The sequence below is a fragment of the Elephas maximus genome, chromosome 1, assembly GCF_024166365.1.
Source record: "Elephas maximus indicus isolate mEleMax1 chromosome 1, mEleMax1 primary haplotype, whole genome shotgun sequence".
In the NCBI taxonomy this organism is placed as follows: domain Eukaryota; kingdom Metazoa; phylum Chordata; class Mammalia; order Proboscidea; family Elephantidae; genus Elephas; species Elephas maximus.
This window is the reverse complement of record NC_064819.1, coordinates 84,795,903-84,867,991: the sequence shown is the minus strand read 5'-3', so window position 1 is coordinate 84,867,991 and position 72,089 is coordinate 84,795,903. Positions and strand designations below refer to the sequence as shown.

Here is a 72,089-nt window from a genome sequence, read left to right as displayed (position 1 = left end):
GCCCTTTATCACCACTCTTATTCGACATTGTGTTGGAGGTCCTAGCAAGAGCAATTCAGCTAGATAAAGATATAAAGGGCATCCAGATTAGCAAGGAAGAAGTAAAAGTATCTCTATTGCAGATGACATGATCTTATACACAGAAAACCCTAATGAATCCTCAAGAAAACTACTGAAACTAATAGTTCAGCAAAGTATTGATTGGGATACAAGATAAACATACAAAAATCAGTTGGATTCCTCTACCACAACAAAAAGAACATCGAAGAGGAAATCACCAAATCAATGCCATTTACAATAGCCCCCAAGAAGATAAAATATTTAGGAATAAATCTTACCAGAGATGTAAAAGACTTATACAAAGAAAACTGCAGTACACTTCTGCAAGAAACCAAAAGAGACTTACATAAGTGGAAGAACATACCTTGCTCATGGATAGGAAGACTTAACATTATAAAAATGTCTATTCTACCAAAAGTGGTCTATACATTTAATGCAATTCCGATCCAAATTCCACGGACATTCTTTAATGAATGGAGAAACAAATCTCCATCTTCATATGGAAGGGAAAGAGGCCCCGCATAAATAAGGCATTACTGAAAAAGAAGAACAAAGTGGGAGGCCTTACTTTACCTGATTATAGAACCTATTATACCGCCGCAGTAGTCAAAACAGACTGGTACTTGTGCAACAAGAGATACATAGACCAGTGGAACAGAATTGAGAATCCAGACATAAATCCATTGACATATGAGCAGTTCATATTTGACAAAGGCCCCAAAACAGTTAAATGGGGGAAAAGACAGTCTTTTCAACAAATGGTGTTAGCATAACTGGATATCCATCTGCAAAAAAATGCAAGAAGACCCATACCTCATTCCATGCACAAAAACTAACTCAAAATGGATCAAAGACCAAAAAATAAAATCTAAAATGCTAAAGATCACAGAAGAAAAAATAGGGACAAGGATAGGAGCCCTAATACATGGCGCAAACAGTACACAAAACGTTATTAAGAATGCGGAAGAAACAGTAGATAACTGGGAGCTCCTAAAAATCAAACACCTATGCTCATCCAAAGACTTCGCCAAAAGAGTAAAAAGATTGCCTACAGACTGGGAAAAAGTTTTTAGCTATGACATTTCTGATCAGCACCTGATCTCTCAAATCTACATGATACTGCAAAAACTCGATAAATAACCCAATTAAAAAATGGGCAAAAGATATGAAGAGACACTTCACTAAAGAAAACATTCAGGGAGCTAACAGATACATAACAAAATGTTCGCGATCACTAGCCATTAGAAAAATGCAGATCAAAACTATACTGAGATTTCATCTCACTCCAACAAGGCTGGCATTAATCCAAAAACCAGAAAATAATAAATACTGGAGAGGCTGTGGAGAGATTGGAACACTTATAAACTGCTGGTGGGAGTGTAAAATGGTACAACCACTTCAGAAATCAATTTGGCTCTTCCTTAAAAAGCTAGAAATAGAACTACCATAGGATCCAGCAATCCCACTCCTCAGAATATATCCTAGAGAAATAAGAGCCTTTACATGAACAGATATATGCACAGCCATTTTTATTGCAGCACTGTTTATAATAGCAAAAAGATGGAAGCAACCAAGGTGCCCATCAACACATGAATGGATAAATAAATTATGGTATATTCACACAATGGAATACTATGCATCAATGAAGAATAGTGAGGAATCTGTGAGACATTTCATAACATGGAAGAACCTGGAAGGCATTATGCTGAGTGAAATTAGTCAGTTGCAAAAGGACAAATATTGTATAAGACCACAATCATAAGAACTTGAGAAATAGTTTAAACAGAAGAAAACACTCTTTTGTGGTTATGAGAGGGGGAGGAGGGGAGGGTGGGAGAGGGGCATTCACTAATTAGATAGTAGATAAGAAGTACTTTAGGTGAAGGGAAAGACAACACACAATGCAGGAGAGGTCAGCGCAACTGGACTGAACCAAAAGCAAAGAAGTTTCCTGAATAAACCGAATGCTTCAAAGGCCAGCTTAGCAGGGGCGGGGGTTTGTGGACTGTGGCTTCAGTGGACATCTAAGTCAATTGGCATAACAAAATCTATTAACATTCTGCATCCCACTTTGGAGAGTGGCGTCTGGGGTCTTAAACACTAGCAAGCAGCCATCTAAGATGCATCAACTGGTCTCAACCCACCTGGATCAAAGGAGAATGAAGAACACCAAGACACAAGACACAAGGTAATTATGAGTCCAAGAGACAGAAAGGGCCATGTGAACCACATACTACATCATCCTGAGATGAGAAGAACTAGATGGCACCCAGCTATAACCGGTGACTGCCCTGACAGGGAACACATCAAAGAACCCCTGAGGGAGCAGGAGAGCAATGGGATGCAGACCCCAAATTCTCATAAAAAGACCAGAATTAATGGTCTGACTGAGACTAGAAGGACCCCGGTGGTCATGGCCCCCAGAAGTTCTATGGGCCCAGGACAGGAAGCATTCCTGAAGCCACCTCTTCAGATAGGGATTAGGCTGGACAATGGATTGGAGAGGGATGCTGGCAAGGAGTGAGTTTCTTGGATCAGGTGGACACCTGAGACTATGTTGGTATCCCCTGTCTGGAGGGGAGATGATAGACTAGAGGCAGTTAGGAGCTAATGAAATGGACACGAAAAGACAGAGCAGAGGGAGACAGTGGGCTGACTCATTAGGGGGAGAGTAATTGGGAGTATATACCAAGCTGTATATGTGTTTTTGTGTGAGAGACTGACTTGATTTGTAAACTTTCACTTAAAGCACAATAAAAATTATAAAAAAAAAGATTTAAAATACTGAAATATAAATTAAATAATTCCCCAAAGCCTGGACTGTGCTCCAAGACTTCTGGACATTTATATTGTCCTTAAATATCCCCATGTAAATAAACCTCATTCATCCCTCCAGAATGCTCCTTCTTGTTTTCCCAAGGACCTTGCCCACTTTGAAGTAAAAAATGGTAGATATCTAGCCTAAAAGTTTCTTTTTCACAAGACCTGTATCTCTAGGATTTTGTGTATTCCCTGTGACTTGGTCTTCTGAACTACTGTACCAAATGTACATTCTCTTTTATCACAAAATTGTAAACAGTCTATAAGCCAAAAAAAAAAAGAGGCTTTGCGGTAATTGCAGCAGTTTCTCTAGAACTGACAGTGGTTTGCAAACATCTCTCAATAAATAGTTGAGCTCTTTAGTCTTATTGTTTGTAACACTGGGGAAGGCAAAGAAGGTTGGAGGCACACAGTTCCAACTCTCCTAGTCTTAAACCTTTAGAAAATTTACTTGAGAAAGTGAGTATTGGAGGGTATTTGTTGTCGGGTGACTTGGTGCAGGAAGGAGACATCATTTTGACATAAATTGAGGACCTTTCCAACCCTGGGAAAGGATCTGGTACTTTTAATGCTTTAGTCTAGCATTCTCCCAATTCATCCCTGTCTTTCACACCTTTACTTTCATGGACGCTAATGATTTTCTCAACTTTCTATTTGGAAAGGATTCCTTGAGAGATGCCCTTCCCTATTTCCTGGGTCAGAGGATTTTGGCCAAGATGTGCCTTGACGTATAGTGATTGATCCTAAATATTACTGCCAGCTGAGGCTGATGTGGGGAGTCAGACCGGGAATGGGTAGAAGGAATAAGTGGGTAGGTCCTCAGCCTTCTGTCTTTTAATTGACAGAGTCCCAACTGAGAACACAAAAGGGTCTGTTAATGAAGATGGTTAATAGATTGTCCAAGGACGTCTTTAATTTCTCTCAATTCTTCTATTTTTTTTTTTCCTCAGTAACCACAAAATAGAGCACAAGTGAGCCTGTTCCTTCTGGTCTTGCTTGTTCTGATGCAACCAGATTGGGAGGTCCAGTGGGATTTGAAACAGTGGAGCATTTCTCTGGCCAAGATCGAGATCTGCAAAGACTTCTTAGAAATGCGGGGTAATATTTCAAGGTGGATCTTCATGACCTTCCAGTAGTGAGAGAGGTGTAGCTCAATGGGAGTGTGTCCTTTCCTTGAGGAGGTTGGAAACCATACAACTCATCTGCTGTTTATAGTTCCCAACATTTCTGTTCTTTTCTCCCTTTGAAAACACTTTTTGTGGATTTATATGGCAATACACAAATTACTCAGTGCATTGCCTTTAAATGTTTCCCCATTTCTACTCGGAAGCAAGAAGGCCACCACCACATTAACGTGCTCAATTATCCTCTGTACTTCTTTCCAGTGTCACTGAAGAGCAAGACAAAAAAGGAAGGACTGAAGGAGGAGAAAAAGAACAGACTCTTACATTTCCTTTGGAATTCCATTTGTTTTCTGAGCAGCATTTGGAGCATGGAACAGCCAGAGGTTACCAGGTACAGAAGCTTGTTCCCGTTTTAACTATTTCTCTCCTTCCTCACCCTCCTCCTCCTCTACAAACCCATCAAAGGTGCCCAATAATTGGATCGCATTTTTCAGATATGGGTGGCAACAGAGCCCATATAATTTTGGGAGAGTGAGTAGATAATATTGAATGAGATTCAGTATTTAAAAACACATGAGCTTTGTAAGTAAAAAGGTAAAACAGAACTTTGAAAGGATTACTAAAAATCCTCTCCTCAAATAGCTGAAATAGCTTGGCTGGGAGAGTGTCAGCCTGAGGACTCTACAGTCCCTTGTTCAATCCTGAGTTTTGGCAGTTTTGTTGACCTTTGCATAATTATTACCATCCCTTTTCTTATATAACAATTGCATCCCAGCTTGGAGATTGTAATAGAAGTAAGAGTGGTAAATCCATGCAGCCGAGAATTTTTTTTAATGTACATACATGTATATATTCCTATATATGTCAGTATATACATGTATATATTCCTATATATGTCACTATACTAGTTACTGATTTTAGCAAATTCAACCAGGTTGTATACGTATATATTTTTGTCATCCTCTCCTTTATTTCCGTATTGATATGGTCTCCCATGAAGTGTTGAATATATTATTTAAAATTAAAAGGAAAAACACCAGGAGCCCTGGTGGCACAACGGTTACCAGCTAGGCTGCTAACCTAAAGGTCTCTGGTTCAATCTATCTAGCTGCTCTGCAGGAGGAGGACCTGGAGAACTGCTCCTGTAAATATTGCAGCCTAGAAAACCCTATGGGATGGTTCTACTATGGAAATTGTGGGGTAAGAAATTCTAATATACTACATGATGGTGCACTTATAAAGTGCTTGGCTACTAACAGAAAGATCAGTAGTTTGAACCCACCAGCTGCTCACAGGGACAGAGACATGGCAGTCAGGTTCCATAATGATTACAGCTGCGGAGACTCTATAGGGGCAAGTGTATCCTGTATTATAGGGGAAACCCTAGGACGCAGTTCTACCCTGTCCTACAGAGTCCCTATGATTCGGGATCGACTTAGAAGAAATGCATTTTGGTTATACTTATGATTCTTTTCTGCTTTCATGTTATGTACGGGGAGGTGGGGGAGAAGGGATGGTTTTAATTGCAAGAAATGTTTAAAGTCCTGTAGAAAAAGAATCACTATAATGTATGGGTGTACAAATGTTGGTGTGGTGTATGCAAGAAAAATTATGTGATTAAAAAACTTGGGTTTGAATCTTGAGTCCACTCCATTATTAAATTGCTGGAATAAGGAAATTTGTTGAAAATCTTTGAATTTTTAAACAATTTTAAGAACATCTTGAATTTTCTTGCTGCTAACAGCCCTACAGCCTTACACCCCTGTTTCAAATTTCCAAATTATTTTTGTTTGAGGAAAGAACAAAAATAAACATTTCTATATGAAAAATTCTGCTGAACATTTAAGAAGGAAACTAGAATTCTGAACAATGAAAGCAAATGGCAGTGAAGTCATCAAGACTCATGTACAAATATTCCATATTTCCCACTCTAATTAACATCAACCCCTTCTTGACATTCTTTATCAGGGTAACAGGTAATGTGCTTTTTTTTTTTCTTCTTCGTCTACTTCTGAGTGTTTTGCTTACACAGTCGGTATCTGTTTTCCACTGGAAACTACTGGGACACTGTCAGGAGAAAATAACCTACAGTGTTTCAACCTCAGAAACTACATCAAGCTGCAAAAGGAAAATTGGTACAAAGTGAGAAGCAACATGAGGATAGGGACGTTGACTGTACAGAGATTGGGGAGCAGATACTTTATCCATTAGGTCATACAGCCCATCTCAGCTCAGACGACTGCATTTTATTTAAGAAATGCTTAATTGGACAGAGTATCATAGAGTGTTTTATTGCCTAAATAAGCAAGGATTCTTTTACATTGTATTGAGGTGGGAAACGCAGGGTAATTTCCGAAACGTAGTTAGCCTTCATTCATTATCTTAAAAATGAGTCCAATGACTGCTATGTAAAAATGGATGCTCTAAAGATTGAAGGAGATCATGCATGTGACCACATTTCCATGTCCATGTGAGATATGAAACATAAATGTGGGTAGGTCCTACTCTGTCCTCTCTGCCTAGTGGTTCTCCCAGGACAACACCTACTCAGGTACCATCTTCTCTAGCCAGTGCTGTCTAACAGAAATATAATGCAAGCCATAAATGAGGGACACTTATGCCATTTCCAATTTTCCAGGAGCCACATTAAACGACTAAAAATAAGCATATGAATTTAAACAATATACTTTATTGAACTGATGTATCCAAAACATTATCAAGCAATCGATTAAAAATTAATGACTTCTGGTTTCCAGTCTGGCATGTAAAGAACTCGGAAATCATCTCTCCCACCCTCAAGACAAGAAAAAAGTGGCAAAATTCACAGCTCTTTATAGATACATCAGAGAATTGAGATCAAACCAACAACTTGAAAATGAGAAACGAACAGGCTGATACAGAGAATCGCTGCTTACTAGGTGTCGAAATGGTCACTGCAGCTGGTACCAGAGTGAGAATTGTTTATTGCTGGAGACTGAGAGCAGACTCGCTTAAGAGAGAAAAACTCCTGGAGGCCCAGCTTTAGGGGGCGCCTCAGACTTCTGTGAGTTTTACCTTGAGTTGCATCACCACATTCTCACTGACCTTCAGAGAAAAATCTCCTGGTCTTCCTGCAAAGGGAGCGGGAAAAGTTAGCACTTTAAAATAGTGCTCTGTTCTTCACAATGGCCTGTCCTCAAGGGAAAATACTTTATCAGAGACTTAGCGATATAAAGCCAAGTGGCTCGTTGGTCTAAGGGTATGATTCTCGCTTAGGGTGCGAGAGGTCCCGGGTTCAAATCCCGGACGAGCCCCTTTTGGAACGCTGGTGGCGTAGTGATGAAGTGTTACAACTGCTAACCAAGAAGTCGGCAGTTGGAATCCTCCAGGCGCTCCTTGGAAACCATCGGGCGGTTCTACTCTGTCCAGTAGGGTCGCTATGAGTCGGAATCGACTGGACGGCAATGGGTTTGGTTTGGTTTTTGGGTTTATAGCGCCACTATGAGTCGGAATTCACTCGACCGCAACTTTTTTTTTCTTTTGAAGGCATACAGATTTCGTTGCAGTATTTTCCATACCACTCGGGCACACATAGAAAGTAAAAACATAACTCGTCCATTCACAGTGTGTGTGAGACTGTACATCCCCTAAGGAGACTGTCATAACGGAAGGAAGATTTTCGGAAAGGGGAGAAATGAAGAACCGGATCCCAACGGAATCACTTGAAACACCCGAAATAAAAGCATGTGCATTAACAGGTGGTTCACCGCGGCTCCCAGTTGTACTATTATTAAAGAGACCGAAAGGCAGAAAAGGGGATGGGGGAAGGGTCCCGCGGGCAGTTTCCTCTCCTGCATTGTGTTTTCTGGGCCAAAGGACGGAGCAAAAGCAGAGAAGCCCATCGCATGCCCACCGATTTCTCTACTGGTGCTCGGTCTAAAAATTAGAGATGGACGGCTGTAGATCCCGAGTCGTTTTAGGCGAGCGAGTGGCTTGGACGCTGGGTAAGGTAATGAAGACTGTCAAGGAGTTAGAAGCTTTCCTAAAACGAAAGTAGAGGAAATAACTAGAATCAACACATCCCCAACTGATATTTCATTTATCAATTTTCTTGTATTTCTCACGCACTCCATTTTCCTCCTTATTTTTAATCTTTCAGTAAAACATCACTGGAAACCTCAGTTAACATCAAAAGGAGGCAGGCCCATGTGAAGAAGCAGCGAAAGTCTTCTTCTGTCAAAAAGGAAAATGGATCCAGGTAGTTCAGGACTTAAGCTGTATTTGAGCTGAAAGGAATCGCACTTACCACCGCCTTTTTTTTTTTTTTTTACACCTTGTCGTTAGTAATATGTCCTACGTACAATGTTGCTTATGTTATATTCTCATGCAAACCTCGAAAAGAAAGAACAAATTTATAAAAATTTTGAAAATAAAAGGCAAAAATAACGAAAACAAACAAAAAAAAAGATACTCGACTTACATAAGAATTGACTTGGGACACCGTCCTTACTTACTGGGGGACTACTACAAACAAAAGCTGAGTGGATGACAAGTATGCTGAATGCTTTCTTTGTAAAGAACAGCCACTGCGTCTGTTCCTTCAGGGTCAATCTTATCACATCTGCTTTGTGTGACCAGCAAACCTCTATGAATTTCCAGTCCACTGCTAGTAACTTTCTAATGTTTTATGTTTTCAAATCTGTCTCTACGTCTGTATGTATTCCTGTTGAATGAAAGCGTCTTTAGGAAGACACAGAATTTGATGGTTGCTCACAGCACTCCCATCTTTGATATCCTTCTCAATTTTCCTTTCTAAGAAAATATCCATAGGAGGTACTCAGGAGAGAGACAGCCTGGCTTCCAAGTCTGACTGGCCTCTGGTTGGTTGTGTTCCTGGGGTCAATTATTGGTTTTAGGGTGAATTTTATCAACAGAGGTAATGTAGTCATTTCATGTGTTAGCTCTTTTCTTTCTCTTATCCACTTGCTCTCTACAGGCACTTTAAGAAAACAGTAGGAAAAAGTGAGAGCTGCATGTGGGGAGAGTAATACTGGCTTCATAAAATGAATTAGAAGTATTCCCTCCTTTTCTATTTTCTGGAAATGATTGTGCATAGTTTGTGTTAACTCTTTAAATATTTGTTGGAATATTCTAATTAATTTTTCTGGTCCTGGTGACATTTTTTTGGGTGGAGGAGTTTTAAAATTACTAAATAAAATATCCTTAATACAATACTATTGAAAATATGTATTCACACTGGGTGAGTAGTGGGAGTTTGAGTTTTTTGAGGAATTGGTCCATTTCCATTAAGTTGTGAAATTTATGTGTGTAGCATTGTTTATAGTATTGCCTTATCATTCTTTTGTGTGTACAGCCTATAATGATATCCCTGTTTGATTTCTGATTCTGATACTTTGTGTTTTCCTCCTTTTTTTTTTTTGGTTAGTTTGTTTTTGTCAGTCTTGCTAGAGGTTTCTTAATTACATTCATCTTTTCAAAGGACCAACTTATTCTTTCATTGATTTTCTCCATTTTATTTATTTTCAATTTAATTTATTTCTGTTCTTATTTTTACTGTTTCCTTCCTTCTGCTTGACTTCTTTCTTTTGCTCTTATCTCTCTGTCTCTGTAAAGATTACAGTGGTGGAGACTCTAAAGGGGCATTGTACCCTATCTTATAGGGAAAACCCTATGAGACAGTTCTGTCCTCAAGGGAAACTATTTTATCACAGCCTAACCAACAAGGATTTTAACCAACAAGGATTTTATCAGATCCTAACCCACGTAGAAGACGGAATCTATCCAACCACAGCCCACTCCAGCCTGTCACATGCAGCATGCAGCAAGGGCAATATCCAATTAAGTCCCCTCTAGCCTTGGAGGGTGGGGGAGAGTTCTGTAAATGAAAAGGCTAAGCAATACTTTGAAGGTATATCTAAAAATCATGCTCAAAGCAGCAGAAATAGGTCAGTTGAGAGAACCTTAGCCTGAAGATCTAAAGGTCCCTTGCAATCCCGGGTTTCAGCAGATTTGTTTTCGTGTACATAATTATCCTTTCTTTTCTTTTTTTTTTTTAATGTAAGAATTTTATTCCAAGTCTTTGGGATTGTACTAGAACTGAAGTGTAGAAAACCTTTAACAAAAGCCTCCCCAGCTGGTGGATGTAGCTCAGTGGTAGAGCACATGCTTTGCATACAGGAGGTGCACGGTTCGATCCCTGGCATCTCCAGAATTTTTCTCTGTCCCAACACTATTTAAACCCACTGTTTAAGGTATGGAGCCCTGGGGTAGTACAGTAGTTAAGAAGTTGGCTGCTAAGCAGAATGCCACTGTCAGCCTCTCGGAAACACTATGACGGCAATTCTGTCGTTATCCTACGGTGTCACTATGAGTCGGAATCCACTCGACCGCAACCTCTTTTTTTTTAAGGCATACAGATTTAGTTCTCCTGGTATTTTCCATGCCATTCCTGAACACATAGAAAGCAAAAACAACCCTGTGGCTTGCCTTGAATACTCCTCCATTCACAAGCTGTGAGCTTCTACATCCCTAAGGTGACTGTGACAAAGGAAGGAAGACTTTCAGAAAGGCGAGAAACGAAGAACCGGATTCCAACAGAATCACTCGAATCAAAAAGGTGCACATTAAGAGGTGGTTCTTGTCTCCCATTTGTACTGTTTTTAAAGAGACAGAAAGACAGAAAAAGGGGTGGTGGAAGGTCCCCGCGAACAGTTTTCTTTAGTGTCTTGTGTTTTCTTGGCCAATGGACCGAGTGGAAGCAGTAAAGCCCATCATATGCCCACCAATTTCTCTACTGGTGCTCAGGCAAAACAGAGAATGGACAGCTGCCTATTCAGAGTCTTTTTAGAGAAGTGACTGACTTGGATATTGGACAAGGGAAGGAAGCTTGTAAGGAACTTAGGAGACTTCCTAAAACGGAAGTAGAAGAAATAGGTAGAATCAACACATTCCCAATTGATATTCCATAGTATCAATTTTCCTATATTTCCTCACTCCATTTTCCTCCTTATTTAAGTCTTTAATTAAAAACATTTACTGGAAACCTCGGTTAACATCAAAAGGAGGTAGGCATGTGTGAAGAAGCAGGGAAACGTTTTTCTGTTGTTGTAGGGGGCAAAACATCACAAAGTTTAGTAAAGCAAAAAGAAAGCAGTATTCAGCATGTATTCAAAAAGACAAAAGTTGAGAAGCAGAACAACATGCTGCCAGAGCTAATGTCTGCCTAAGTCCAAGGAAATATTACAGAGTAAGCAAGAATGGGAAGACGGACAAGCACGATTCCCAGCCGTGTCTGCCCTAGTCCAGAGAATATTACAGAATAAACAAGAATGGGAAAATGGACAAGCATGCTGACACAGCCCTGTCTGTCCAAAGTCTAAGGAGGGTTACACAGTCATCAGTATATATTAACATTACAAATGGCTGAAACCATTGAAAGTTTCACCTTTTCACAGTAGAAACTGTCATCCTACATTTTGAATTATATTTCTTGATGATGGCTGGTACAGGTTTCAGTAACGGCAGTCAGGAGGGTCTTCATTGATGCAACACATTTCTATTCACTATATGTTAACAGAAAAAGATAAGAGTGGAAAGTGCTCTGTGTTCCGGCTTACGTGAAAGTTTCCCTAAAAGATATTTTCCAAGATTATTCTATATATTGTCTTTATCTCAGGGTCCAATTGATGTGTCCTTGTGAGCTCCTGTGAGCCCAACTCCAGCTGGGTCACATTCTCTATGTTCAAGGACAGGGAATAATGATTCCAATATTATTTCCTAAATCATTCCCTCCTTTTGATGGGAGATTGGAGATAACACATCAATGATCAATACCTGGATTTAGTCGAGCTCCTAGATGGAGCCCTTGGCAGTTTCTTTAAACTCATAGTGCTGGTTTTCCACCAGATACCATCTGGTTCTTCACCAGGATCCTAAAAGCGATGTTCTCATCAATCTATCTTCTCATCAACTGCATTGCCAAAGTGAGCAAACTCAATGTACCTTGACATTTTAGCCTGAGGCCTTCTTTTGCCTTTTAGGTGTGTAAGGCAACAGAAGATAAGCGTTATTATGCCTAATACTTTTAGGATGTAGACTAAGAATATTACTTGTAGTAGTGCAAATAAAACTGGTGTTTGTAAGGGTGTTACAGTATGTAACCAAGTAGCTTGCTTTCCAATTCTATTTGTATATCCTGTTCTTCTCCTGTGTTATTTATCTAAATGCAACAAGAGGTATTTGCTACAGCACATATTACACTTTCTTGGACCAATAAAAAAAATCTAAGTCTATTTTGTTATCTCATGCCACCTTGGCTTAATGAGGCCAGAGATCACTGTTTTGCTTCCATCCCACTAACAATTTTGTCTGTTATTTGCCCCATAGTGATTGATAAATTTCTTAAAGATTTCTCCAGTTCAAATACACCATAAATAGGAATTAAATTTACCAACCATACCCTGAGTGTTGGACCAATGGGCTTTCTTCTGACTCTCATTTTACAAAGGATAACAAATTAACATTAACTTTCTAGTATTTACTTTGAATATCTAAAGATAATCCTAAAGTTCCCAAAGTGCACTGCCCACACATTCACCAGGAATCTAAATAAGAGATTGCCCATGTAAATTCACTATTAGCTAGAAAGGAATCATCTAAATTAGTATAGCTGGATCCTCCACACAAAAATATATATCTATAAAGGGCACTCAAAATTTGTCTAGAGAAAACAGAAGGTATAGAAAAATTTACATGTGACAAACAGGTTTCTATTAAAGAATATATGGTTAGCAAGATAATAGAGGGTGGAGTTCTCCTTTGGAGGTCTCCAGTTAATCTGTCCAAAATATACTCAGTGTTTTCCCTGAGGGCCAGCTGCCTCTCCTTGGTTTACCTATTAACAGTCATGGGTCGCTTACTCAGAAGCAGAAATGGAGTCTAAGACAAAATGGAGTCTGAGCCATGAGGTCGACCTCCTCTGAGAATCTGATTTCTTTAAGTTACACAATTTTCTGTATAGCAAGAGGGTAAGAGTTTGATTACAAGCATTAGACAGGTATTTCATACGACATTGTCTTGAAGACTGATTAAACTGATTACTGATCTACCCTAAGCATAACTCTATTTACTGATCTTTGGAGTCAGCTTCTCAAAACAAACTGAATTCTTCAAAAAGAAAGCACAACGCCCAGAGCAAAATGGTCTTGCTAGTTTATCTGGACAATTGTTTGACTCCATGTGGTTTCAGGAATCAGTTTCTTTTTTTTCTCAAGGCTCGAGGTTTAAGAAGGACACCCAAAGGCGATGGCCTATATAGGTTGCCCCAACCTCTGTGAACACAAGAAATCTGGATTCCAGGAGAATTATATACAGTCTTTCATGGTTCCCTCCTTTGGATCATGATGTTGTTATAGAATCTTTGATCAAAAATATTCAATAAATGGTAGTTGGGTGCTATCTGGTTTTTAAGATCCCAGGTACTATACAGCAAATCAGGAGGTAGAACAGAAACACTAACACTAGGCCAATTGTCTGAAATAATCAGTGAAGGAAACCATGACCCTAAGATCTTTGATCCACAGAAACAAATCTCATGAGGTGTTCATTTATGCACAAGCAGCATCAGTAACTAGTTTTCTTGTGCCTCTGTAGCAACCACATTCTGCAAAACCTATGATTGTGTTGTAATATACATACAGCAACATTTATCTGTTAAGGCACAAACTTCCTTGAGAGAGCTAATAGAAAATCTAATGCTATTCTAATTTGTAAAATCATAGCTCAAATTTCAGACACTTTTCTGGTTATGATATTTACAACTTTGCTAAGTTTACCAACAAGAACTTCTAATTCAAGAGTTAAAATAACTAAACGCATTAGGTAGAAAATTTAGGAGAAAAGAGGAAAATGGTTTCTTAGATGTAGAAAGTAGGACTGTAAAGTATTATTTCCAGAAAGAAAGGCCTTAAAACATCAGAAATATTCTCACATAAAACCCATAGTATCGTTTCGTTTACTCAGTCTTATGTTGTTAATTTCCTTTGCAAGTGATTCTAGGTAGACCACAGTCTGTGAAATCATCAGCTTCTTAGAGTTCTGGAAATCTTGACTGAGTCTAGTTATAGTCTTTTTTACAAGTTCAATATAATCCATCTTTTTTGTTGAGATATTCTGGTCAAATATTTTCAGAAAATCAGCAAAGTAAAAACTTATCTGCAGATGAGAAAACTTAATATGACCATGATTAATTTATAAACATAACTCTTGATAGTGAAAGACCTGATAGAAATTAATTACAAGCATAGTGTAAAGGCCAAAGCAGTTAAAAAAAACTTCAGATAAAAAATTTTTCTAAATGTAGCCATTAACTGTATTTTTAAAGAACTTCAGGTGTAACACATAATAATCTTGAGACATAAAACCATATAGTCAGGGTATAGTAAGAATATACCAAGATTACCAAGTCTGTAAATACCTGAATAGTAATATTCAGGAATAAATAGTTATAAAAAATAACTTCAAAGGTAAATGATTTGAATTCTCCAGTGAAACTGTTGACTTTGATGATGTTAGATTTAAAAAACAAAGTTTGAAATTAAGAAATAATAAAATTATGACATAATATTATTCATTTGTTGTCTAAGATTAGACAAAAACACAAGAGAAAATACTAAGATATAAATTTTAACCCAAAGAGAAAGAATCGGCACGTATCTTGATTTTAACAACACGTTCTATGCAATTTATAACATCTTAAATAAACCTTTTTAGCACTTTTCCCTTATAAAAATTTTGTGGCTTTCCATGAAGTTTCAAACTTGTCAGGAGTTTATCATAAGTTACTATGAAATAATACTTTAGTTATTTAAACAAAGATCTCAAAAGAAAAACCTTAGGTTTTTTTTTTCCCCCCTAAAGCCACATAGCTTGTTTTCTGACTCAGGAATCTTATTCTAGTTAGAGACAGAACCTGTTTTAGAGCCAGATTACACTAATAAGTTAACTCTTTAACTCAGAAATCAAGGAAAATTTTATTTTAACAGCAAGAAAACTAATTCTTTGTTTTATATGCTATAAAAGCTCCTAATACCTCATACATTAAACCATTAAACTTTAGACAGACAGATGAAACTTTTGACCCAATGAAACAAATTTCTTTTTAATAAACTTCTTCAAGGTTGTCTTTGTTGTATATCTCTTACAGTACATCCCTTTAAATGGCAAAAATGAACTCACTCATTAGCTCACCCAAATATACGCACACACACAAATATATATACATCATTTTTCTTGTGGTATAAAAAGCAAAAGTATATAAGCTTAAATCATGACAGTATCTATTAACTCAATTCAACATCACTAAGTTACCTAAAAGGTCTTAGAAATTATTTTAAGCCTGTACATCATAAAACATAACTAATCGAAATAAAGTTTCTTTAAATATTCCAAGTTTTCATTTGACTTTTACAATTTTTCATATTTTCCCAATGTAATTTAATCAACTGGCTTTGTTCCCAGGCCATTTAAGGTGTGTTTCATTGTGATTTGTATTTGACCTTGGTGGCTGAGGGCTAGGGGCAGAGGAGGGAATCATCTCGATTCATTTACCTATGTTTAAGTTCACCTACACATTTTGAAAGGCAAAAGTAAATAATTTCTTTCTCTTTTGCTGTTCTGGAACTGTTACTTTTACTTTAAGACAAAACTATCCTTCTTCTTTAACTAAAACACATTTCATATAACATCTAGCTTAAATTACTTAGAAAGATTTTGCTCCTAAGACTGACATACAGAACAGAAAGGTCTTGGTGTACTTTTCAAACAGACCAGTTTATATCAAAGTTTCTCTAAGTAACTACTAAAAGCCTCAATCATAAGATGGACACATGATGCAGGTTTTCTGAACAAGGAAGGAATTGAGGTTCGAAGACAGCCTTAAAAAAACCCAATAATTCTTAGCTATAACCTCTAATCTGATACAAGACAGAAACTTAGACACAACACTCTAGACCAGAAGCAAACTCTTAGAACAAAAGGAGACAGAAAAATCACATGAACTCACTGAACAATACCACTCAAAACAAGGATATGGGGATCCTAGTTTCTAAAAGTATATGCAGTAATTTTTGGTAAGATCGACTCAATTCAACCAAGAAAACAGGTTCTAGATAAAACCTATTGATTTGCCAGAGCTTCAGATGGAGGAATATTAGAACTTTTGACAAAAGCTGAGCATCAAGTATAAGTTCTCTAAAGAGGAAAGAAAAGACAACACAAACGAAAGGTCATTTTCCCAAAATGATCACTGAAATTCCAAATTATTTCTGGTATACTCACTTTATAGCATTTTTCAGTACGAACCCCAAACCAGTGTCTCAGTAGCTGAGGGGAAAATCCAAGCTCATTTATCCAAGATATTAAGCTCTAGGGTCCAAGCTTTTGGTTTCCTTTTTTGGATTTTAGTTCATTCTGCTGGCTAGAGACCTATTCTCTAATTTTAAACCTTGAATACACTAGTTCTTCCAATTGGAAAGTACTTTGAAGCTACTGATGATTTTAATTTTAACATTGTGATTTTTTAATTGAGAAACGATCTCATAAAAAAGGTACAGAACTACCACTTTTCCCTCCAAATTTCATAACACAGGTCAGGAGCTGCCACCTCCCCTTGAGAATTTGGCAAAACAGGTCAGGAGCTCCCACCTCCCCCTGGAGATCTGGCAAAACAGATGACTATTTTCCAGGTTTTCTGAGTCACAAAAAGGCCCAAACTTTGTGGCTTATGGTGATCCAGAGCTACCTCTTTAATGTTTCAAACACCCGAATTTGGACCTAAATTGCAGTTTACCTAAAGAGTTACCAAGTATCACTCTTAGCCAAATGATCAAGCAAAAACCTAAGAAAGATTCTCCTTAATCAACCAACCGGTTTTCTGAACAAACATGCTGAACAAAGCTTAAGAAAACATGAGATCGAGAACAAAAAAGAAGCAAAGGCTCATTTTCCAAGAGCAGTCATTCTGTCAGTGTGGAAGGGAAGTCGAGTGGGAACACTTGGGTCCAGAAAATAGGACCTCTCTTTTTGTTGGCTTCCACTCCACAGTCCATGTGTCCTCGAGTTCGACTGGATTGTAGCTCCAGAAACTCTTGACGACTACGCCATTAACTGTTGGAGGGAAAAAACATCACAAAGTTTAGTAAAGCAAAAAGAAACTTTTATTCAAAAAGACAAAAGTTGAGAAGTGGACAAGCATGCTGCCAGAGGTACTGTCTGCCCAAGTCCAAGGAAATACTACAGAGTAAGCAAGAATGGAAAAACAGACAAAGCCGTTTCACAGCCACGTCTGCACAAGTCCAGAGAGTATTACAGAAGAAACAAGAATGGGAAAACAGACAAGCATGCTGCCACAGACATGTCTGTCAGAGTCCAAGGAAGGTTACAGAGTCATCAGTATATATTAACATTACAAATGGCCAAAACCATTGAAAGCTTCACCTTTTCACAGATTGGCTAGAAACTGTCATCCTACATTTTGAATTGTATTTCTTGACAATGATTGGTACAGGTTTCATTAACGACAGTCTTCATTGGTCCAACAAATTTCTATTCACTGTACATTAAGAGAAAAAGATAAGAGTGGAAAGTTTTGTGTTCTGGCTTTTGTGAAGGTTCCCTAAAAGATATTTTCCAAGATTATTCTGTCTATTGTCTATCTCAGGGCCCAACTGATGTGTCCTTGTGAGTCCTTGTGAGCTCCTGTGAGCCCATCTCCAGCTGGGTCACACTCTCTACTCTCAAGGAGAGGGAATAATGATTCCAGTATTATTTCCTAAATCACTGTCAAAATGGAAAATAGATCCAGGTCCTTTAAGACTTGGGTCTTATTTGAGTTATAATGAACCGCAATGACCACCCCCCATTTTGTACATGTTATCGTTAATAATATGTCCTAAATACAATGTTGCTTATGTTATCATTCTCATGCGAACCCCACAAAATAAATAAAGATCAAATTTACAAAAATATTGACAATAAAAGGCAGCAGTAATGTAAACTAAAAAAGAAAATAGAGATTGAAATTACTTAAGAATTGACTTGGGACATCATCGTTAGTAGGGGACTACTGAGACAGATAGGGTTAACTGTACTGGCAGCTGAACAAAAGAGGTGTTAAAAGATTATCAACTGGACGTTGGGTAAACAGGAACCCACCCTGTCAGCGTGAGATAAGATTGAAACAACCCATGATTTTCGATCTCCTTAGTGTTTTTCTAGTCTCCTCATCCTTTACAGGCTCCGCATGCATAGAAAAACCAAGCGTGCTGTTTAACCTCCATTAGCCCTCCAAAGATGGTCATGTAGCGCTGAAGATCAAGTGGGCTTGCGCTATATCCCGTTATAAGGGATGCCAAGGGCTGTCGAGAGGACTCCATCTTGAATATCAGCGGGTTCCATCATAGATTCCAGATGCCTGAGCAACCCAATGAGCATACATCGCCATTCTGAGAAGTGCCTGCCCCTTGAAAGAAGCCCACTAAATATTCATTACTCTCTTGTCTCCACCAACCCATATAAGCCCTAATCTTGCTTTCCTGTTCAAGTCAGTCTTTTGGAGAGGCCTAGATCCCCACTAACTCCTTTTGCTTGACTCAAGCAAAAGAAAGCTTGCTGAAGATAAAGTTTGTATTTGTGTGTATTCTTACTCAGGAAAATACAAGGATCCTTTGTGTCAGATTGGCAGTTGGTAATACAGCTACAAATAAAGGGTGAATGGAGCACAGGTGGTGGCATAATGGTTAAGAGCTATGGCTGCGAACCAAAAGGTGGGCAGTTTGAATCCACCAGGAGCTCCTTGGAAACCCTATAGAGCAGTTCTACTCTGTCCTACAGGGTCCCTAGGAGGCGGAATCAAATCCTTGCCAGCAAACTTTCTTGTTTATGTGTTTTGGATCACAGGTATGCTATATGCTTCCTTCACAGAAAGATACGCTGCCTCTATTCCTTCATGGTCAATCTGATCACATCTGCCTTGTATGACCGGGAAAATTCTAGGGGTTTCTGGTCCGCTGATTGCACCTTTTGAAGATTTCTAATGCTTAATGGTTTCAAAACTATCTCTAACATTGTTCATATTTCCTTGAATCAAAGGTCTTTGGGAAGACAGAATTAAATGTTTGTCCCAGCCTTCGAATCTGACCCTCTATCAAGCTGTGATGCCTTTACTTTTCCATTTTCTTCTCCAACACAAATACCCATAGCAGGTACTCAGGGGAGAGACGATCTGGCTTGTAACTCTAACTGGCTCCATGATGGCTGTGTTTCTGAAGTCAAATATTTATGTTTTAGATTACATTCTGTGGGCAGATGCAATGCTGTTATTCCATGTATTTGCTTTTTTTTTTTTCTGTTATCCACATGTTCTCTCTAGGCCCTTTAAGCAAACAGTAGTATGTTTGCCCCAGTCAATACTGCACAGGGGAGTAACGAATGGGGAGAAATTAGGGTGCTGTGATTAGAATCCCAAATTCAAGGCCCAACCTTAAATCTACTGAATCTGTGGTTCAAGTCCTCCAAGTGTACAGATGCTAAAGCTTGAGAAGCACTACTCTACATTTGAGAAGGAAATGCTAAGGGCCAGGTGTGTGCTGAGGAGTAAGAGTGACTCCTGGGGTGTGCTGTCCATTCTCAAGCCATAGTTGTATTTGCCTTACATGGAGAGTTTCTCATCTTTTCAACACCTCCATAGTTCAGGTGACTTTGGAGGTCACACAATACATTGCTATTTTTTCTGGATGAATTCAGAAAGAAGCAAAGTGATGCTCTCTAGTGAAAATGAGACAGATAGGGTTTACTGTGTCAGTGGCTGAACAACAACAAAAAAAAGACAAAGCAGCTGTTAAAAGATTACCAGCTAGAAGTTGGATAAACAGGAACCTGCCTTGTCAACATGAGATAAGATTGAAACAAGCCATGAATTACTATCTCCATCTTAGCATTTTTTTCTAGTCCTCTCCTCCTTAGTAGGCTCCACTTGAGAAGAACAAAGTGTGACCACTGTTTAGCCTTCCTTAGCCCTCCAAAGATGGCAATCAAGTGCCCTTGTGGTATGTCCCATAATAAGTCATGTCAAGGGCTGCACAGAGGACTCCATTTTGAATATCAGGGGATTCTATCTTGGATTCCAGATGCTCCTGCAACCTAATTAGCATACACTGCCATTCTGAGAAATACCTGCCCCTTGAAAGAAGCCCACTTAATATTCATTACTCTATTGTCTCCACCAAACCCCTAAAAGCCCTAGCCTTGCTTCCCTTTTTGAGCCAGTCTTTTGGAAAGGCTTATATCCTTGCTGACTCCTTTTGCTTGACTCAAGCAAAAAAAAGCTTGCTGAGGTTAAAGTTTGTCTTTTGTGTGTATTCTTACTTGGGAAAAGACAAGGACCCTTTGTGTCAGATTGGTGACTGGTAACAAAAAGACCTGCAGTTCTGTCAAGCTATTTGGGTGTCTATTATAGACTGAACTGTGTCCTCCTAAAATATGTGTTGTAAATCCCAACCTCTATGCCTGTGGTTACAATTGCATTTGGAAATGGGTAGTTTTTGTTGTGTTCATGAGGAAGGATTAGCATTGGGTGTCTTGAGTCAATCATTTACTAGATATAAAAGGGGCAATTCAGCCAGCAAAGATGGGAGAAGATACACACCATGCCACATGGAGATCTGCAATGAACCAGGAAAAAAAGGCTGAAGAGAAAAGGAATTTCCCCCAGAGCTGACAAGAGGAAGCCATCCTCTAGAGCTAGGGTCCTGAATTTGAACTTATAGCCTCTGTTTATTAATACTGTTCGCTTCTGATATTTCTGTTATAGCAGCACTAGATAAGTAAGACAGCGCAGTGGCCCTCAACTCAAAATCCAAGCTAAAAGAGACTGCAAGTTTCAAAACAGAGACTCTACTTTTTAAAAATTTTTATTTTGCTTTAAGTGAAAGTTTACAAGTCAAGTCAGTCTCTCACACCTTGCTACATATGCCCAATTGCTCTCTGCCTAAGGCGATAGCCTGCTCCCTCCCTCCACTCTCTCTTTGTGTGTCCATTTCCTGAGACTGTAATCTTGATCTTTGTCCTCACAGAAAGATTTGGAACCCTGGACCCGGCTGCCTCTCCAGACACCACCTTGTGATTAGGCCAATCTTCTGGTCTAGGACCAAGTTGTTAAGCCTATAACATGAGGGAATTGTGATTTAAAATCTTCTTGGCATTAGGTAGGCTTATGGTCTGAAAGACACTGCTTTGTGGCTAATAGACCATTCCTCTTCCTCCCTGGAGGAAATCATGCGACTCCCCACTTTCTTCCTTGCCCTCCCATGTGCATTCTTCTTTCCTAAGCCACTGCTTTATTTCTGTTTGACTCTTGTAAGGGACTCTTGTTTTATGGCAACCTTGGCTTTCCTGATTCTTCACTCTTCCAAGAACCAGATGTAAGCAGTATAGAAGTCCACTGTAAAAGTATAGGCGATCTGTGTTCTAGGGTAAAAACACCACAAGTTTAGTAAAGCAAAAAGAGTGTTTTATTTGGCATATATTCAAAGAGACAGAAGTAGGAAATGGACAAGCATGCCGCCAGATCCATGTGTATCCAACTCCAAGGAATATTATAGAATAGACAAAAGCAGAAAAATGGACAAAATGTGCTGCCACAGCCATGTCTGTTAGAGTCCAAGGAATGTTCCACAATGACCAGTACATATGAACATTATCAAATTGGAAAACCAGAAATTCACCCACACTTTCATGATTGAACCCACCCTACTCCAACAAATTCTTCATGACAATCTCTTTTACATGCTGTGCGCACAGCTTTTAAATCACTGAAAAGACTTCCAGTCTTTTTTCAGTAAAGGAAGGCTAAATAAGACCCATATGCAACCTGTTTTGACTTACCTACAAATTTGACTTACAGACACCGTCAGGAAGTGATCTATGTCATAACCTGGGATGGCCTATAGTCATATTTTACAATCCACTTGCCAACTTCTGTATTTTAATTGGTTTATTTAGACCTTTTACATTCAATGTAATTGTTGATTCTTCCAGAGCTTGCGTTTGGCATTTTGTTTTTTTGTTTTCTGTTTGTACTTTCTCTCTCTTTTTTACTTCTTTTTTGCTGTCTCTTTACAGATGACTTGAACTTTTTAAAAATCCATGTTAATTTATAGAGTTTTTGAGTGTATCTCTTTGCATAGATTTTTTTTAGTGGTAAAACAATATATATGTACATCTATATGTATATATAAATCACAGTGTGTCGTCATATTACCCATTCAAATTAAGTGTAGCAAGCTGTCTTAGGCTGGGATCTCTACAGAAGCAAGACCAGTCAAGCATGTAAACACATATATATATAGAGAGAGAGGTAGTCATATCAAGGAAATGGCTCATGGGGTTGAACAGGCTGGAATGTCCAACGTCTCTGGGTCAGTGTGGAGACTTCCCCAATTCACGTACCATGGGGTGGCACAGCCAAGATTAGTAGGCCAGACAGCAAGGCTCTTGCTCACAGGCTTTGAAGACTGACAAATCCAAAGATAAGTAGGCAAGATGGCAGGTAAGCTGCTAGCTCAAGTCCGAAGAAACAGAAGTCAGAGGAACAGAAGCCAGCTGCAGGTTCCAGAACAAGCAAAACCTTAAGATCCTTGCCAAAGAGTCCACCTATACGGGATGCAGGTCACACCCTCAAGGAAATCCTTTTTCAACTGATTGGCTACTCACAGCAGATCCCAACATGGAGCTGATCACATATCAAATCTCATCATGGAAGTGATCACATCATCATACAACTGCCAAACTACATCATAACTGCCAAACCACTGAGAATCATGGTCCAGCTGAGTTGACACACAATCTTAATGACCACACAACCTTACCTCCCTTTTTGGGGGGTGGTGGTTTAATCTTCTGCATTTCTATGCTTGCTTTTCTTAATGATGCAACATGTCTACCATGAGTGAGTCACTCCTACTTTTCATTTTCTTTCTAATCCCTCTTCTCTTCCTTCTCCTTCTTCTCTTCCTTTTTTATGCCTTATTCACTGTTTACTGCTCACATCCAAAGGAATAGGATAATTCTCTTGATGAAGTTTGTACATTAGGATATTCATCCATAATGTGATCTAAAATAGTTTGTGACTTCGACCTAAACCCGGAAAAATGGTATACAGGTAATCAAGGAACAAAAGGGAAGTTTTGGGATGAAGGAAAGACTAAGCTGTCTAGGGAGGAAAGATGCCACAGGGCATGGGATAAGACTATTGTTTATTTCTCCCAATTAATTCAGCACTTCCAAGAAACTGAGAATATGTGAAAACCGAGAATATGTAATTGCTTTTCTTTAGGAATTTCTGAATATATAATGCAAATTCTTTAGGAAGTTTTGAATATGTAATACATAATACCTTATGAATATGTAATACATAGTTGGCGGCCGGTCACACAAAATCACCTTGGATTGGTTTGTCTTCAATCCACAAGGAAGTTAGAGAAAAATTCTAAGGAAAATACCTGGGAGGTTAGCATTTCGATGACACAAGTGTCCCTCCAAGCTATTTTGGCTCTCTTCTCCCTACTTGAATAGCTTGGGAATCTCCAAACTTCACCTAAAGACATCAGGAGCACTGTCACATGGAGATTTGGGACCCACAACCCTGGGTCACCTGCATATCAGGTGATTCTTCTCCTTGTTGGTAGAGAGTCAACTTGTTAATACCTATGTTATGAATGGATTCTAATAAAATATTTTCCTGATGTTAAAAGCTGGCATTTCTGACAAAGGGAGCTCTTCTTTGAGCTTTCAAACTTTGCTCCCTGGAGCAGTACCATGTTATCTTTGAGACAGGAAATGTTTGAATGAACCAACGTATGGTGTTCCCTCTCGTGCAGCAATCTGCTCTCGTTTATTGGAGATTTAGTTCTTGGCTCATATTTCTCTACCCAGATGCATCATTATTATCAGTGACTTAGATCAGTGAGCCCTCGAAGAAATATGTCACTTCTGAGTATCTCACAATCTCACATTTTATTAATTCTAAGTAATTATGTTCAGAGCTTTCAGGTGATATTTGATTTCTTTTTTGAATGTTGTTAAATTTTTTTCAATTGCAAAGTTAATAATTTGAAAACAGGAACTGAAAGCTTCCTAGCAACTCTTTCACTTTCAGATTTTGATTACTTTTTAGTGTATTGGTCCCGAGGCCTGATGGATAGGCCTCTGATTCCATATCAGAAGATAGAAGTTTCCAGTCCATACTTGGTCCCTTGTTTATTGCTGGGCAAGAAGTGGAAGCTTCTTGAATTGACTTCCAGTGGTTGGCTCTAGAGATGTTCCTGGAGGGGAGGGGTGGAGTTTAGGTTGTGTCTTCTGGCACAGATCAAGAAACAAACCAACAACTGAAACCAAACCCTTAGCCACTGAGGTTGAGTTGATTCCATAAAGATTAAACCTGTTGCGGTCCAGTGCATTCCCACTCATAGTGATCCTATACGGCAGAGTAGAACTGCCCCATAGGGTTTCTAAGGCTGTAAATCTTTATGGAAGCCAATTGCCCCATCTTTCTCCATTGGAATGGCTGGTAGGTTGCACCACAAAGCGCCTAACCACTACACCACCAAGGTTCCTCAAAGATCAGCAGTTAACATGAAAGAAAACTAAAAATGGGCAGAATCTCAAGAAGACCTTGAGCAAACCTATGTCCCAATAATTGTCATCATACTAGATTTGGTCAATAGTTTGCATTATGTCAGTGACAGCAAACCACTAGAAATATTGTATAAAGAGTTGTTATCGACATTATAGTGACCCTGGTTTTCCTGGCTCACAGTCTTGCTCTCAGACTGGTAGCTGATGGCCAAGAAAAAGATGTGAGAAATAAAATAGCCCACTCTAAATGATGGAATAAGCTTCTCTGGAGAATTCTATGTTTCAAATGGCCTGTAATGAAAAGTTGGAAATGTGGTTATTAAGCCTAAAACTGCCTTTGAAATCTGGACCCTCACAGAGTCTGAGGCACATCAACTGCGCTAACCTAGCTCAGGGATTCAACTTCTCCTGACAATTACTGTCAAATACTCCATGGTGAAAACCCTGGTGGCTTAGTGGTTAAGAGCTTTGACTGCTAACCAAAAGGTCAACAGTTCGAATCCATCAGGCTCTTCTTGGAAGTTCTGTGTGGCAGTTCTACTTTGTCCTATAAGGTGGGTATGAGTAGGAACCAACTCGAGGGCAAAGGGTTTGGCTTTTTGGTTTTATTCTCTAAGTATTCTTTCTGTTATTTGCCTTGCTTTGTAAGCACAATGCACTAATATTTGATAAACTCAAGGCAAAATATTCAGGCAGATCCCCCTTCTACATTCAACATTGCTCCCTACCACCACCAATGGAATTTCTTTCGGTTCTCTCAGAAGTCCCCAAGATCGGAGCTTCTGTACTGCAAACAAAAACAATCTCATGTATGCCCTCCAAAGTGTGCAGTTTGTCTATCCTGAGATGGCAAGACCGTCTCTGAACTCTCATAGCCAAAGCTGTGCATGAAAGGAGCTGGTGTTTCTGCAGAACAAATGATCTAAGTCCATTTTCCTTAAAGAGAGCCTTCTTACTACTTGTTAACTTCAAGGAAGCACAAGAGAGATGGAAAGCTCAGAAATGATCTATCTCCTTGATGGTCCAGATCTTTTGCATCCACAGAGACCCAGGTACAAGCCCTCTTCCACCCACTTCTTTTCTTCTTCCTTTTTTTTAACCTGTGCATCAACCTTCTATGTTTCTTCCCAGCATCTGCAGCCCCTCTTTATCAGTGGACATAGCACTCTGCCCCTCCTAGCCATCTTTCCCCTTCCACTTTCTTTGTGTCTACTGCTCCTCTTCCTGGGTGAAGGTTCCCCAGGCTCCTTATTCCCCATTCAAATTTCTATGCCAGTAGTTCTAAACCTATCTGATGGTAAAAATTACCTGGGGACAATTCTAAAGTATATTAATTTATGACCCCATCTTATTTCAATGCAATCAGGAATGGGGAAGTGGACCAAGGAATCCATATTTTTATAAAGTTCTCAGGCTATTATTCCCAAGCTTTGGTGTCACTGAAATACACCCTTTATAGTATGTATGACCTTTATGTCTTTGTTTTTATTATATTACCTTTTAATATCTTTCTGCCCCTGACTTCACAGTTCTAAATTCTAGTAGTTCAAATTCAGGGTGTCAAAAAACTTGTTGCCACCAAGTCGATTCTGACTCATAAGAACCGTATAGGACAGAGTAGAAATGCCCCATAGGGTTTCCAAGGCTATAATCCTTACAGAGGGAACCCTGGTGGCACAGTGGCTGCTTGTTGGAATGGAACAGGAGCTCAGCTAGAGAAAGATGTGGAAGTTTGATTCCATAAATGCTTACAGCCTTGGAAACTCTGTGGGGCAGTTCTAGTCTGTCCTATAGGGTCACTGTGAGTCAGAATCCACTTGACTCCAATGCGGGGATTAATCTTTATGGAAGCAGACTGACACATCTTTCTCCCCACAGTGGCTGATGGCTTCCAACCACCTAACTCCTGGTTAGCAGCTGAGCACTTATCCACTGTAACAGCAGGGCTATGATTTTATGCAGGCTCTAGGGGAAGATGCTTTTTTGTTTCTTCCAGGTTCTGGTAAATCCAGGTGGCCCTTGGATTGCACCTGCAGTATAACTCCATGGGCGTCTTTCCTCTGTGTGTGTCTCTGTCTTGTCCCCTCTTTTAGAAAAATGCCACTCAAATGGGATTTGGGCCCACACTACCCCGATATGATGTTATTACAAATTAGCTGATAACATGTTCAAGAAGCTATTTCCAAACAAGGTCACATTCTCAGATATTGGGAGTTAGAGCTTTGAGATATCTTTCTGAGGGGGACATAGCTGAATCCATTACAGGGCTGTATGTATATACCATAGATTATTCAAATAGCTTCCAATTAATGGACATGTGGCTTATTTTTAGGCTTTTTCTATTATACAATTTTAAAAGATTAGCTACTATCATATTTCATTTTGTAAATTTACCCATGTTTATTTGGAATTGATTGCTAACAAAAGGCTTGCTGAATGGGAGGATAAATGCAAATAATATTTTGCTAGCTGCAGCTGTGTAAGTTTGGAATCTGTGCATATCACGTAGTAGAAACTCCATGAAGATATGTTGCAGAAAAAGAACTGGAATAATTTAATGGAAACATTTCCATGAAAAGTTACTTAGGGCATATTACTTTTGTTTTGGGAGTGAGAATTCTGCAGCCACAACTGCTTTTGATCAGTACAATCAGAACTTAGAGTACAGTAAGTGGGGTAGAGAATTTAGGGGTAGGGAGGATAGAAAGGAGATTGGTTTTCCATGGAGAGGAAAAAAAGCAAGCTCCCACTAGGACTCGAACCCATTATCTATTATTTACAAGACTTTTAACCAACCAAGCTATAGGGCTTTTACAAACGTGAGGCTTAATGCTGTTTCTTTTCTTTTCTGATTAGGCGAAATATTCTTGGTGGAAAATCTACACTATCCAGACCAGTTTTTGGTGAGAATGTGGACAAACAACAAGCAGACGTTTTGCTTATTCACATGTGCTGTAGAACTAATAACGCATTCAGAGTATCCAGCCGCTTAAGTGTCAGCGCCAATAATGCAATTAGTCCAAGGATAACCCTCAGCAAGTGTCGAGGCAGCCCAATCGTTCCAAATGGGATGCACTTTTCTAAAAACAAACCTCGCCGTTACGTGGCTCATCTTTTATAACTTAGAATCTTCGTTCGGACGCCCTAATGAGGGTCCCTAACAAAAGAATTTCACTGAGTCTCTCCCTGACAAGTGATTGTCACTTGCACTCACAGCAAGCAGTGATTTGGAGGGGACGGAACGGACGAGACGAGAAGGCTGGGAGGGTTGAATTCAGCTGCTGAGTCTCCCTCAAAACCATACCCACCGAGTGCCGTCATAAAACCATTAAAACAAAACAAAACAAAAAAACCATTGCTCCTTACAATTCCGGAATGCCAAAATGGAGCGCTATAATGACTAATCAGAAAACCAGAGGTGTAGAGCCTCTTGGGGGAAGGCGCAGGAGAAGGGAGGCCGGCAGGCCACACTGGTTTCCTGGATCCAGGTAAAATTCTCCTAAAGTTAAGAGTCTTTGGGCTCCAGGGAAACCCCGCTGTACCCTACTCACTCAAGGCTGGTTTCAAGCGCAGTAGGTCATCCGCTCGCAAACAATGTAACTTCTTCTGGTCTCTAACCCGGCCCTTGCACCCTGCGGTAACCCCCACCCCTGCCCGGGGTTGCATCCCCGGGACGCTCAGAAGGCGGGGTTGGATAGCTGTGAATAAGACCGCAGCCCTGCTCCACGGAGAATGTCCGGCATGGGACTGTAGAAGAGCGGTGGAAGTCGAGGTGAAGCTACAGAGTCCCTGGCCCCTAGGACACTCCCGGACTGAAACGCCTGAGGGGATCAGCAGGGTAGGCCGACAGGGGAGGGGAGATCCAAGAACCTCGGCCAGATCGCTTTGGTGGGGTGAGAGCTGGCGGCATGTGTCCTCTCAGGGTTTGGGGCGACACCAAGGAATGGGTCATTTGCAAACTGACGCCGGCTCTGGGATCTGGGAAATAAGACCGTCCACACATGCAGAAAAAACTGGGAGATCTATTTCCACAACAAGGAAGCTCTCTCACAAACGGATACATTTACGCACAACACACAGAACCATGACTCGATTTCCAGGTGGGTGATGCGGGAGCTCCTCTGTTCCCTGGTTGCGAACATAAGGAATAACTTCCCAATGCCCACCCCTGACCCCCAGACGCAGCTGAGGAGAGGCTTCACCTCCGCCTGGTCACAATAAACTCACACGATTTGCGTATTCGTATGGAAATAAACATTAACTGTTTTCCCATTTCTACTCCAAAGCTAGAAGCCCTTCACCATGCTAATTTGTTCGGTAATCCTCTGTTCCCCTTCCCAGTGCCATTGAAAAGTAAGACAGGAAAAGATGGACTGAAAGAGGAGACAAAGAACGAACGGGCTCCATCACTTCATTTGGAATTTCCTTAGTTTTCTGAGTAGTGTTTGGAGTGTGGGACAGCCTGAGGTTACCAAGCAGAGAAGAATCTTACTGTTTTACTTTCCCTTCTTTGCACTCCTCCTCTACTATCCCCTCAACGGTCTCCAAAAATTGGATCACATTTTTCAGACACGGATGGCAATAGACCTTACGTAATTTCAGATTTGTCCGTAGATAATAGTGAAGAGGATTTGAACTTATAAACGTAGGAGTCGTATAAACAATACTTCGGTGCATAAGTAAAATGGCATCCCCAGGCAGCGGGAATAGCTCGGTCGGTGAGCGTTAGACTGAAGCTCTAAAGGTCCCTGGAGCAATCTCCGGTTTTAGCAGTTTTGTTTCCCTTTGCATAATTATGATCATAGCTTTTTAAATATAACAGTTGCATTCCAAGGCTTTAGGAGTGTAGTAGAACTAAGTGTAAATAAAGTTTAGCAAAAACTTCTCCAGAAGGAGGGCGTAGCTTACTGATAGAACGCGTGCTTTGCATGTAAGAGGTGTAGAGATCCATGCCCAGCACCTTCAGAGTTTTCCTGTATTTCAACACGGTTTAAACTCATTCTTTAAGGAATTGAGCCCCGGGGTCGTCCAGGAGTTGAGAACTTGGCTATCAACCAAAAAGCCAAGGGCAGATTCTCGGAAACACTATGGAGCAGTTCTATCCGGTCTTATACTGACACTATGCCTCGGAATCCACTCCATGGCACCCGTTTTATAGTGCTCCCCCGCCCCAAGGAATGCAGATGTAGTTCTCCTAATATTTTCAATACCATTCCTGCATACATAGAAAGTAAAAACATAACCCGGTGCATTCCTTCAATGCTCTTCCATTCACAGGCTGTGAGCCTCTACATCCCTTAAGGAGACTGTGACAACCGAAGGAAGATGTTAAGAAAGGGGAGAAATGAAGAGCGTGATCCCAAAGGAATCACTTGCAACATCTTGACGCAAAAGCCTGCACATTAACTGGTGGTTCACCCTGGCTCTCATTTGTAGTGTTATTAAAAAGACAGAAAGGCAGAAAAAGAGATGGGGAAAGGCTTCTGCAGACAGTTTTCTTTAGTGCATTGTGTTTTCTGGGCCAAACAATGGAGCAAAAGCAGAAAAGCCTATCTTAATGCCCACCGATTTCTCTATGGGAGCTTGCCCCAAAATTCAGCGATGGACGGCTGTAGGTCCCGAGTCTTTTTTAGATGAGCGCTTGGCTAGGACTCTGGGTAAGGTAACGCAGTCAGGGAATTAGAAGCTTTCCTAATACGAAAGGAGAAGAAATAACTAGAATCAACACATCCTCAGCCGATATTCCATAATATCAATTTTCCTTTACTATCTCACTAACTCCATTTTCCTCCTTAATTTAAATCTTTAAATAAAATATTTACTGGAAACCAGAGTTAACAACAAAAGGAGGTAGACCCATGTGAAGAAGCAGGGAAAAGCTTTTCTGTCAAAATGGGAAATACATACAGGCAGTATCCCACTTACACCATATGTGAGTTACGATGAACCACACTTACGATCCGCATTTTTTGTACATCTTGTCGTTCTTAATATGCCCTACATACAATGTTGTTTATGTTATTATTCTCATGCCAACCATGCAAAATAAAGGATAAACTTATAAAAATATTGACAATTAAAGGCAACATTAATGAAAACTAAGAAAAGCAAAAAAAAAAAAAAGATATTCAACTTACATAAGAATTGACTTAGGACACCACTGTTAGTGGGGCACTACTACAAATAATTTTGCTGATGTGGCACGACTCAAAATCAGAAAAAACAGCAGCAAACATCCATTAATAATCAGAACCTGGAATGTATGAAGTATGAATCTAGGAAAATGGGAAATGGTCAAAAATGAAATGGAATGAATAAACATTGATATCCTAGGCACTAGTGAGCTGAAATGGACTGATATTGGCCATTTTGAATCAGACAATCCTATAGTCTCCTATGCTGGGAATGACAACTTGAAGAGGAATGGTGTTGCATTCATCATCAAAAAGAACATTTTAAGATCTGTCTGGAAGTACAATGCTGTCAATGATAGGATACTATCCATACGCCTACAAGGAAGACCAGTTAATATGAGTATTATTCAAATTTATGCACCAAACACTAGGGCCAAAGATGAAGAAATAGAAGATTTTTATCAGCTGCTACAGTCTGAAATTGATCGAACATGCAATCAAGATGCGCTGATAATTACTGGCAATCGGAATTCAAAAGTTGGAAACAAAGAAGGATCAGTAGTTGGAAAATATGGCCCTGGTGATACAAACAATGCCAGAGACCAAATGATAGATTTTGCAAGACCAACAAATTCTTCATTGCAAATACCTTCTTTCACCAACATAAATGGCGACTATACACATGGACCTTGCTGAATGGGACACACAGATATCAAACTGACTACATCTGTGAAAGAGATGATGGAAAAGTTCAATGTCATCAGTCAGAACAAGGCCAGGGGCCAAGAACCATCAATTGCTCATATGCAAGTTCAAGCTGATACTGAAGAAAATCAGAGCAAGTCCACGAGAGCCAAAATATGACCTTGAGTATATCCCACCTGAATTTAGAGACCATCTGAAGAATAGATTTGACACATTGAACACTGGTGACCAAGGACTGGACAAGTTGTGGAATGAGATCAAGGACATCATACATGAAGAAAGCAAGAGGTCATTGAAAAGACAGGAAAGAAAGAAAAGAGCAAGATGGATGTCAGAGGAGACTCTGAAACTTGCTCTTGAATGTCGAGCAGCTAAAGCAAAAGGAAGAATTGATGAAGTAAAAGAACTGAACAGAAGATTTCAAAGGGCCTTTCGAGAAGATGCAGCAAAGTATTATAATGACATGTGCAAAGAGCTGGAGATGGAAAACCAAAAGGGAAGAACATGCTCGGCCTTTCTCAAGCTGAAAGAACTGAAGAAAAAATTGAAGCCTCAAGTTGCAATAGTGAAGGATTCTATGGGGAAAATATTAAATGAAGCAGGAAGCATCAAAAGACGATAGAAGGAATACACAGAGTCATTTTACCACAAAGAATTAGTCGATGTTCAACCATTTCAAGAGGTAGCATATGATCAGGAACCAATGGTACTGAAGGAAGATGTCCAAGCTGCTTTGAAGGCATTGGCGAAAAACGAGGCTCCAGGAGTTGATGGAATATCAATTGAGATGTTTCAACAAACAGGTGCAGTGCTGGAAGTGCTCACTCATCTATGCCAAGAAATATGGAAGACAGCTTCCTGGCCAACTGACTGGAAGAGATCCATATTTATGCCTATTCCCAAGAAAGGTGATCCAACTGAATGTGGAAATTTTATCCTTAATATCACATGCAAGCAAAATTTTGATGAAGATCATTCAAAACCGGCTGCAGCAGTGTACCGACAAGGAACAGCCAGAAACCCAGGCTGGTTTCCGAAGAGGATGTGGAACCAGGGATACCATTGCTGATGTCAGATGGATCCTGGCTGAAAGCAGAGAACACCAGAAGGATGTTTACCTGTGTTTTATTGTCTATGCAAAGGCATTTGACTGTGTGGATCGTAACAAATTATGGTTAACATTGAGGAGAATGGGAATTCCAGAACACTTAATTGTGCTCATGAGGAACCTTTACATAGATCAAGAGGCAGTTGTTCAGGCAGAACAAGGGAATATTGATTGGTTTAAAGTCAGGAAAGGTATGCGTCAGGGTTTTATCTTTTCACCATACCTATTCAATCTGTATGCAAGCAAATAATATGAGAAGCTGGGCTATATGAAGAAGAACGGGGCATCAGGATTGGAGGAAGACTCATTAACAACCTGCATTATGCAGATGACAGGACCTTGCTTGCTGAAAGTGAGGAGGATTTGAAGCACTTATTAATGAAGATCAAAGACCACAGCCTTCAGTTTGGATTGCAGCTCAACATAAAACAAAAATCCTCACAACTGAACCAATGAGCAACATCATGATAAATGGAGAAAAGAATGAAGTTGTCAAGGATTTCATTTTACTTGGATCCACAGTCAACAGCCACAGAAGCAGCAGTCAGGAAATCAAAAGACACATTGCATTGGGTACGTCTTCTCCAAAGGACCTCTTTAAAGTGTTGAAAAGCAAAGATGTCACCTTGAAGACTAAGGTGCACCTGACTCACGCCATGGTATTTTCAATCGCATCATATGCATGTGAAAGCTGAACAATGAAGAAGGAAGACCAAAGAAGAATTGATGCCTTTGAATTGTGGTGTTGGTGAAGAATATTGAATATACCATGGACTGCCAGAAGCGAGAATAAATCTGTCTTGGAAGAAGTACAACCAGAATGCTCCTTAGAAGCAAGGATGGCGAGACTGTGTCTTACATACTTTGGACATGTTGTCAGGAGGGATCAGTCTCTGCAGAAGGACACCATGCTTGGCAAAGTACAGGATCATTGGAAAAGAGGAAGACCCTCGACAAGGTGGATTGACACAGTGGCTGCAACAATGGGTTCAAGCATAACAACAACTGTAAGGACGGGGCAGGACTGGGCAGTGTTTCGCTTTGTTGTGTATAGGGTCGCTATGAGTCAGAACCGACTGGACGGCACCTAACAACAACAACAACTACAGATAAAAGGTGACTGGATCACAGGTATGATGAAAGCTTCCTTTGTAAAGAACAGTCTCTGTCTCTGTTCCTTCATGGTCAATCTTATCACACCTGCTTCTTATGACCAGTAAACTTCTAGGAATTTCCATTCCACTGCTGGTAAATTTCTAATGCTTTTTGGTTTGAAAAGTGTCTCTATCTCTGTATGTATTCCTGTTGAATCAAAGTATCTTTGGGAAGACACAGAATTTGATGTTTGCTCCCAGCACTCCCATCTGGGATGTCATTACTTCTCAATTTTCTTCTCTGATGTAAATATCCATAGCAGGTAGTCAGGAGAGAGATTGTCTGGCTTCCAAGTCTGATTAGCCTCAGGTTGGTTGTATTCATGGGGTCAATTATTTATTTGTTTTAGGACCCATTTTATCAACAGAGGTAATGTGGTCATTTCATGTGTTAGCTCTTTTTCCTGTTATCCACTTGTTCTCTCCAGGCACTTTAAGAACACGGTAGGAAAAATTGAAAGGGTCATGTGGGGACAGTAATACTGGCTTCAAAAAATGAGCTAGGAAGCATTCCCTCCCCTTCTATTTTCTGGAAATGATTGTGTATAGTTTGGGTTAATTCTTTAAATATTTGTTGGAATATTCTAATTAATCTTTCTGGACCTGGTGATTTTTTGGGGGGCGGGGAGGGGTAGAGGACTTTTAAAGTTAGAAAATTAAATATCCTCAATACAATGCTATTCACAGTACATATACATTTTGGGTAAGTAGTGGCCATTTGAGTTTTGTGAGCAATTGGTCCGTTTCAATTAAGTTGTCAAATTTATGTGTGTAGCATAAATTAGACTATTTCCTTATTATTGATTTGTTGTCTGTAGAGCCTATAATGATATCCCCTGTTTCATTCCTGATTCTGATACTTTGTGTTTTCCTTCTTCTTCTTTTTTTTTTTTTTTTTTTTGGTTTGTTTGTTTTTGTCAATCTAGGGGTTTGTTAATTTTATTCATCTTTTTTTTTTTTTTTGTCTGTAGAGCCTATAATGATATCCCCTGTTTCATTCCTGATTCTGATACTTTGTGTTTTCCTTCTTCTTTTTCTTTTTTTTTTTTTTTTTTTGGTTTGTTTGTTTTTGTCAATCGAGGGGTTTGTTAATTTTATTCATCTTTTTGAAGAACCTACTTATTCTTTCACTGCTTTTCTCCATTTTGTTTACTTTCAATTTATTTCTGCTCTTATTTTTAGTATTTCTTTACTTCTACTTGATTTGAGTTTACTTTGCTCTTCTCTCTCTTTTTTTAGGTTCTTCAAGTGAGAGTTCACATAATTAACATGAGGCTTTTTTCTTTTCTTCCGTATGAATTTAGTGGTATAAAATTCTTTCTCAGTGCTGCTTTAGTGTGTCCCACAAATTTTGACATGTTGTATTTTCATTTTATATCCTTGAGACTTTCTCTTTAACCTATAGATTATATAAAAGTGTGTGGATTAGTTTCCAACTTGGAAAATTTGTTTTCTGTTTCTGTGACTGATTTTTAGTTTGATTCCATTGTGGTCAGAGAACCCACTTTGTATGATTGAATTCTTTTAAATTTGTTAAGGTTTGTTTGAGGGTCCGGAGTATATGCTGTATCTTGATTCATGCTCCATGGGGACTTGAAAAGAATGTGTATTCTGCTCTTGTTTGGTGAAGTGCTATATAAATGTTGACTAAGTCTGTTGGCAGATGCAGTTTTTTAGTCCTTGTGTATCTTTGCTGATTTTCTGTTTAGTTGCTTTTCAATAATTTAGAGACAGTGTTGAAGTCTCCAACGATAATTGTGGATTTGTCTACATCTCCTTTCAATTCGATCAGTTTTTTCTTCACATATTTTGCACCTCTGCTGTTTGGTGCCTACATATTTAACACTGCTATTCAGGTAGTCTCAACTTACCTTAGTGTTACGATGAAACAGAGAACTGGATTTTTTTCCCACTTATCATTAGTAATAGGTAATACAGTGTATAATTTATTTCTGTCATCACATCTGTAAGTTTGTGTGTAATTTTTCCAACCTCCCAAGATAAATAAAGCTTGGATTTATAAAAATATTCATAATAAAAGGCAATAATACTGAAAACTAAAGAGAGGAAATGAGATATTTGACTTATAGCAGAATCGACATAGGAAGGAGTCATTAGAATGGAACCTCCTTGTAATTTGATGACTTCTTGTTGCTTTTGGTGGGTTGATCCTTTTATCATTAATTGATGTCTCTCTTTGTCCCTGTTAATTTTTTGTTCTGAAGTTTTCATTATTTGATATAAATATAGCCACTCGTGTTTTCTTTTGATTAATGTTTGCATGATATATCTTTTTAAAATTCTCTTTAATTTCTCCCTAGCTATATAATTATATATATATATATATATAAAATGAGTTAGTTGTAGATACCTTATACAGGCAGTCCCCCAGTTATAAATGTCTGACTTCGAGACAACTCCTTTTGCCCTTTAGTGTTACATAACTTTGCCCTCACTTTGAAATGATTCAGTCAACCCTACTCCAACAAATTCTTCATCACAATCACTTTTTCATGGTGCATGTACAGCTTTTAAATCATTGAAAAGGCTTCCAGCCTTTTCTTGCACTAAAGGAAGACTAAGAAATGTATGCATTTGTTTTGAATTTTGTAGAAGTTAAAAAAAAATTATTGTGCTTTAAGAGAAAGTTTACAAATCAAGTCAGTCTCTCATACAAAAATTTATATACACCTTGCTATATACTCCTAGTTGCTCTCTCCTTAATGAGACAGCAAACTCCTTCTCTCTACCCTGTATTACCATGTCCATCCAGCCAGCTTCTCTTCTCCTCTTCCTTCTCATCTCCCCTCCAGACAGGAGCTGCCCATGTAGTCTCATGTGTCTACTTGATCCAAGAAGCTCATTCCTCACCAGTATCATTTTCTATCTTATACTCCAGTCCAATCCCTGTCTGAAGAGTTGGCTTTGGGAATGGCTCCTGTCTTGGGCTAACAGAAGGTCTGGGGACCATGAGCTTTGGGGTCCTCCTAGTCGCAGTCAGACCATTAAGTCTGGTCTTTTTACTAGAATTTGAGGTATGCATCCCACTGTTCTCTTGCATCTTCAGGGACTCTCTGTTGTGTTCCCTGTCAGGGAAGTCATTGGTTGTAGCCAGATACCATCTAGTTCTTCTAGTCTCAGGCTGTTGTTTCTCTAAGATTTGAACTAAAGACTGAAACTCACATTCTGTTTTCTTCAGATTTCTGTAGAGCAAAAAGTGGGATGAGAGGAGTGAAGAAGCAGAGTTCCTAAGAGAGGTAACTAGGGTGAAATGAAGCCCTTCTGTGTAAGAAAAATAATTAAGAATACCTGAACAGAGACTTGAAACCTGGACCATCAGATTGAAAGCCCACTGCTCTACCAACTGAGCTACCCAAACCTATGTAGTGTTTCCTGAGCCTCTCTTTTAGGCTTCTTTATGGCAGTTGCAATGTTCTAGCTGCTCTTTGGTAATCTTGTGGAGCCTTTCTTCTCTGTCCTACTGGTTCTCTATGAGTTGGAATAGACTTGATGGCAACAGGTTCATTTTTTTGGTTGTATGTTGCCAACTGGTTTCATATTTCATGTGTTCAGATAGTTTTCCTTGAATTCTCCTTGTTGACAAGAATATTTTGTTTGAAAGAGGTGGTGTCATCCATTGGATCATTTCTCTTCCTTCTGTCTTTGCCTTGTATCTCTTTAAATTTTAACAACCAGAGCATGACCCCAAGACAGAGCACTGCCAGGTTTCTGATGGCACGGATAGATGCGGAGGTCTTCAATACTTGCTAAATGTTGTGAATTTATCCCTTTGTTCCTTATTTCCCCACTTGCACCTATTTTTCTTGAAGCAACACGAATGCTACTCTTTTTCGTATCTCTCTGCGTTGTCTTGTACATCTTTCTTGCAGCCTTGGGAAACAGGAGAAAAGAGTTGGAGAGAATTTGAAGATGTATGAGAATGTATCAAAATGATGGGTTTGCAAAGGAGCCTGGATTTAATCTTCTCCATCTCTGTGCTTATCTTTCTTAAACATGTACCATGTTCACCAATGTGAGCCACTCCTTCTTCTTAGTTTCTTTCTCTTGCTTTGTCATATCTTTATTCACTGTTTGCCGCCACATCCAAAGGAAGAGGATAATTATCTTTATGAATTAATGTACATTAGGACGTTATGATTCAAGATAGTTCGTAAGTCTTGAGCGAAACCTGGAGAAAATACTGTACAGTCAATCTGGGAATGAATAGCGAAGTTTTGCTGTGAAGGAAAGACTAACCTCTCTGGGGAGGAAAGACAGAATAGTTCCTCTGGGAAAAGAGTGTTGTTTATTTCAAAAAAAAACTCAGCACTTCCAAGAAACAAAGGCTATGTGAAAACTGAGACAATTTGTAATTGCTGTACTTTGGGAATTTGTGGATTTCTCTTTTCTCCTACCCTACCAATGTATCAGGCATAGGCAGGGGTGGGTCATACAAAATTGCCTTGGATTCCTTTGTGAATCAATACCAAGAGAACTCAGGGATGACTTTTAAGCAAAATATCTGAGAGGTTAGGATTTCAATGAGAGAAGTGCCCCTCCAAGTTATTTTGGCCCACTTCTCCCACTTGAAATAACTTGGAAGCCACCAAATTCCACATCAGACCTCTGGACCACTTACCAAGAGAGGTTTGGGACCTACTCCCTAGTTGCATGTGATTCTTCTACTTGTTGATAGAGGATGAAATTGTTAAAAATTATGTTATGAACAGATTAAAATAAAATCTTTTCCTGGCATAAAAAACGGGCATTTCTGGCAGGAGGTGCTCTTGTTTGAGCTTCCAGACCTTTCTCCTCAAAGCAATGCCATCTTATCTTTGAGACGGGAAAGGTCTGAATGTACCAACTTTTGGAGGCTCCTCTCCTCTTGCTGTCATCTGCACCCTTTTATTGAAGAGTTTTCTTCTTGACTCTTATTTCTCCACCAAATGCATCATTATTATCAGTGTCTTAGAGGAGTGCCCTTGAAAAAATAGGTCATTTCTGATCATTGCACAGTTTATTAATTCTATGAAATTGTTTTCAGTGGTTTCAACTGCTACTTGATTCCTTTTTGAATGTTGTTGAGTTTTCTCCCAATTTCCAAGTTAAACATTTGAAAATAGAAACTGAATGCTCCCTGGTAACACTTCCCCTTCAGATTTGGACTACTTCTTTAGTGTATTGGTCCCGTGGCCAGACGGGAAAGGCCTCTGATTCCGGGTCAGGTGATTGAAAGCTGGAGCCCCTTCTTGGTGCCTTATTTCTCCTATGGCAAAAAGTAGAAGCTTCTTGAATTGGCTTCCAATGGAGAGTGTTTATTTTAGGAAGCAAAAGCATTTGAGATACATCTGTCTATTCTTACCCTTCTGAGCCCTCTCTCTCCTCACCCCCCTACATTGTCCTTTGGCTGCATCTCCCTCAGAAATCTTGGTGTGCTGTGAAATGACCATGTTATGTGACTTTATTTGAAGTTCTAAAGACAAGAAACTGGAATTCTGTAGGCGAATGTAAGAAATGTAGAAGGGAAGGAATTTGAATTAGGTACTTGCCACTTCTCATGGCATTTTATTTCAGCTAGGTGTATGTGCAATGTGGGATGTTTTCTACAAGAGGGTGTTTCAAAACCTCCAACGAAAGTCGTTTCACGATGAACCAGATTAACGAGCCTGAAAAAACCCAGAGTCGCACAAGAAAACTTATAAAATATTAAGGCTAATCTCCTCTCGAACTGAACCACTGTGGCCCCTGGTAGAGTCGGTGGCTGGAATGTGGATATTCTACTCAATGTTGGTGTTAAGTGCCTCCGCGTTTCTTGGTCGCTGGAATGTGGGTATTCTACTCAATGTTGGTGTTAAGTGCCTCCGCGTTTCTTGATCGCTGTAGTTTGGTTGTTCAAGGTCGTCTAATCACGCATCCACCACTGACTGCTTTGTCAAGGATCCTAAGAAAGAGCCTTTTTAACCCACTGCGATTGAGTCAATTCCGACTCGTAACGTCCCTATAGGACAGAGCAGAACTGCGCTATAGGGTTTTCAAAGGGAGGCTGGTGGACTCAAACTGTTAATCTTGTGGTTAGCAGCTGAGTTCTTAATCACTGTCGGCTAAACCAAAAAACCAAACCCATTGCCGTCGAGTCGCTTCCGACTCATAGCGAGTCTACTGGACACAGTAGAACTGCCACTTAGGGCTTCCAAGGAACACCTGGTAGATTTGAACTGCTGACCACTTGATTAGCAGCCTTGGCTCTTAAGCCCTAGACCACCAGGGTTTCCAATAATGAATGGAAGAAATCAGGGGCTCGTCCGGGGTTTGAACCCGGGACCTCTCACACCCAAAGCGAGAATCATACCACTAGACAAACGAGCCGGCACTTTGTGCCCTTCTTACGGGCAGCAGAAAGAGCTTTATGGTTTCCTCTAGTCTGACTGAGCAGGTAGGACTGCTTAGATGATTAAAAGAACTAAAACACTTTCTTTGGGCCATTTAGTTTTCTCCTTTCTCTCCGTACTTGTTTTTCTACCCTGATATTCCATGACATGCTAACTAAAACCCAGTATTTATGGACTAGTTGTTCTGGCAAAATCCTTCTTGCTTTGGGGTAAGGACTGGTTCCTTTTCTTTCCCTTCCTTCTTCTCTTTCTTTTGCTGACGCCCTGCCCTGGCAGATACTAAGCCCCAGGAAGCAGAAATGGGAGAACACTAAAAGCAATCAGTTGGACCATCGGCTTCCTTTTCTTGTGAGAAGAGCAAACATAATAAAAGAGATGAGAGGATGAGAGTTGCTAAAAAGTGAAGAGAAGGTGCCAGGGATTGAAGCAGAAAACCCATGAGTGAGAAGCACGCTCTCTACGACTGAGCTACACCACCTGATGGCTGACTAGCTTGGTGATGACTCTTGTTTTCATAAAAGCAAACTGATATTTTTTCTGTGGGGCTTCTCCAAAAAAAGCAAAAAATAAAAACCCTAAGAGTTGCCTTGAAAGAGGCCATTGGGTTAAATGCCACCCTTTCTGAAACCATTCATGTGGATACTGTCTAGCGCTGTCACAATGAGAAAGTTAACTGGATTGTAGTCTGAATAACCGTTTCTGGTTCTAGGATCTTCCCACTCTGGTAGTCGACTCCAAGGTACACTGGCCAACAGATACTTTAAATGAAAGTTACTTGCCTTCACCAGGAAAGTCCCCGGAGGATCACACCTCTCCAACATATATCACATGGAAAATGACTCCAAATTGAGGTCTCCTTGGACCACCAGCAGCCTCCGGCTTTAGTGGAACTGGCTAACTGAACTTCACTTCTAGTTGGATCAGTGCCCTGCCAACATCCCTTTTCCAGCTGACTCATTGCTCCTGTCAAGTCACACCTTCTGAGCTTGTCCCTTTAGTTCTGGGTTCACAACTCCGTCTCCATTCCTCACTTTACAATCATTCCCACAAAACATTTTAGAGGTGGGAGAAACTTAAACACTCCATCAGTTTTAAAGGAACTAACTTTTTTTCCAGACTGGAGGAATCTACAGGTAAAAGCGGAGTCAGGATGGCAGAGCAGCGACGGTTCAAAGCTGTCAGTCTCTTTTCTCCCGAGAACCCACTGACATAATGGTAAAGCTTGCTGTGGATATAGATGTTTGAAAGAATACAGTCAAAGAGCCCTGGAAATCATCAAAATGTGCCACTGGTGAACTGGAAAATAAGAGGAAATCCTGGATAATACAAAACAGAAAGGGTTGAGTTGCTGAGGAAAGAGCTGAAGTTAGATCTGTTCTCTCACTGGGATGCTTTCAGCTTAGTTGTGTATGGCCGATGATCTCTACTTTGAGTCCAAAGCCTCTTTATCCAAGATCCTCCATATGATATTGAGGAAAGTGTTCCAGGCAGGTCTTTATTTAAAGACTTAAAATACTGAAATACTGGTAATAAAGATCAAACAACTCCCCAGAAGCCTGGACTGTGCTCCAAGACTTCTGGGCATTTTATTATTAAATATCCCCCCGTCCATTAACCTCATTGTTCAATCCAGAATGCTCCTTCTTGTTTTCCCAAGGACCTTGCCCACTTTGAAATAAAAAATGGTACATGTCTAGCCTAAAAGTTTCTTTTTTGCAAAACCAGTATCTCTAGGATTTTGTGTATTCCATGTGACTTCTTCTGAACTACTGTACCACCTGTACGTTCTTTCTTTTATCACAAAATTGTAAACAGTATAGAAGCAAAAAAAAAAAAAAAGGCTTTGTGATAATAGCAGCAGTTTCTCTAGAAATGACAGCCCATTTGCAAACATCTCTCCCTCCCTCAATAAATAGTTGAGCTCTTTAGTCTTACTGTTTGTAACACTGGGGAAGTCAAAAAAGGTTGGAGGCTCCTGGCTCAGCTCCGACTCTCCTTGGCTTAGAGCTTTAGAAAATTTACTTGAGAAAGTGAGTATTGGAAGGTATCTGTTGTTGGGTAACTTGGTGCAGGAAGAAGACATATTTGGAAGGAAACCGAGGAATTTCCAACCCTGGGAAAGGATCTGGTACTTTTAGAGCTTTAGTCGAGCACTCTCCCAACTGAGCTGTGTATGTCACACCTTTACTTTCACCGACACTAAAGATTTTCTCAGCTTTCTGTTTGGAAAGTTTTCCTTGAGAGATGCCCTTCCCTATTTCCTAGCTCAGAGGACTTTGGGCAGGCTGTGCTACTGCCTACAGTTATGGAGCCTAAGTATTACTACTAGCTGAGGCAGAGGTGGGGAGTTAGACCTGGAATGGGTGGAGAGAATCCATGGGTAGATTCTCAGCCTTCTGTCTTTTAATTGACACAGGTCCAACTGAGAACACAAAAGGATGTTTTTTTTTTTTTAATAGTCTCCCTAGAAGTGTTGCATATTTTATTTAAAATTAAAAAGAAAAATACCAGAAGCCCTGGTGGCACAATGGTTACCAGCTAGGCTGCTAACCTAACGTTCTGTGGTTCAATCTATCTAGCTGCTCTGCAGGAGGTGGACCTGTAGATCCACTCCTGTAAATATTGCAGCCTAGAAAACCCTATGTGTTGGCTCTACTATGCAAGTTGTGGGCTGAGACAGTCTAATATAGTACATGATGGTGGACTTAGAAAGTGCTTCACTACTAATAGAAGGATCAGTAGTTTGAACCCACCACCCTCTCACAGGGAGAGAGACAGGGCAGTCAGGTTCCGTAAAGATGACAGCCGCGGCGGCTCTATAGGGACAATTGTATCGTGTCTTACGGGGAAAACCCTATGAGGCAGTTCTACCCTGCCCTACAGAGTCGCTAAGAATTGGGGTCGACTTAAAAGAAATGCCTTTTGGTTATACTTGTGATTCTTTTCTGCTTTGATGTTATGTATGGGGGGGTGGGGGAGAAGGGATGGTTTTAATTGCAAGAAATGTTTAAAGTCCTGTAGAAAAAGAATCTCTATACAGTATGAGTGTGCAAATGTGGGTGTGGTGTATGCAAGAAAAATTTTGTGATAAAAAAACTTGGGTTTGAATCTTGAGTCCACTCCATTATTTAACTGCTGGAAAAAGGAAATTTGTTGAACATCGTTGAACTTTTAAACAATTTTAAGAATATCTTGAATTTTCTTGCTGATAGCAACCCTACAGCCTTAAACCCCTGTTTGAAATTTCCAAATCTCAAATAATTTCTGTTTAAGGAAAGAACAAAAATAAACATTTCTATATGGAAAATTCTGCTGAACATTTAAGAAGGAACCTAGAATTCTGAACAATGTGAGCAAATGGCAGTGAAGTCATCAAGACTCATGTATGAACATTCCCTATTTCCCACTCTAACATCAACCTGTTTCTTGACATTCTTTATCAGGGATAACAGGCAATGTGTGTGTGTGTTTGCCGTTTTGATTTTTTTTTTCTTCTTCTTTGCAATATTTTGGTTTGACAGTATCTGTTTTCCCTGGAAACTCCTGGACACTGTCAGGAGAAAATAACCTACAGTCCTTCAAACTCAGAGCTGCATCAAGTTGCAAAAGGAAATTTGGTACAAAATGAGAAGCAACATTAGGATAGGGATACTGAGTGTACAGAAACTGGGTGCCAGATAGTTTATCCTTTAGGTCATACAGCTCAGCTCAGTTCAGATGCTTGCATTTTATTTCTTTAAGAAATACTTGATTAGACAAAGAGTATCATATTTTATGGCCTAAATAAACAAGGATTCCTTTACATTCTATTGAGGTGCAGGACATAGGGCAATTACCAAAATGTAATTAGCTTCCATTCAATATCTTAAAAATGAGGCCAATGAGTACTATGTAAAAACAGATGCTGTAAAGATTGAAGGGGATCATTCGTGTGACCACATTTCCATGTCCATGGGTGATATGAAACACGAATTTTGGCAGGTCCTACTCCATCCTCTGAGCCTAGTGGTTCTCCCAGGAGAACACCTACTCAGGTACCATCTTCTCTAGCCAGTGCTGTCCAGTAGAAATAGAATGCAAGCCATAAATGAAGGACACTTATGCAATTTGCGATTTTCCAGGAGCCAAATTAAACAAGTAAAAATAAGCATGTGGATTTAATTTTAACAATATAGTTTATTAACCTGATGTATCCAGAACATTATCAAGCAATCAATTAAAAGTTATGACTTTTGGTTTCTAGTCTGGTATGTAAAGAACTTGGAAAGAATCTCTCCCATGGTCAAAACAAGAAAAAAGTTGCAAAATTAGCAGCTCTTAGTTTTTAGTAGATACATCAGAGAATTAAGATCACAGGGCAAACCATCAACTTGAAAACTGGAAACAAACAGGCTGATACAGAGACTCACTGCTCACCAGGAGCAGAAACGGTCACTGCAGCTGGAACCAGCACTGATTAGAATGATTTCTTCTGGAGACTGAGAGTGGAGTGGCTTAAGAGGAAAAAAACTTCTGAAGGCCCTTCACACTTTAGTGAGTTTTACCATGAGGAGCAGAGCCACATTCTCATGGTAACTTTCAGAGAAAAGTCCGCCAGTTCTTGCTGCAAAGAAAGGGAGGACAGAAAAGGAGCCGATTTCCAACAGTGCTTAGGTGGCATAGTGGTTAAGGGCTATAACTGCTAGTCAAAGGGTGGGCAGTTCAATCCACCGGGCGCTTCTTGGAAACTCTATGGGGCAGTTTTACTCTGTTCTTTAGGGTCGCTATGATGGTTTTTGGTTTGCTGTTCTTAAAATGACCTGCCCTCAAGGGAAACTACTTTATCAGATCCTAACCATCAAGGATTTTATCATATCTAACTTGCGTAGGAAAACCTTGGTGGCATAGCGGCTAAGAACTAGGGCCGCTAACCAAACAGTCCGCAGTTGGAATGCGCCTGGCCCTCCTTGGAAACTCTATCGGTCAGTTCTACTCTGTCCTATAGGGCCAGTATGAGTCGGAATGGAATCCACGCCACTGGGTTTGGCGAAAAAAGGGATACACCCAACCACAGCCCACTCTAGCCTTCCACGTGGAGGAAGGGAAATATCAACTAAGCCCCCTCTAGCCTTGGAGGTGGAGGAGAGTTTTGTAAATGAAAAGGTTAAACAATACTTTGAAAAAAAAATACTTTGAAAGTATATCTAAAAATCACGACCCGAAGCCGCAGAAATAGCTCAGTTGAGAGAGCCTTAGCCTAAAGATGTAAAGGTCCCTGGCAACTGCGAGTTTCAGCAGTTTTGTTTTCGTTTACACAATTATCATCCTTTTATTAATATAAGAATTGTATCCCAAGGCTTTAGGATTGTAATAGAACTACGTGTAGATAACGTTTAACAAGAAGCTCTCTTAATGGGGGATGTAGCACAGTGGTAGAGCGCACGGTGTGCGTGTATGAGGCCTTGGGTTCGATCCCTGGCATCTCCAGATTCTTTCTCTGCTGCAAAGCGATTTGAACCCACTCTTTAAGGTATGGAGCCCCGGGATAGTACAGTAGTTAAGTACTAGGCTACTAAGCAGAAGGCCACCAGCAGGTTCTTGGAACCACTATGGGGGCAGTTCTGTCGTGTCCTATAGTCTTGCTATCAGTCGGAATCCCCTGGACCGCAACCTTTTTTTTTTTTTTTTTAAGGCATACAGATTTAGTTCTCTTAATATTTTCCATACCATTCCTGCACACATAGAAAGTAAAAACATAACCCGGCGGACTGCCTTGAATGCTTGTCCATTCATAGGGTGTGAGTCTCTACATCCCCTAAGGTGACTGTGACAACGGAAGGAAGACGTTCAGAAAGAGGAGAAAGGAAGAACCGGATTCCAACGGAATCGCTTGAATTACCCGAATCAAAAGCGTGCACATGAACAGGTCATTCCTTGGCTCCCATTTCTACTATTATTCAAGAGACAGAAAGACAGAAAAAGAGGTGCAGGAAGTTCCTTCGCGCACAGTTTTCTTTACTGCCTTGCGTTTTCTGCGCCAAAGGGCCGGTCGAAAGCAGAGAATCTCATCCTATGTCCACCGAAGTCTTTACTGGAGCTCGGTCAAAACTGAGAGATAGGCGACTGCCGATCCCGAGTCTTTTTAGAGAAGTTTGAGTGGCTTGGACGCTGGAAAAGGGAACGAAGACTGTAAAGAAATTAGAAGCCTTCAGAAAAAGAAAGTAGAAGAAATAGGCAGAATCAACACATTCCTAATTGATATTCCACAATATTAGTTTTTCTTTATTTCCACACTCACTGCATTTTCCTCCTTATTTTAAGCCTTTAAGTGAAAACATTTACTGGAAACTTCAGATATCATCAGAAGGAAGTAGACCCATGTGAAGAAGCAGGGAAAGTTTTTCTGTCAAAAAGGAAAATAGATCCAGGTAGTTTATGACTTAGGTCTTATTTGAGTTGCAACGAACCGCACTTACCACCCACCCTTTTTTGTACATCTTATTTTTTTTTTATCTTTAGTGATATGACCTACATCCAGTGTTGCTTGTGTTATCATTCACATATCAACCCTGCAAGATAAATAAAGATCAAATTCATAAAAATATAGACAATAAAAGGTAACGTTAATGTAAACCAAAAAAAAGAGAGTGAGAGAGAGCTAATCAAACTACTCAAGAATTGACTTGGGACACCAATGTCATTGGGAGACTACTACAAAAAAAAAGGTGGAGAGATCACAGGTGGTGGTGTAGTGGTTAAGACCTGTGACAAAAAGACCGGCAGTTCGAATCCTGCAGGTTACCTTTGTTACTTCAAGGTCAAGCTGATCACATTTGTTTTATATGACCAGGAAGACTCTAGGGATTTCTGGTCCACTGGTTCCACCTTTTGAAGATTTCTTATGCTTAATGGTTTCAAAACTGTCTCTAACACTGTATGTATTTCCTTGAATCAAAGGTCTTTGGGAAGACAGAATTAGATGTTTGTTCCCAGCCCTTCAATCTGACCCTCTATCAAGCTGGGATGCCCTTACTTCTTGATTTTCTTCTGCAACACAAACATTCATAGAAACTTTTTTTTTTTTTTTTACTCAGGGGAGAGACTGTCTGGCTTCTAATTTTAACTGGCCACATGTTGGCTCCGTTCCTAAGGTCAAATATTTATGTTTTAGGATGCATTTTATGGACAGAGGCAATGAGGTCATGCCATGTACTTGCTTTTTTTTTTTTTTTTTTTTTCCTGTTATCCACTTGTTCTTTCTAGGCCCTTTAAGCAAACAGTAGCATGTTTGCCACAGTGGACACTGCACAGGGGAGCAAGGAGTGAGGAGAAATTAGGGTGCTGTGAGCAGAATTCCAAATTCAAAGCCAACCCTAGATCCACTGAATCTGTGGTTCAAGCCCTGGAAGTGATACACATGTCAAAACTTCAGAAGCACTGCGGTGTACATTGCAGAAGGAAATGCTAAGGGCCAGGTGTGTGCTGAGAAGGAAGAGTGGCTCCTGGGGTTTCCTGTCCTTTCTCAAGCTATGGCTGTATTTGTCCTACATGGAGAGTTTCTCATGTTTTCAAGACCTCCAATAGTTTAGGTGACTTTGGAGGTCACCCAAAAGAGCCCTTATTTTTTCTGGATGAATTCAGAATAGAAGCAAACTGATGCTCTCTAGTCAAAATACCAGAAGTTCAGTCAAGCTATTTGGGTGTCTGTTATGGATTAAATCCTGTCCCACCAAATATGTGTTGTAAATCCTAACCTCTATGCCTGTGCTTACAATCATATGTGGAAATCGGTAGTCTTTGTTATGTTCATGAGGCAGGGTTAGTGTTGGGTATTTCTGGAGTCAATCATTTACAAGATATAAATGGAGCAATTAAGCCAGCACAGATGGGTTAAGATAGATGCCATGCCACAAGGAAATCTCCACGGAACCAGGGAACAAAAGCTGAAGAGAAAAGGAACTTCCCCCAGAGCTGACACAGAGAGGAAGCCATCCTCTAGAGCTAGTGTCCTGAATTCAAACTTATATAGCCTCTGTTAATTAATAGTGTTCACTTGTGGTATTTCTGTTATAGCAGCACTAGATAAGTAAGACACTGTAGTGGTCCTCAGTTTGAAATTCAAGCTAAAAATCCTCCAATTTCCAAAACAGAGACTGTAATCTTTACCTCTGTCCTCACAGAAAAATTTGGAAGTCTGGACCCTGGTGCCTCTCCAGATGCCACCTTTTGATTAGGCCAGTCTTCTGGCCTAGGACCAAGTTGTTAAACCTATTACATAAAGGAAGTGTGATGTAATATGTTCTTGGTATTTGGCAGGCTTGTGATCTGAAAGAGACTGCTTTGTGGCTAACAGACCATTCCTCTTCCTCCCTGGGGGAAATTGTGCCACTGCCCACTTTTCGTCTTTGTGCTTCCATGTGCATTCTTCTTTCCTAAGCCACTGCTTTATTTCTGTTGGACTCTTGTAAGAGACTTTTACTGAAGGGCAACTTTGGCTTTCCCAGTTATTCACTCTTCCAGAAACCAGATGTAAGCAGTATAAAAGTCCACTGTAAAAGTATGGGTGACCTTTGTTCTACGGTAGAAACACCAGAAAGTTTAGTAAAGCAAAAAGAAAGTTTTATTTGGCATATATTCACAGACACAAACGTCGAAAATGGACAAGCATGCCACCAGAGCCATGTCTGTCCAGTCTAAAGAATAGTATAGAATGAAAAAAAGCAGACAAGCATGCTGCCACAGCTGTGCCTGTTCCAGTCCAAGGAATGTTCCACAATGACCAGTATATATTAACAGTACAAAATGGGCAAAAGCAAAAATTCTTCCACACTTTGAAGTGATTGAACCAATCCTGCTCCAACAGATTCTTCATGACAATCACTTTTACATGCTGCCTGGAGAGCTTTTAAATCATTCAAAAGACTTCCAGCCTTTTTTGCACTAAATGAAGGCTAAATCAGAACCATGTGCACCTGTTTTTACTTACCTACGAAGTCAACTTAAAGACACCTTCAGGGAGAGATCTGTTTATAACCTAGGCATGACCTCTAGTCATATTTTTCAAACCACTTGCCAATTTGAGTTTTAATAAGTATATTTAGACCATTTATATTCCTTGTAATTGTTGATTAGTCCAGAGCTTACATCTGGCATTTTATTTTTCTTTTCTGTTTCTACTTTCTCTCTTTTTTATTTCTTTTTTGCTGTCTTTCTGTGGATTACTTGAACTTATTAAAAATTCAAGTGAATACATAGAGCTTTCAAGTGTATCTCTTTGCATAGATTTTTTAGTGGTAAAACAGCATGTGTGTATATACACACACATATGTAAGTATGCATGTATATATAAATCACAGTGTGTCATCATATTACCTGTTCAGATTAAGTGTAGCAACCTGTCTTAGGCTGGGTTCTCTAGACAAGCAAGACCTGTCAAGTGTATAAAATAAATAGAGAGAGAGAGAAAGAAAGAGAGAGAGCTATATCAAGGAGATGGCTGACTTGGCTGTAGAGGATGGAATGTCCTAAGCCTCTGGGTAAGGCTGGAGACTTCTCTTGATTCAAGTAGCCATAGGCTGGCAAACCCAATATTGGCAGTTCACACAGCAGGGCTCTTGCTCACAGGCTTTGACGTCTGACAAATCCCAAGTTCAGTAGGCAAGACAGCAGGTAAGCTGCTAACTCAAGTCTGAAGAACCAGAAGCCAGCTGTAGATTCCAGAGCAAGCAAAAGCTTCAGATCCTTGCCAAAGGGTGGACCTATGCTGGATGCAGGCCACACCCCGGAGGACATTCTCTTTCACCTGATTGGCTACTCACACCAGATTCCATTGTGGAGGTGATCTGGTATCAAATCTCATCATGGAAGTGATCACATCATGATACAACTGCCAAACTACATCAAAACTGTGAAACCACTGAGAATCATGGCCCATCCAAGTTGACACACAACCTTAATGATCACACAAACTTACTTCCCTTTTTTTTGGGTGGTGGTTTAATCTTCTGCAATTCCATGCTTGCTTTTCTTAATGATGCAACCTGTTTACCATGAGTGAGTCACTCCTTCTTTTCATTTTCTTTCTAATCCCACTCCTCTTCCTTCTCCTTCTTCTCTTCCTTTTTTACGCCTTATTCACTGTTTGTTGCTCATATGCAAAGGAAAAGGATAATTATCTTGATGAAGTTTGTACATTAGGACATCCATCCATAATATGACCTAAACCTGGAAAAAATACTTTACAGGTGATCCAGGGGCAAAAAGGAAGTTTTGGGGTGAAGAAAAGACTAAGCTTTCTGGAAAGAAAAGATGGCATGGGACATAGGAAAAGGCTATTGTTTATTTCTTCCAAATAATTTGGCCCGTCCAAGAAACGAAGACTATGTGAAAACTGGGAGAGTATATAATTGCTTTTCATGAGGAATCTGTGGATTTCTCATCTTTTCTACCTTATGAATATATGAGGCATAGTTGGTGGTGGATCACACAAAATTGTTTTGGATTGGTTTGTGTGTCAATCCACAAGGAAGTTAGAGAAAAAGTCTAAGCAAAATACCCGGGAAGTTAGCATTTCGATGACACAAGCATCCCTCCAAGCTATTTTGGCTCTCTTCTCCCTACTTGAAGAAGCTTGGAAGTCTCCAAACTGCACTTCAGACATCGGGGCCAACAAACTTGGCCCATCTGCATAACAGGTGACTCTTCTACTTGTTGGTAGAGGATCAACTTGTTAAAACTGATGTTATGAATGGCTGATAATAAAATATTTTCCTGATGTTAAAAGCTGGTGTCTTTGAAAGGGGAGCTCCTGTTTGAGCTTGCAAAGTTTTCTCCCTTGAGCAGCACCATTTTATCTTTGAGACAGAAAAGGTCTGAACATACCAACCTATGGCGTTCCCTCTCAGGCTATCATCTGCACTCCTTTATTGCAGAGTGTAGTTCCTGGCTTGTACTTCTCCACCCTTGCCTGTCATTATTCTCAGTGACTTAGACCAGTGAGCCCTTGAAGAAATATGTGACTTCTGATCATCTCACAATCTCACAGTTTATTAATTCTAAATAATTATTTTCTTAGCTTTCAGGTGATATTTGATTTCTTTTTCGAAGGTTGTTAAATTTCCTTCCAATTGCAAAGTTAAAAATTTGAAAACAGAAACTGAATGTGCCCTAGCAACTCTTTCACTTTCAGGTTCAGGATACTTCTTTAGTGTATTGGTCACATGGCCTGATGTATAGACTTCTGATTCCAGATCAGAAGATCAAAGTTTCCAGTCCATATTTGGTCCTTTGTTTATTTTTAGGCAAGAAGTGGAAGCTTCTTGAATTGACTTCCAGTGGTTGGTTGTACACTTGTTGCTGGAGGGGTGGGGTAGAGTTTGGGGTGTGTCTCTTCTCACAGGTCAATAAACAAACGAAAAACTCAAATGAAAACTTTTGCCATTGAGGTTGAGTCGGTTCCATAAAGATTAAACCTGTTGCGGTCCAGTGCATTCCCACTCATAGTGACCCTATAGGACAGAGTAGAACTGCCCCATAGGGTTTCTAAGGCTGAAAATCTTTATGGAAGCCAATTGCCCCATCCTTTTCCAACAGAATGGCTGGTGGGTTCCACCACAAAGCGCTTAAACACTGCATCACCATGGCTTCTCAAAGATCAGTAGTTAACATTAAAGAGTTTTCAAAACCAAAAGTGGGCCGAGTCTCAAGAAGATAGTGAGCAAACCTATGTACCCACTAATTGTTATCCTACTAGATTTGGTCAATAATTTGCATTATGTCACTTGCAGTAACCACTAAAACTACTGTATAAAGAGTTGTTATGACCATTAGAGTGACCCTGGTTTTCCTGACTCACACAGTCTTGCTCTAGGGCTGGTAAGATGGTGGCCAAGAAAAAGATGTGAGGAGCAGAAGAGCCCACCATAAGAGATGGAAAAATTTTCTCTGGAGAACGCTAAGTTTCAAATGGCTTCTAAGGAAAAGTTAGAAGTACGTGTGTGCGTGGTGGTGATGTGCTTATTAAGCCTGAGCCTGCCCTTGAAATCTGGACCCTCACACAAAGTCAGTTGTGCATCTACTGGGCTATCCTAGCTCAGGGATTCAACTTTTCCTGACAATTACTGTCAACCACTCCCCGGTGAAAACCCTGTTGGCTTAGTGTTTAAGAGCTAAGGCTGCTAACAAAAAGGTCAGCAGTTTGAATTCATCGGCTGCTTTTTGGCAGCTCTATGTTGCAGTTCTACTTTGTCCTATATGGTGGCTATGAGTCAGAATCGACTAGAGAGCAACATGTTTGGTTTTCTGGTTTTATCCTTTAACCATTCTTTCTGTTATTTGCCTTGCTTTGTACGCAAAATGCACTAATATTTGAGAAACTCGAGGCCAAATCTTCAGGTAGATCCCCCTTTTACATTCAACATTGCTCCCTACCACCACCAATGGAATTTCTGTCAGTTCTCTCAGAAGTCCCTAGGATCGGAGCTTTTGAACTGCAAACAAAACAACCTCTTGTGTGCCCTCCAAAGTGTGCAGTTCGTCTAACCTGTGTCTGGAAGACCAGTTCTGAACTCTCATAGCCAGAGTTTCGGATGAAAGGAGCTGGAGTTTTCTGCAGAATATATGATCTCAGCCCACATTCCTTAGAGAGAGCCTTCTTAAAAAAAAAAATTTTTTTTTTTTTTTTTACTACCTGTGAAATTAAAGGAAGCACAAGAGTGAGGGAGAGCTCAGGAATGTTCTGTCTCTTTGGTGGTCCAGAATCCTTTGCATCCACGGAGATCCAGGTCCAAGCCCTCTTCCACCCACTTCTCTTCTTTTTTCTTATCTGTGCAGCAGCCATCTATGTTCGTTCCCAGCATCTGCAGCCTCCCTTTCTTCATCAGTGGACTCATCACTCTGCCCTCCTACCCATCTTTCCCCTCCCACTTTCTTTGTGTCTACTGCCCCTCTTTCTGGGTGAAGTTTCCCCAGGTTCCTTATTCCCCATTCAGTTTCTAGGCCTGTGGTTCCCAAGCCTACTTGATGGTAAGAATTACTTGGGGATAATTCTAAACTATATAAATTTATGCCCCACCTTATTTCAATCCAGTCACGAACTGGGAAGTGGACCTAGGAATCCACATTTTTTGATGTTCTCAGGCTATTATTCTCAGGCTTTGGTGCCACTGAAATCCACCCTCTAGCATATATGACTGTTATGTCTTTGTGTAGGAGGAGAATTAGTGTTATTATATTACCTTTTAATATCTTTCTGCCCCTGGCTTTACAGTTCTGAAGGCTCGTAGTGCAAATATAAGGTGTCAAAAAACTTATTGCCATCAAGTTGATTCTGACTCATAGTTGACTCATAATGACCCTATAGGACAGAGTAGAACTGCCCCATAGTGTTTCCAAGGCTGTAATCCTTACAGAGGGAACCTTGATGGCACAGTGTTTAAGACTTTGGCGGCTTGATGGAACCTACTAGCAGCTCAGCTAGAGAAAGATGTGGCAGTTTGCTTCCATAAATACTTCAAGCCTTGGAAACCCTGTGGGGCAGTCCTACTCTGTCTTATAGGGTCACTGTGAGTCAGAATCGACTTGACTCCAATAGGGGGTTTAATCTTTATGGGAGCAGACTGACACATCTTTCTGACCGCAGTGGCTGGTTGGTTCCAACCACTGACCTTCTGGTTAGAAGCTGAGCACTTAACAACTGTGACAGCAGGCTCTAGGGGAAGATCCTTCTTAATTTCTTCCAAGTTCTGGTAAACCCATGTGTCCCTTGGTTTATACCTGTAGCATAACTCCATAGCCATCTTTCCTCTGTGTGTGTCTCTGTCTTTTCCCCTCTTTTACAAAGACACCACTCAGATCGGGTTAGGACCCACACTAATCCAATATGAAGTCATGTCAAGTTAGCTGATCACATTCCAAACAACCCATTTCCAAACAAGATCACATTCACAGATACTGGGAGTTAGGGCTTCAACATCTCTTTTGGGAGAGGGGACACAGTTAAATCCATAACACAGCTGTATGTATATACCATAGATTATTCGAAGAGTTCCCAATTCATGGACATGTGGTATATTTTTAGACTTCTTCTATTATAAAATTTAGAAGATTAGCCATGGTCTTATTTTATTTTGCATTTTTACCTATGTGTGTTTGGAAGTGATTGCTAAAAAAAGTCTTGCAGAAGTGAGGATAAATGCAAATATTGGTAGCTACAGCTGTGTAAGTTTTGAATCTGTGCATATCATATAGTAGAAGCTCAATGAACATATGTTGGAGAAAAGGAACTGGCATAATTTAATGCAAAAACTTACATGAAAAGTTACTTAGGCCTATCACTTTTCTTTTTGGAGTGAGAATTCTGCAGCCACAACTGCTTTTGTTCAATAGCATCAGAACTTACAGTACAAGAAGTGAGGTAGAGAATTTAGGTTTGGGGGGATGGAGAGGATATTGGTTTTCCATGGAGAGGAAAACACTAAGGTCTTATTAGGACTCAAACCCAGGATCTGTTATTCACATGACAAGACTTCTAAACAACTAAGCCATAGAACTAATACAAACGTGTGGCTTAGTACTGTTTTTGACCTGTCTAATTAGATGCTTGCTACAAAATCTACACGATCCATATCAGTTTACAATGAGAACATGGGCAAAAACAGGAAGACATTTTGCTTACTCACATGTGCTGTAGAAGTAATAAAGCAGGAAAGGTTTCGATCTGCTTGAGTGTCAGAACCAATCACTCAATTAGTCCAAAGATAACCTTCAGTAAATTCGAGGTAGCCCGATTGTTCCAAATGCGATATAGGTTTCGAAAAACAAACTTCTCTGTCTTTGGGCCTCATCTTTCGTAATTTAGATTCTTCGTTAGGATGATCTAAGTGAGGGTCTCTAACAAAGGAATTCCAGTGAGACTCAGACTGCCAAGTGATGGTCACTTGCACTTACATCAAGCAGTGATTTGGAGGGAACGGGACCGAAGGGAAAAGAAGGCTGGGAGGGTTGAATTTAGCTATTGAATCCTCCCCCAAATCGTAGCTCCCTTAAATCCCACAATGCCAAAACTCAGCGCTGTAATCACTCTAATCAGAAAATCAGAGGTGTAGAGCCTCTTGGGAGAAGGGGGGAAGCAAAGAGGGGCCTGCTGGCCACACTGGGTTCCTGGATCCAGGTACATTCCTCCTACAGTGAAGAACCCTATGGCTCCAGCGAAACCCCGCAGTGTCTTCTACTCACCTAAAGCTGGTTTCAAGCACAGTAGGTCATTCAACAGCAAAGAAAGTAAAGTCTTCTGCTCTCTAACCCGGCCCTTGCACACAGCAGTGACCCCCGCTCTGGTCCCCTGTTGGATCCCCTACCACCCAGATGCTCAGAAGGCGGGGTCGGGTAGCAGTGAACCTGACCTCAGCTCTACGCCTGGGGGAAGGTGACACCCGTGATTGTAGAAGGGCCTTGGAAGCAGAGGTGAGGCTACAGGGCCCCGGTTCCCTAGGACACGCGGGGACTGAAACACCTGAGCGGAGGAGTAGGGCAGGCCGACAGGGGAGGGGAGATCCAGGGACCTCTCCCAGGTTGCGTTAATGGGATGAGAGCAGGCAGGTTGGGTCTTCTCAGGTTATGGGGAAGACGCCAAGGCACGCGTCAATTGCAAACTGACGCAGGCTCTCAGATCTGGGAAATAAGACGGTCGACACTTGCATCAAAAACTGGAAGATCTGCTGCCAACAAGAAAACTGTCTAACAAACCCATATATTTACACACAACACACACACTCACACACAACCGTGACTGGATTTCCAGGTGGGTAAGGCAGGAGCTCCTGTATTCTCTGGTTGGGGACATAAAGAATAACTTCCCGAGGCCCACACCAGACACCCAGATGCAGCTGAGAAGAGACTTCACCTCAGCCTGGTTACGGTCCGGGCGCCTTGTCAGCCGTGTCATTTTAAATAATTTTCTGAAGGTGATTTTTTTCTCCTGGAACTTAATGTTTTTTTTTTTTCTTTTTGCCTGTCTTTGCACTTTGTGATATCCAGGTATCATAAAGAGACAGCAAAGGAGGCGAACTCAAGTCTAGTGTCCCTGCTTGACCAACCAAAGATCAAACTCGTCGCCGGTGTAAAAAATGTTAAAGTCTCATCGTTCGCTCTCCCCCAACCCTCTCAGTCCCCTAGTTCCTCCTTGTACAGCAAACCTAGTCTCTCGGGGGTATTATTTCCTCCATTTTTTAAATACAAATAAGGAAATTACAAACCCTTCTAGGGCATTTTGGGTTTTTCACATCAGGTATGTTGCAATGATTTCCAAATCAATACAGAAAGAGCTGTTTCTTTGCTTGATAGCATAGAATTCGTTTTATGGATATGTCATAATATATACCTTGGTGCAGTAAGTAATATTTTGTATCTGACATGTCAAGTGGACATGAGTACTTTCTATGCATGGACTTGCTAGAGCAGCCTACATGAAGTACCATGCTAATTCTGATGGATTTTGCCTAATATACATTCCCGCCAGCATGCCACAATGGTTTGGTTTCCCACACTATTGTCACCACTTTGTGTTAATACATTAATGTCAATGACAATAATAGCAAACTATTGCATTCTATTAGATTGATACTGACTCATGGTGACCCCATGTTGCAGAGTAGAAGTGTTCCACAGGGTTTTTTTTGGATTTAAGGTTCATGGAGTTAGATCCTCAGGCCTTTCTTCTTCAGTGCCACCATGTGGGTCCAAATCATTAACCTTTTGGTTACTAGTTGAATGCAAACTGTTTTTGTCACCAAAGGACCTTTATGTCGACATAAAACAAACAAAAAATCCAAACTAGTTGCAGTCAAGGGGATTCCTTGGGTTAATGACACTTTCAGATATAAACATAGAGTAAACAAGACATTGTTAGTCCACCTGGACTTATTTGGTCTTATGGAGCCACCCAGAATTTGGAAAATAAATAGTTCCACTTGTAATTGATGTAGCAAAATGGAAAGTTCAGATAAATGATGTTGGGATAACTGGGTAGTCATCAAGGAATATAAAGTTTATATCAATATGTCATTTATGATACTAAATAAAGTAGAAATGCATATAAAATTAAAAGGTAAAAATGAAAAACAAAACCAAATATAATTACTGGAAAGTTTACATAACTTTGGGCAGAAAACCAATTCTTACACAATACTTAGACACAATGAAACCTCGACATAACTCAGTACAATAAAAAAAAATTCTGTCTGAATACACCTCCATTCTTTTAAAAAAAAAAAAAAAAGCTGAGACAAAATTAAACAACAACAACCAAACACCCAAACAAAAAACATGCAAGAAGACTGAAAAAAAAGAAAATAGAATAAATTGTGGAGAAAATATTTGTAATTTCTCTACTACACAATAGAAAAGTATTAGTTTCCTTAATATGTACTGTGCAATAGAATAGCTTTGGATAGTGTGAAATGTGGAAAAAATAATAGATTCCTGTTGGCTTATTTGTCCCTGAGTGGAGCAAACTGTTAATTGGCTGGGCTGTTAAGCAGAAGAATGGAAGTTGGAGTCCACCCATAGGCACCTCAGAAGAAAAGCCTGGTAATCTACTTCCAATATATCAGCCATCAAAATGCCTATGGAATACTCCCTTCCAAACACCATGTCCAATGATTCTGCTATACACAACATTGGAAAGTGAGACGAGTTGTTCATTTGACTTAGCATTAGGTAATGAAATGAATCTGGCATTGAGACGGACTTTGATTTTTACCAATGGGCTTATACTCTGAAAAGAAGTGCTGTGTGACATGATTCCATCTTCAGATTAAGCAAGAAAGCCAGAGCGGAAGGACCACCGGCCGGTTCTCCAGGCTAACGGAGCAGAGCCGCATTTCCCCAGAGGCTTCTGGTAGAGGAAAAAGGAGGAGAAACAGAAACCCAGCCCACAGGCCCTGCTTGCTTTATTTTGGGGTGGGGGTGGGGGGCGGTGGGGTGGGGGTCTTTTTCAGAGGGTCTGTGTAATTAAAATCTTCGCAGTAGGTAGAACTTCGTATTCATTGGTGTTTTAAACTAGAAACTTCCAACCCAGCTATTCCAAGCACAGAACTTATGAAAAAAAGACCGCTGTAAAAAAAGAAAAAGAAAACTCTGTGGAGCGCAGTTCAACTCTGATACAAGTGGAGTCTCCATGAGTCAGAGATGACTCCGTGGCAACTGTGTACTGGCTTGCTTATGCAAATAATATTTGCTGCAGGTAACCCCAGACTAATAGAGTTGCCTGGATAGACAGAATCCAGTGCAGGCGGAATGTGGAGGGGAGGTGGTGGAAGGGAAGGTTTTCACTGTGTATAAAGTCTTAGGTTTTTGTAATTTGGAAATATGTATTTGTTTCAATATAAACATTTTAAAAACCATGAAGATTTACCACTTGGACACGAAATACTGTTCTTAGATATAAAGAATAGTCAGAAACGACAATAGTCTCATTTTCTTTAAAAGGCCGCAACTGATCTTGGCTTACTCTTAAGGACATAAATGCGTTGCTTTTGTTCTCCAAGGGCACCCTAGTTGAGAGCTGAGCTGCCAAACAAAGGTTGAAATTCAACCCCTACTCGTTGGAAACATTACGGGGCAGATTCATATAGGCTCGCTATGAGTCGGAAGCCACTGGATCCCAAGGGATTGGATTTTTGATAATTCCGTTCACTGATGGATCCATTTTACTCCATTTTACAATAGAACTGGCAGGGGTGGGATTCGAACCCAGCCTTCATAGAGACTGGCGCCTTAATCCAGCGCCTTAGACCGCTTGACCACGCTACCCTGCACCTTTGCGTCATTCATATCAGTATGTTTGCCATGATAGACGATTGTCTTCCACCACGTTTTACATTTCCTAGATTTCTACACAGTAATAGTCAAAACTAAAATATATTGGAAATTTATTACGTGCCATGCACCGTCCTTACATTTATTGTCATTCAGTCCTATAAACTGCCTCAATGATAGGTACTAAGATCTCCATTTTCCTGATGAAGACTATGAGGCACAGAGATAAAAAAAAAAAAAAAAAAAACTAACCTGATGAATGTCACCCAGCTGTAATTGATGTTTAAAGCGGTAGTGGAAAACTTCACTGTGTTGTATATTTACTTAAAAAAACCCCACTGCTTAGTCGGTGGCAAAATCCTGAAATAATTTTGATCAAGGCTATGTGACAAACTGAGAGCAACAGCAAACATGTATAACGTAGCACCAATTCCTTTTGGAGCATGGAGACCTATGGTAAAACAAACAAACAAACAAACAAAACCAGGGAAGCCGTTGTCATCCAGTCGACCTTATAGGACAGAGTAGAACTGGCCAAAGGGTTCCCAAGGAGGAGCTGATGGACTCGAACTGCCAGACTTCTGGTTACTAACCCAACTATAAACCCCTGTGCAACCAGGGCTCCACTGGCAGACTGTGGTATATGAGAGTCTAATATTTCAGTAATTTCACTGATGCTTGAAATGTTTCCAATTGAGAATTTACCAAAAGGAATTTAAGCGTGTACGTTCTTAGCACAGTAGGCAGCGGGTCAGTCTCATAAGCTGAAGGTCATGAGTTGGAGCCTCAGAGAGGGCACAAAGGTTTTTCTTGTCTCTTCTAAATTAAACTCTCTTGAAAAAGAAAGGTAGTAGGACGGAAAATTTTAGCACTCATCAAGTTGTTTAGTACAAAACGCAGATTCCAGAAGCAACACCCAGTAATCTTGAGTGATGTGATTATAGTAGGGTGCGGGATCTGTAATTTTTAGCACTTTGCCAAGGAATCCTTACAAAACTTTTTGAATTTCTTTTGGTATCCAGACAGTTTTTCAATACGCTGACTACAGTACAACCTAATACCAAGCTCTCGTTTAGTTGCCTATTGCTACTGTAGCAAATTATCACAAATTTAATGGCTTCAAAAAACACAAATTTATTATTTTCGGTTTTGGAGATCAGAAGCCTGAAATGGGTCCTAGGGAACTAAACTCAAAATATTGGCAGAGTTGTGTTGTTTCTGGAGACTATGGTACAGAATTCATTCCTTGTACTTCCTAGCATCTGAGAATACCCACATTCTTTGGTTCATGACTGCATCAGGCTGATCTCTGCTTCTGTTGTGTCATTTCCTTTTCTGACTCTTGGCCACCTGTCTGCCTCTTATATGGGTCTTGTGATTACATTGGGTCCAACCAGCAAATGCAGAAAATTTTTTCCATGGAAAGATCCTTAACTTAATCAAGTCTGCAAAATACCTTTTTCCATGTAAGGTAACATATTCAAAGCTTTTGGATATTAGGACAAGGATAGTTTTAGGGGGACATAACTACACATGCTACTGTCTTCCCTCTGGTCTACAAAGATTCACAACTGTCCCACATGTAAAAACATTCACTTCATCTCGGCATCCCCCCAGATCTCAACCCATTACAGTATCAACTCCTAGACCAAAATTCTCATCAGCTGAAAAGTCCTGTGACCTTTACAGTTAGTTGTCAATAGTTTTAACCGCTGTGCCAGGCCTGGAGACCCTAGGGAGTAACTCTTGCCAGTTTTTATGAATCAGAACGGACTCATCAGGAAATGGTAGCTTTTGACACTTTTTACTGATTTTGGCAAATGCAATCGAATTGTATATATCCATGTTTTGATCATCCTCTCCTTATCTACACGTTCCTTGGGTCGTTATGAGTCCAAATGGACTGGCTGCAATGAGTTTGGTTTGGTCTTGAGGTCTTCCACGAAGTCTTAGCAGACATTTTGTACACTTTACATAAAATTAAAAACAAAGAAAAGGAACTGAAATTCAGTGAGAAAAACAAGGAACTAATGGGGTAAGAAATTCCATAATGCTATATGCTTTTGCACTTATTATTCATTTCTACTCTGATATTAAGTTTTGTGTGTGAGAGCGGAGATGAATGTTTTTAATCACAACAAATGTGAAAGAAGTTCTGTAGAAAAAGAATCACTACAATATATGAGCAAGGCTTCTGCGTGGTGCAAAGGGTTTCGGCTGGGTAACCTAACAGTAATGGAAAGGTTGGCAGTTGGAATTCACTCAGCTGCGCCATGGAAGAAAAGTTCTAGCCACCTACTTCCTTAAAAATTGTGTCTTGCTATGAAGATGATTCCGACTCAAAGCAAGCCATGCTTTGGCTATCGTCTCAACGGAAGCAGATGGCTAGGTCTTTACTACCACTGGAACTAACAATCTAGGCTAGCAGTCAAATGCAATTGCGCCCGTTGGCTTCCTGCAAAGAGGAACGCACTACCTTGGAGTCCATACAGATTCATAGCTATAACCTTTATAGAGGTAGACTGCCAAATTCTTCCCCTGCAAAGCGCAGTGGTGGGTGCCAGCTGAATATCTTTTGGTTAAGAGCTGAGCGCTTAACCACTGTGCCACCAGGATTCCCCATAAAGATTGAAGCCTAGGAAACCCTACTGGGCAGGTCTCTTCTGTTTACACCTGGGATCTCTATGAGTGGAAATCAACCTAGATGGCAACGGGAATACAAAATCCAGCACCAGAAGGGAATTTCTTACCTTCCCCCATTCCAGTTTCGTGTTTTCCTTCTATTTCACACAGTGAGAGCCCTGGTTTCCAACAACCTCAATGTATGTCCTCATTTACTCAAGCCGAAATCTTACAGGAAGTAATGTCAGAATTGCTACACCCATAGCACTATTTAAAAAACAAAAACAAAACTCAACTACGTAGAGTTTAATATTTGTTTGTGATTCTTTTTGTCTTACAATGAGGGTAAAGCATTGTGTAAAACATTTTCTTGAATTAGTTCTCTCTTTTTTCTCCAATGTGGATAAGTTTTTTTCCTGGAATACGTTAGATTTAATTGTTTCCATTCTTATTCATATTTAGAGCGTTATCATACACACACTTGACTTAGTTTTATTTATTTGCCTGTGTGAAATATTAATATGTTTCCAATAGTCAAAAGAATACAGAAAGTTACATTCAGACAAGTTACAAAAGAATGTTATATCCCGGGACTCAGTCAGGTGATGGAATGAGTGGAAGCAAGTTCCGGGCAGTCTGGTGGAAGACTACTGATCAGGAACAATGCCTTTCTTTCTAGCACTAAGGTGTCCTTCTCTTGGTGTATCCGTGTCTGAGAGAGTGCAGTGTAGGGAGTATGGAAACAGCGAAATTGAACATAAGGTAATTTTGTCTCGACAACAGTCCTTCAAGACTAGGAGAACAGCTATGATGATTCCTCTGAAACGGCGTTTCACTGGGGTATAGCTCAGTGGAAGAGCGCACGCTTAGCAAGCACGAGGCTCTCGGTTCCATCCCCAGTCTCTCCAATTTCCTTTCCTCTCAAAGCGCATTGATAGATCTTCTTAGTCTCAGAAACTTAATTCTTTCTTAATCTGACTTGTTTTGGCCTTGGTGTTTCTTTCTTAATTGACTTGTGGGACACTGGTGTTCACGTACAGTTACTTGATATCGTTCTTATTCATACATTCTCTCCAAGCACTCTCATTACTCACCATTACATGGGCCACCAGCTGCATGTCCCAAAGACTAAGCAGACTGTTTAAGACAATGTGGGGAAAAGTTGAGCAGAAAGAGGCTAGAAAATCTGAAAGAAGAAAAACCTGCTCCAGTGCTTGGGAAATATCATTGTTCCTTCTTTGGGATGGACAACACAATTCTGAAATCATGTTAGGTGAAGAAGAATTCATTCCTGCAAAAGAGGAGAGCCATTTTCTCATCTCATTTTGTCCTCTGGGATGTTCTAAGACATTGAGAAGTAGATGTTCAACCCAGATATGCGCCGGGGATGCAAAGACTCACCACCGTGTCTTGCCTACCTCTCATTCACAGTCATGGATATGGAGCAGAAAGAAGCCATCAAAGTGCATAGCAACTTCTTTGTCTACCTGACCTGAATGAACCCAGTGTCTGAGTGTGGTTGGGAGAGTCCCATCTTTGAAGAAGCTGTGAAAGGAGAAACGGAGTATAACCCCTAAGCACTCAAGAGTCAAAAGAGGAGAGAATATTCACAGTAACCCAAAGACCTTGGGTAAGGTCTGCATCGTTTCAGGACAGTTGCCACATCCTTATTGAATGGTTCTAGTTTCCCTGTAAATATTTTTCATTATTGAACTGAGAATAAAAATAACCTTGATGAATCAATGTGAATTTGATCATGTAATCCAGAACACGAACTAAAAGGTTTTTTGTATTTTGACCTAAACCAGCAGAAAATCCTGTAGAGAGATCTTGTAGAGGAAGACCTTGTAAAGGAAGGCTTGAAGGTGAGAAAAGGCCATTTTATCCATAGGAAAGAGGGGATTGATTATGATAGAGGAGGTGAAAATCCTAGAGACTGGAGATCCTTCATAATGCATCATCACCTTTTCTCTTCTTTCTAAAAGCTGCAGCTATCCTCCTCCTACAATTCTATCACAGGCCATCCCTAAGCCAAATTTGAGGTCACCTACTTGACTTGCAAAGGACTCATGTATATTACCTTCGCAATGTACGTGGATTAAGTGGATTTTGAGTTATAACAACCTTATCCATTGGGCTTCCCAAAATGATGGATTTGAACTGCTGACCTTTGGTTAGCAGCCAACTCTTAACCTCTGACACTAGGGTCCATACCTATGCTAAAGAAAAAACAAAGTTGCCTTTGAATCTACTCCGACTTATAGGGATCCTATAGGATAGAGTAGAACTGCCCCATAAAGTTTCAATGGATCGACTAATGTTTCAAACTGCTGACCTTCTGGTTAGCAGCCTGAATGCTTAACCACTGCACCACCAGGGCAGGACTGAGGAAAAGGTGGCTGAGTAGGCAGTTATTATTGGTTGTACAGAGTCTCTGACTTGCTGTGGTTCAGTCCCCCTCTTTAGACTCCTTCTGAGCTAAGAGCAGTATGTGAAGTGTAGAGGAGCCAGATACAATTTTTTAGGAAAATGTTCATTTTCAGTAGATTTCATCTAAGTGTAGAAATACGTGGAACTAACAAAGAGGGATTTGATTTTTTTCCTCTTTGCATTTCAAGGAAAATCTAGCAAATTTCCCCAGTCACAGTGGTGATTAATCTCAAAGCTGTTGGCTCATCATGATATTACTCTCAACACTGCTCCTGCCACATCCACGCACAGACATTGGGAAACCTCTGTTGGAGCAATTTCCTCATTCATTCCAGAGGCCAATTCTGAAAGATGAGCTGTCATCGAATGGAGTATGTTTATTAATTTTCCAACCTCCTCTTTATTTTTAGTCACGCCTTGGCCTGTTTTCAGACCACAACACTCTTGCACATACACTAGGTATCTTCTGGCTTCTCAGTCTTCCTAACCTTGTTTCCCAAATGTACATTAGAGTTACAAATGAATAATACTAATTTTACTTCCCTGTTTAGCTGAAGGAGTCCCCGGATTTTGCAGATGGTTAACAAGTTGGTCTGATAACCAAAACGCTGGAGATTGGAGTCCACCCAGAGGGCATGGGAAGAAGAACGGCTGTGCCATCTATATCTGAAGAAAATCAGCCTTTGATACTCCTATGAAGGACAATTGTACTCTGATATACATAGGGTCACCATTTATCAGAATTAGTTGAGAAAAGCAACTTTTTTTTTTAAAGCTTATAATGGAAAACTATAAATATAGAAAGCAGGCTTTATTAAGATTAATATGTTAAAGTAAAAAATTATAAAAATAAATGATAAGGAGCCAGGGCCAAGATGGCAGAGTAGTCAGACGCTTCAGGTGATTCCTTTTACAACAAAGACACAAAAAAACAAGTTAAATAATTATGTATATGACAACGTAGGAGCCCTGAATATCAAAGGCCAAGTTGGAAAATGGACTCAGCTGCATGGGGATGGAGAGGTGGTTCAGAAGCTGCAAAGAGTTGCCAGAGCTGAATTGCCAGAAACCCTCAGGCACCATTCTCTGGAGGGGCACTGCGGGGCTGGAAGTAGTGTTCCCGAGGTGGTCTCCTCAAGGAGAGACAGCAAGCTGCACAACCCACTCACACGTCCAGAACCAGAGAAGAACGGTGCTCTGGGCAAGAGCTAAGTACTTGGGTATATTTTACAGTGCCCTCAGCCCGCAAGCCGACTTCAGTAGCTGTCCTTTTCCCTGAGCCCGAGGTAAGGCCTTCTGCGTGTTCTGAGTCATTCTCCCAGCCTTCCAGAAGGAATAAATTCACAATTGGGGGAAATGATTGTCTGCCAGCTCCACTAAGCTGGGGAGCTCAGGACAAAAGGGGCTTCTGTCTAGGCACAAATGGTCCACGGACTTTGAATACCTTTCACCCCTGCAAGGACCTGTGTGGGCCCATTTCAGGAGAATAGGCCCTTGTTGGCAGACTGCAGCTATTTCAGCTATGTGGTGGAGTGGTGGGTGTTTGATGTTTCACACTACTTTCTCTATTAAACAGGGTCCTCACCTACACACATCCAGGGCCAAAGGACTGGGGGCTCCACCAGGTCACCTAGTCACCCACAACAGTGGTCCAAGGATAAGTGGTACATCCCAGTCCTTAAAAAAAAGCATTGTGGGCCCATGGTCCACCTGCAGAGCCCACCCACCTGTGCACTGTTGGGAACAGCAATGAGCTTTCCTCACAGATATTGAGGGACTGTTGTCAGCCCCCTGCCTTGTTCAGAGTGTGACCCCCTGCTGCAACCAGATACATAAGACAAAGTCTCGTCATTCTAGCTTCTAAGGAGCATTCTGTTTGTAATTCTACCAAGACATATTTGTTCATTCTTCTCTCAGTCTGTGGTATATTCAATATTCTTCACCAAAAGCATAATTCAAAGGCGTAAATTCGTTTTTGGTCTTCCCAATTCACCGTCCAGCTTATGCATGCATATGAGATAATTGAAAATACCATGGCTTGGGTCAGGCACACCTTAGTCCTCACACTTTAAAGAGGTCTTGTGAGGAGATTTGCCCAATGCAATATGTTCTTTGATGTCTTGCTGTTGCTTCCATGGGTGTTAATCATGCCTCTAAGTGAAATGAAATCCTTGACAACTTCAATCATTTCTCCGTTTATTATGATGTTGCCATTGGTCCAGTTGTGAGGACTTTTGCTTTCTTTATGTTGAGGTGTAATTCCTACTGGAGGATGTAGTCTTTGATCTTTATAAGTAAGTGCTTCAAGTCCTCCTCATTTTCAGCAAGGAAAATTGTGTCATCTGCAGATCACAATTTCTAAATGACTCTTTCTGTGGTCCTGATGGTGCCTTCTTCTTCGAATTGTCCAGCTTCTCAGATTATTTGCTTAGCGTACAGATTGAATAAGTATGGTGAAAGAATACAACCCTGACATGTAATTTTTATGATTTTATACCACACAGTATTCCCTTGTTCTGTTCAACTGACTTCCTTTTTGTCTGTGTACAGGATCCTCAAGAGCACGAGTAAGTGTTCTGGAATTCCCATTCTTTGAAATGTTATCTGTAATTTGTTATGATCCACACAGTTGACTGCCTTTGCATAGCCAGTAAAACACAGATAAATACCTTTCTGGTATTCTCTGTGTTCAGCCAAGATCCATCTGATATCAGCAATGATATCTCTGGTTTCATGTTCTGTTCTGAATCTGGCTTGAATTTCTGGCAGTTCCTCATCAGTACACTGCTACAAGCACTTTTGAATTCTCTTCAGCAAATTTTGCTTGTGAGTGATATTAATGATACTGTTCGATAATTTCCACATTTTATTGGGTCACCTTTCTTTGGAATGAGCACAAATATGGATCTCTTCTAGTCAGATGGCCAGGTAGCTGTCTTTCAAATTTTCTGGTGTAGATGACAGCACCTCCAGCACAGCATCCATTTGTTCAAACACCTCAACTGGTATTCCATCTATTCCTTGAGCCTTGTTTTTTGCCAATGACTTCAGTGCAGCTTGGACTTGTTCCTTCGGTACCATCATTTCTTGATCCTATGCTACCTCCTGCAATGGTTGAACATAGACCAATTCTCTTTGGCACAGTGATTCTGTGAATGCCTCCATCTACTTTTGATTCTTCCTACTTTGTTTATAATTTCCCCCATAGAATCCTACAACGTTGCAACTCATAATTTGAATTTTTTTTTTTCTGGTTCCTTTAGCTTGAGAAATACCAAGTGTGTTCTTTCCTTTGGTTTTCTAACTCCAGGTCTTTGCATATTTCATTTTCATACTTTACTTTGTCTTCTCAAGCCTCCCTTCAAAATCTTCTGTTCAGCTCCTTGACTTCATTATTTCTTCCATTCCCTTTAACTACTCAACTTTTAAGAGCAAGTTTCAGAGTCTCTTCTGATTCCATTTTCATCTTTTCTTTCTTTCCTGTCTTTAGTGGCATTTTGTTTTCTTCATGTATGATGTCCTTGATGTCATCTGACAAGTCATCTAGTCTTCTTGAGTCACTAGTGTTCAATTCATGAAATCTCTTGAGATGGTCTCGAAATTCAGGAGGAATATACTCAAGTTCATGTTTGGCTCTGGTGGCCGTGTTTTAATTTTCCTCATCTTCTAGTTGAACTTGGAAAGGAGAAATTGATGGTCTGTTGTGTTGTCAGCTCCTGGTCTTGTTCTGACCCTTGATATTGAGCTTCTCCATCACAATTTGCACAGATGCAGTTGATTTGATTCCTGTGTATTCCATCTGTTGTGGTCCATGTGTATAGTTGCCCTTTATGTTGTTGAAAAAAGGTATTTCCAATGAATCTCTCAGTGATCTTGAAAAATTCTATCATTTGATCTCCACTAATATTTAGATAAATTTGACTAGTTACTATCCACCACGGTGGTATAGCTCAGTGGTAGAGTGCATACTTCGCATGTATGAGGCTGTGGGTTCCATCCCTGGCATCTCTACCCTTTTTCTCTGATTCAACACTACCTAAATCCAATCCCGAAGTTATACACATTTATTTCTCCTAATATTTTCATACTATTCCTGCACATATAGAAAGTAAAAGCATAACCCGGTAGATTGCCTTGAATTCTCTTCCATTCGTAGGCTGTGAGCCTCTACGTCCACTTAGGTGACTGTGACAATGGAAGTAAGACCTTCAGAAAGGGGGGAAAAGAGGAACTGGATCTCAACAGAATCACTTCAAACACCAAAACAAAAGCATGCACGTTTACAGGCAGTTTACCTTGGCTCCCATTTGTATTACTATTAAGAGACAGAAAGAGAGAAAAAGAGGTGAGGAAGGACATTGCCAACAGTTTTCTTTAGTGTTTTGTGTTTTCTGGGTCAAAAGTCTGAGCAGAGGCAGAGGAGCCCATCTTATGCTCACCGATTTCTCTATGTGTGTTCTGTCTAAATATGAGAGATAGATGGCTGTAAGTTCCAAGTCTTTTTAGGTGAAGGAGTGGCTTGGATCCTGGACAAGGGAACGAAGACTGTAAGGGAATTAGAAGCCTTCCTAATATGCAAGGATAAAAAATAACTAGAATCAGCACATTCCCAATTGATACTCCATAATACCAGTTTTCCTATATTTTCTCACTCATTCCGTTTTCCTTCTTACTTCAATCTTTAAATAAAACGTTTACTGGAAATCGCAGTTAACATCAAAAGGAGGTACACGTATGTGAAGACGCAGGGAAAGGTTTTTCTGTCAAAAAGGAAAATAGATACATGTAGTTTCCGACTTACATCGTATTTGAATTATAATGAACAATCTTACCACCTGTCCTTTTTTTTTGTACATCTTGTCATCAGTAATATCTCCTATGTACCTGTTATTTATGTTATCATTCTCATACCAAGCCCGCAAAATAAATAAAGATCAAATTTTTCAAAATACTCCATCCTGTAGGGTCGCTATGAGTCAGAATTGACTTGAAGGCAGGGGGTTTGGTTTTGGTTTTTTGGTTTCTCTGGAAGCTGGTGAACCGGATTTGAGCCGTTCGGTGGCATGGTTATGATTATGTTGTAGGAAGAGCCCCCTGGTGGCTAGGAGCAGTATGGCTTTCTGGGGGCAATGACTGGAAACTGAGAGTAGCTAGGGTGAGAGCTCTGAGGGCCTGGGCTGTTTGGTTACAATTTATTTAGTAAACCTTATTGAGCACCTACTATGTGCCATGCCTTGTTTAGGCAATTGGAGTGTATATTCACATGGGTGAACAAAAAAAATAGTGGTAACATTTTTTTCCAGAGGGGTTGATTGATACGCAAATAAATCACAGCATTTGCTTTTTGTAATTATGACAAACAGCTTTTTTTTTTTAATTGTTGCTGGGAGCCAGGCTGCAAGGGCTGCCCCTCTGCACCCACTGCCCCCAGCATAAACATCGAAGAATTCCTAAAAAGTCAGGAATATCTCTGTCATCTGTGTTATGTTTCTGTTTCATTTTCAGCCTGTGTATAGCAGAATGTATAAGCATAAAATTCCATTATAGATTTAGGGACCTTTGGAGGGGGGCGTCCTACTCATAATCCCCTGGTGAAATCCCGGGTAGGGACAGCCCGTGTATTACCTGGGGATCAGCATGAAGTTGTCTTAGGGGGAAAACGAATAGCTCAACTATGGAAAACAAAAACAGGATGGTGGAATCCTGGTACTTACCGAGGCCCTTTTGTGATTAAACCACCACCCACACATGATCCCATAAAAGTGGAAAAACAATATTTTGAATTTCTATTGGCAAGAAATTGGGATTATGATGCTGATAGGCGCTTTTCTTCCAAAAACCACATAAAAACCCAAATCTCCAGGTCAGCAGACTATAGAGTTTCAGATTTAGGTATTCCAGTGTTTAGAAAAGCACTTCACAAGGCTGTCTCTTAGGGCTGGCAAATTCATCATGTAAACATTCCATGGGGCAAAAAGTAAACAGTGTTTCAATCAGTGTACAAGCAGAACTATACAAACCTCTTTCTGTGCTCAGTGAAAGGCATTACATATTTTCTAGCTCCCCAAATCCAAAATATCCCTGAATCCTGCCTTTTTCTTTCTCCTTGCTATCTCTGCTTTTTGTCATCCCTATCTTTTTCCTCTGAATTACTGAAAGCTTTGCATTTCTACCTAGAGTGGGACAAAGCAGACTGTGGCTAGGGAAAGTGCTATCGTTTCTTTTTCCATTATGATTCTCTTCATATTCCTGTAGAGCAAAGAGAGGGGAGAAAGGAGTGAAGAAGCAAAGCTTCTATCGGAAGTAACTACGGCAAAATGAAAGGCTTCAGCCTAAGAGAAATAATTAGATTAAAATAAAGATTGCCTAAACAGGGACTTGACCCCTGGACACTGAGATGAAAACTCCAATGCTATACCAACTGAGTTACACAGGCCCTTTTCTGTGTTTTTTTTTTTTTTTTTTCGTGTGTGTGTGGTTGTTTTTTTTTGGAGCCTGTCTTTTTTGGTTAATTTATGGAAGTTCCAATCCACCAGCCACGGCTTGGAAATCCTATGGGGCCCTTCTACTCTGTCCTTTAGGTTCTCTATAAGTTGGAATTGATGACAACAGGTTTGCTTTTTTGGTTATATGTGACCAGTTGCTTTCATATTGAGTGTTTTCAAATAGCTTTTCTTGAATTCTCTTCATTGCCAAGAAGATTTTGTTCGAAAGAGACGTTGTCATCTCTCAGATCATTTCCTTTTTTCTCTCTTTGCCTTGTATCACTTTAGATTTTTGGAACCAGAATGGCTTCCCCTAGAAAAGCACTGCCAAGTTTCTGACCATACTGGTGAAGGACTTCATTACTTGCCAAGTGTTGTGATTTTATCCCAGTTTCTCATTTCCCTATATGCACCTATTTTTCTGGAAGCAACACTCATGCTACTCTTTGTATCCCTCTGCACTGTCTTGTACATCATCCTTGCAGTCTTGGGAAGCAGAGGAGAAAGGAGTTGAAAGAGAGAATTTGAAGATGAAGGGAACATTCCATAAAGGTGGGTAAACAAGGCAGCCTGAGTTTAACCCTCTACATCTCTAGGTTTGCTTTTCTTCATGGAGCAATTCCCTATCATGTGTGAGCCACTTCTTCTTCTCATTTTTTTCTCCCCCTCCTCCACCTTTTTCTTCTTCTTCTCTTCCCTCTTTCTGTCTTTATTCACTGTTTGTTGCCCACATCCAAGGAAAAAGGATAATTATCTTGATGAAGAAATGTACCTTAAAACATACTACCTAGAATATGATCCAAGACAGTTCGTTCCTTTTGACCTACACTTGGAGAAAATAAAGTACAGGGAATCTGGGAACAAACAAAAGGGAAGACTTTTGGTGAGAAGAAAAGATTAACCTCTCTGGGAAGGAAAGACTAAGCCGGTCATGGAAGAAGAGTATTGTTTATTTCTGCAAATATCTCGGCAATTCTAAGAATGTTAGACTGTGAAAATTGAGAGAATTTGTAATTGCTTTTCTTTAGGAATTTATGTATTTCTCATCTCTCCTACCCTACGAATATATAAGGCATCGATTGGGATCTGCCAATTGGACCAGTGCTCCAGGGACCAATTTAGAATCCATAGCCCTGGGTGGTGTAGTGGTTAAGTGTTATGGCTGCCAAACAAATGGCCAGCAGTTCAAATCCACCACGCCTCCTTGGAAACTCTAGGGGGCAGTTCTACTCTGTCTTATAGGGTCGGTATGAGTCAGAAATCAACGCGTCGGCGGTGGGTTTGGTTTTTGGTTTAACCCTGGGCCACCTGCATATCGGGTGATTCTTCTACTTGTTGGCAGAGAATCAAGTTGTTAAAGCCTATGTTATGAATGGATTATAATAAAATATTTTCCTGGCATTAAATGCAGGCATTTCCGACAAAGTGTACTATTGTTTAAGCTTCCAGACCTTTCTCCCTCAAGTAATCCCACCTTATTTTTAAGACAGGAAAGGTCTAAATATAGCAACTTATGGCTCCCCCTTTCCTCATGCTGTCATCTAAAAAAAAAAAAAAAAAATCATCTGCACG

General features: G+C 40.2%; 2 non-coding genes across 2 annotated transcripts; one reads left to right on the top strand and one right to left on the bottom strand.

Annotated features, from left to right (window-relative positions):
• The first annotated feature begins 7,225 nt into the window (after positions 1 to 7,225).
• Positions 7,226 to 7,297, top strand: TRNAP-AGG (transfer RNA proline (anticodon AGG)). The gene has a single exon. It is a non-coding gene; the product is annotated as a tRNA-Pro (tRNA).
• A 32,793-nt stretch (positions 7,298 to 40,090) lies between these two features.
• Positions 40,091 to 40,162, bottom strand: TRNAP-UGG (transfer RNA proline (anticodon UGG)). Its single transcript has one exon. It is a non-coding gene; the product is annotated as a tRNA-Pro (tRNA).
• Between the last annotated feature and the right edge of the window lie 31,927 nt (positions 40,163 to 72,089).